General features: G+C 37.1%; 1 protein-coding gene and 2 long non-coding RNA genes across 3 annotated transcripts; all 3 read right to left on the bottom strand.

Annotated features, from left to right (window-relative positions):
* Nucleotides 1-50460: 50460 nt before the first annotated feature.
* Nucleotides 50461-51296, bottom strand: LOC112713022 (uncharacterized). Its single transcript, XR_011865151.1, has 3 exons — nucleotides 51217-51296; nucleotides 50974-51098; nucleotides 50461-50878 (listed from the first exon to the last, which is right to left on the bottom strand). It is a non-coding gene; the product is annotated as an uncharacterized lncRNA (long non-coding RNA).
* A 1516-nt stretch (nucleotides 51297-52812) lies between these two features.
* On the bottom strand, nucleotides 52813-55040 carry LOC112713021 (uncharacterized). Its single transcript, XR_011865150.1, has 3 exons — nucleotides 54601-55040; nucleotides 53651-53759; nucleotides 52813-53195 (listed from the first exon to the last, which is right to left on the bottom strand). It is a non-coding gene; the product is annotated as an uncharacterized lncRNA (long non-coding RNA).
* Nucleotides 55041-62622: 7582 nt separating this feature from the next.
* Nucleotides 62623-65627, bottom strand: LOC112711139 (hypersensitive-induced response protein 4-like). The gene is made up of 4 exons (XM_025763712.2): nucleotides 65328-65627; nucleotides 65031-65243; nucleotides 64669-64765; nucleotides 62623-63175 (listed from the first exon to the last, which is right to left on the bottom strand). The coding sequence occupies exons 1-4, from the start codon at nucleotides 65520-65522 to the stop codon at nucleotides 62805-62807; spliced, it is 876 nt and encodes a 291-aa protein (XP_025619497.1). The 5' UTR covers nucleotides 65523-65627; the 3' UTR covers nucleotides 62623-62804.
* Nucleotides 65628-72089: the final 6462 nt, after the last annotated feature.

The raw sequence follows: 72089 nt of genomic DNA, 5'->3' as shown, positions 1-72089 counted from the left end.
TTAACTGGGGTTTTTTCACATTCTGTTGTAGGTTTCATACTTCCAACATGTTACTACTTATTAATGGATTTTAAAGGTTTCATACTGTTAACACTGCTCACTTATAGACCAGTCACTTCAAAGTTAAAACCTGAAATTTGAGTCAATAGAAATATCTAGAAAAGTAAAAAAGCCAAGGAGCACTACAGCCTTCAGAGAATTCATGTTTTGTTATTTGATTAGGCTTATATTGATCATACACGTTATTCTAATACTACTTTTTCTAATTTTGAACTAAGACAATTCATTTGACCCAAAATATATAGTCATGGCTACATAACAAAAGTGAAAAGTCTCTGATACATAGCAAACAATATTTGATAATAAGAATCCTAATTCTTGTATATAATACTCCATGCCCATTCTTATTAGTTTCAGTTACCTCTCATGTATTTCAAGGTTATTAATTTCTGAAAGATTGAAAATTTTCCCCTTTTCTAAGGTCTAATTGTTAGTGGCATCATCACCAAGCATTAGGTATTTTTTAGCATGAAAAATAAGTTAAAGGATCCTATATGGTAAGTGGGGGTGGGAGACTTGAGAATCATGATAAATTGGTTTAGCGTTATTATTATTGACTGAGAAAATACTAAACGCAGTCAAACTGAGAATAAAAAATGCAGACAACCATTATCAACAACAATATTCAAATATAACAGTGAGAAAATAAAAAATGCAGTCAAATTGAGAATTAATACCCAATTCAGAATCCACCATTAACGGACTCATGCTCCTCATCAACAAAAGCCACTCCCCATTAACAAATTAACTCAGCTAACCACATTAGGAGAAACTTGCATGTCAACTTTAAACTCATTATTGGCCTTTTTTTCAAACACTAAACAAGCAATTGAGCACAGGGTGTCTAGTGGTGCATACCCGCAGGTGGATGACTGGATTGACGGTGAGAGTGGAACCACCGGGCTTCGGGCAAAGCGAGAAGGGGCTCTCGACACTGGATCGCCGCAGAGACAGGCATGGAGGAGAAGCAGGACGAAGAAGGCTTCTTAGTGGTTCGACAATATTGAATGGTTTAGTATTAGGGGAAAAATATGGATTATGGATATGGCGGTGTCTTCTCTGATTTGAAATTTAAGTTTTTTTTGTAATTTTTTAAAAGTATTATTAGTTATTAATAAAAAAATTATATAAAAATATATACTCAATGAATAATCACCAAATTAAAAAAAATATTTTGTGAAAATTTAAGTATATTATTGGTTGTTTACAAGGAAAAGATTATAAAAAATATATATACTTAGTGAAAAATTACCAAATTTTATATATAAGAATATCTTATTTTTATACGCATGGATGCCAAAAACTGCATCATAAATTCAATCTCTAAGATTCATTTTAAAAGTATATATTTATTATTGGGTATTGTTGTTGTATTCTTAATCTACTTGAAAGTAATTTAAATCAAAACATAAAAAAAATTTGCTATTAATATCATAATGTTATTACTAATATATAGATCGTAATACTACTTATAATAATAATAATAATAATAATAATAATAATAATAATAATAAGGGTAATAACAATTATTGTAACGGTGATACTAATATTTTTTTAAGTTATATTATAATATTATTATAACTAATTATAAATTAATATGAGTGCATTAATTTGGTGTAAAATAAATTAGTAAATTATTTGGATAAATTAAACTATTTCGACATTTTAGGTTATGAATTCAGGGTGTAGCTATAGATTTTGTTTAATCAATTCATGCCTATTAATTAATTCATGTCATTTTGCCAATATGATAGTCATGATGACAGAATGTAGTTCATTAAGCAGTTTCACCACCTAGGTTTATGCATTTATATTTGTATTACATTTAAAAACGTATATATATGACAAATCAGTAATATAAAAGTCTTGAATTCGTACGAACCATTAATCCAACAAGTCACAATATAAATTAATTCAAGAATTATATATTAATTTGAGACTAATCTCCTCCAAATTCATAGCTACTCCATCAAATTCAACATCCAAAAAAAAAAAACACAAACATGCACTTTGTTCAAGTTAGTCCTAACATTTTATAAGATAAGTCTGACTAATAATAAAGCGCTGAGTCAACAGATATCATTCTCCTCTGGAGTTTTATTGAGGTCAAAGGTTATGATAGAAAGTTGGTGTCCTTTAGAAACAACCTCATCAGAACTATTTGGCACAACATCTTCTTCGAGCATTGAATCTTGAACTATCTCGTTGGTCTCTTTCAGAACTTCTTGAGTCTTTTTCTGAGCCACACCTGACGGATACACCATAAGCAACCAAGTTATTAGAATTTACAAATTTTACAAAAACCAAATCACAAAATAGCTCCATGTTATAAACTGCTGGTTTGGCATACGTTCACAACTAGAAAATGGATTGTTATAGACAGATTTACAGACAGATTTAGTCTTTATTACAGACAGATTTTTGGTTACCGACAAAATTACCGACGGATTTTGTCCCTCTGTAAAAGCCTCGTCGGAAATTATTTACCGACGGATATTTTTCCGTCGGAAAATTACTGACGGATTTTTATGAGTTACCGATGGATTTTCCCTCTGTAAATTCTCCATCCCTTTCCCCTAAGGTGACGAACTTTCTGACGGATTTTTGGTCGGTAATTATAGATGGATTTTCCGTCTGTAATTACAAACGAACTTTCTGATGGATTTTCCGTCTGTAATTACAGACAGATTTTTCGACGGTTTTTCCCTCGGTAATTGGCAACAGATTTTCTGATAGATTTTTCGTCTGTAATTTGAACCTTGAAAAATCATCCCACCCTCTGAATACAGATAGAAAATCCGTCTCTAAATCTGTCAGTAAGGTAAAATAGATTTTTTTTTAATTTTTCCATTGCAAAATAAATACTTTAGATTTGTTTTCTAAATTTACTCCATCAAACACACTGTAAATTAATAAAAAAGAAAGCCAAAATTTACATAAATAAACATAATATTCATTATATGATACCTATAAAATTGGATGTTATTTTTCAACACCATTACCCAATATCTCACTATCTCAATAAAAAAATACCCCAAAAAAATAAGATGACCATCCCAATAAACAAGTTCCTCATTATAGTTTCTTTCCTATGAATGTAATCATATAATTAAATTAATCCCTAAAGTGCTAATCCCTAAAGTGCTACTTCAGGATGCCAATCATTGTCCCAAGAAAGACGAACTGTTTGCTTGCCAATAACTGTCCCATTTTGCTTCTGCAATGCCTCTTCAGCATTATTTCTGGAGAGGTGGTTGTTCAGAATGATATGAAGTTATTACATAAATAAATAGAATAGGCAACATGTCTTCTCTGGCTCCATGAAAAAGTAATGATTCGAGAGTGCCAGAAAGTTTACCTGATTGCAAATTGGACAAAACCACACCCCTTTCCAACAGGTATCTTAACAAATACTATCTCACCATATTGAGAGAATTGCTGCCTAAGATCTTCTTCATCTGTAACATTAGGGTCGAGTCCTCCAACAAATATCTCATAAAATATCGGTTAGGAGAAAGCCTAAAAATATAAAAGCTAATAACTAAGAGGGAAACTCACAGTTGTGTTTGTAGAATCTGCATCTCTATTATCAAAATAAAATTGAAGGGATGGGAAACCAAGACAAGAACAAATTGATGAAACATTGGAGTAGTAAGCTGGTGCACAAAAATTACACTCACACTATGTAATTCTACACAACTAACCAGCAAGTGCACTGAGTCGTCCAAGTAATACCTTACGTGAGTAAGGGTCGATCCCACGGAGATTGCTGGCTTGAAGCAAGCTATGGTTGTCTTATTATTCTTAGTCAGGATATCAATAGTGGTTCTTAGTTTTAATTGTGAAAAGTGAAAGAGCATGAAATGAATACTTGTTACGCAGTAATGGGGAATGGGTTGGAGTTTTGGAGATACTCTGTCCTTTAAATTTCTGCTTTCCTACTGTCTTCTTCTTCACGCACGCAGGTCTCCTTCCATGGCAAGCTGTATGTTGGTGGATCATCGTTGTCAATGGCTACCAGCCGTCCTCTCAGTGAAAAGGGTCTATGTACATGGCTAATCATCTGTTGGTTCTCACTAATGTTGGAATAGGATCCATTGATCCTTTTGTGTCTGTCACCACGCCCAGCATTCATGAGTTTGAAGCTCGTCACAGCCATCCCCTTTTGGATCCTACTCAGAATACCACAGACAAGGTTTAGACTTTCCGGATCTCAGGAATGCTGCCAATTGATTCTAGCTTATACCACGAAGACTCTGATCTCACAGATTTGAATGCTCTGTTGTCAAGAGAGGCAGTCAAACTCGTGAGCTAGGAACCCAAGAGACATACATTCAATCTAAGGTAGAACGGAAGTGGTTGTCAGGCACGCGTTCATAGGTTGAGAATGGTGATGAGTGTCACGGATCATCACATTCATCATGTTGAAGTGCGAATGAATATCTTAGAATAGAAACACGCGTGATTGAATAGAAAACAGACATAATTGCATTAATTCATCGAGACACAGCAGAGCTCCTCACCCCCAACCATGGGGTTTAGAGACTCATGCCGTCAAAGATACAAATTCAGATGTAAAATGTCACGAGGTACAAAATAAATCTCTAAAAGTAGTTACTCAACTAGTAACCTAGGTTTACAGAAAATGAGTAAACTAAGATAGATAGTGCAGAAATCCACTTCTGGGGCCCACTTGGTGTGTGCTGGGGCTGAGCATTGAAGCTTTCACATGCATGAGCTAGTCATGGTGTTAAACACCAGTTTGTAACCTGTTTTTGGCGTTTAACTCTGGTTTGTAACTTGTTTCTGGCGTTTAATGCCAAAATATGGCAGAAAGCTGGCGTTGAACGCCAGTTTGTGTCGTCTAAACTTGGGCAAAGTATGGACTATTATATATTGATGGAAAGCACGGAATGTCTACTTTCCAATGCAATTGAGAGCGCACCATTTGGACTCCTTTAGCTCCAAAAATTCCATTTCGAGTGCAGGAAGGTCAGAATCCAACAGCATCTGCAGTTCTTTTTCAGCCTCTAAATTAGATTTTTGCTCAGGTCCCTCAATTTCAGCCAGAAAATACCTGAAATCACAGAAAAACACACAAACTCATAGTAAAATCCAGAAATGTGATTTTTGCATAAAAACTAATAAAATGTACTAGAAAGTAGCTAGATCCTACTAAAAACTATGTGAAAACACCCCCAAAAAGCGTATAAAATATCCGCTCATCACAACACCAAACTTAAACTGTTGCTTGTCCCCAAGCAACTAGATAAATAAAATAGGATAGCACGAAGATCAAGAGGCAATCTTAGAGTTTTACATGAAGCTCAATTCTAATTAGATGAGCAGAACTAGTAGCTTTTTGCTTCTGAACAGTTTTGGCATCTCACTTCATCCCTTAAAGTTTAGAATGATTGGCATCCATAGAAACTCAGAATTCAGATAGTGTTATTGATTCTCCTAGTTTAGTATGTTGATTCTTGAGCACAGCTACTTTATGAGACTTGGCCGTGGCCCTAAGCACTTTGTCTTCCAGTATTACCACCAGATACATAAATGCCACAGACACATAACTGGGTGAACCTTTTCAGATTGTGACTCAGCTTTGCTAAAGTCCCCAATTATAGGTGTCCAGAGTTCTTAAGCACACTCTTTTGGATCATGACTTTAACCACTCAGTCTCAAGCTTTTAACTTGGACCTGCATGCCACAAGCACATGGTTAGGGACAGCTGGGTTCAGCCGCTTAGGCTAGGATGTTATTCCTTTTAGGCCCTCCTATCCATTGATGCTCAAAGACTTGGATCCTTTTTACCCTTGCCTTTTGGTTTTAAGGGCTATTGGCTTTTTCTCTATTTTTTTCACTGCTTTTTCTTGCTTCAAGAATCAATTTTATGATTTTTCAGATTATCAATAACATTTCTCTTTTTTATCATTCTTTCAAGAGCCAACAGTTTTAACATTCATAAACAATAAGATAAAAAATATGCACTGTTTAAGCATTCATTCAAAAGACAAAAAGTGTTGCCACCACATATAAATAATTTAAATTTTTCTTATTAAGAACTCAAAAAAAATTGCCTCCTTATTCTAAAAATATCTGCTATTTTATTCATGTCTAATGATGATGAGAAAAATAAATTATAGCTTACTTGGAGATGATAAAAATGAAAAATAAAAATACTAATTACTACTACTCATATGACTCCTAAGATAGATTTCTAAAAGCAGAAGTTATCACAGAATTAAGATTAGGACTCAACAACCTTTTATTTTGGGAGATGGATGCTCCTTCAATTTGTGGGTTGTCTGGACCTTCAAGAGAAAGCTTTTGACGCTTCAGCTCCTGTAGTTCACGCCCTTGCTTCTTCTGTTCCTTAAGCAGTTTGCAGATCATACTATTTTGATTCTGCTGTTCTTCCTTAAGTTGATCCATAGTTTCTTGCATCTTAGTGACAGATGCTTCTAGGCAGGTCCAATAGTCAATTTGAGGGATTTTTGGGAGGAACTCCTGCACCCTCCTTTTGATGGAGTTTTCTTGTACTTGTTGTCCCTCTATTGACTTCTTGGTGATTGGATGTTCGACTAGGATGAACTCATCTACTCCCATCTTCACCCCAGCCTCTTTACATAGTAGAGAAATCAAGTTTGGGTAAGCCAATTTGGCGTCCTTGGAGTTCTTATTTGTAATTATGTAGAGCTCACAAAAAATCAGTTGATGAATCTCCACTTCGTTTTCTTGCATAATACAATGGATCATCACTGCTATCTTGATAGTGACTTCAGAGCGGTTGCTGGTAGGCAGTATAGAACGCCCAATGAAATCCAGCCAGCCCCTAGCAACTGGTTTGAGATCCCCTCTCTTGAGTTGGTTTGGAACACCTTTTGTGTTGGTTGTCCACTTGGTTCCAAGGATGCATATGTCCTCTAGAATTTGGTCTAAGTTCTTATCATCACACACCATCTCCTATTAAAGGATTCTAGATCATCTTGTAGTTGAGGCAGCTTGAAGACCTCTCTTATTTTGTCAGGGTAGAAGTAAATAATCTTCCCCCTGACCATGGTTCGAAAGGTATAGAAAGCAGTTTCAGTCATTCTCTGCCTCTCTTTTTGCCACAAATTTGAGTAGAATTCCTGAACCATGTTTCTACCCACCTTTGTCTCAAGATTAGCTAGAATTTTCCAGCCTTTGTTTTGAATCTGCTCTTGGATCTCCGGATATTCGTCTTCTTTCAGATTGAATTTAACTTCCGGGATCGTTGACCTTAGACCCATTATTTTGTGGTAATGGTCCAAATGTTCCTTGGTTAAGAACCTCTCTTGATTCCAAAGTGATTTTGGATTATTCTCTTTCTTGCCTCTTGAAGTGGTTTGTTTTTCCTTAGGAGCCATGATCTTAGTGACTCTTAGCTCAGTGATCACGCAAAACACACCAAACTTAGAGGTTTACTTGTCCTCAAGAAAAAGAAAGGAAAGGAGAGGAGAAGGAGGAGAGACAAATCGAATTGTGGAGGAGAGGGGGTGGCCGAATGTTAATTTAAAAGGAAGGGGTGGGTTCAAAAATTTTTGAAAAAGATATGATAGAAGATATGATTTGTAAAAAGATAATTATGATATGCAAAAGATGTAATTTTAAAATTGAAAAGATAGGATAGAGTTTTGAAAAAGATAAATCTAAATTTGAAAAGATAGTATGATGAGTTGAAAAAAATATTTGAAAAGATATTAGAAAGATATATGAATTTTGAAAAAGATTTGAAAAGAAGAAAATATTTTTAGGATTAAGAGTTATTTTTTTTTTTGAAATTTGAAATTGAAAGATGAGGATTTGAAATATGTTTATGCAAGAAATTATGAATGAAAACATAAAAAATAAAAAAAATTGGGTTGGAAAACAAAATCACCTCCCTTCCACGTTCCCGGCGTTAAACGCCCAAACGCTGCTTGTTTTGAGTGTTTAATGCCCAATTGCTGCTTTTTTTGGGCATTTAATGCCGGCTGGTGTTAAACGCCAGAAAGTCTTTATCACTGGGCATTTTTCTAAACGCCCAGCATGCTACAGTTCTGGCGTTAAACGCCAGAATGGCACCCATTCTGGCGTTTAACGTGCAGAAAGATATCCTTACTGGCATTAAACGCCCAGAATGGTGCCCATTCTGGTGTTTAACGCTCAAAGTGCCTCTTACTGGTATTTTCGTGCCAGTGAGCTTCTTTTCTCTGCTCTGAATCCTTCTGTAACTCTGTGAACTTCTGTAAATGATAATTAGTTCTAATGATAACTTATCAAACTCCTATAATTATTATTTAAACAACAAATAAACTACAGTAATGGCTGGGTTGCCTCCCAGCAAGCACTTCTTTATTGTCTTTAGCTGGACCTTACTAAGATTTAATCTAGTCTCAGTTTTGAGCATTCTTGCTCAAAATTTATTTCAAGATAATGTTTGACTCTCTGTCCATTAACAATGAACTTTTTGTCAGAATCAATATCCTGAAGCTCTACATATCCATATGGTGACACGCCTGTAATCACATATGATCCTCTCCACTAGGATTTTAGTTTCCCAGGGAATAGCCTGGAGTTAAAAAGAAGAACCTTTTGTCCTGGCTCAAAGACTCTGGATGACAGATTCTTATCATGCCATCTCTTTGCTTTCTCCTTGTAAATTTTGGCATTTTCAAAAGCATTGAGTCTGAATTCCTCTAGCTCATTCAACTGGAGCAATCTTTTCTCTCCAGCTAATTTGGCATCAAGGTTTAGGAATGTAGTTGCCCAGTAGGCTTTATGCTCCAGTTCCACAGGCAGGAGACAGGCTTTCCTATACACAAGCTGATATGGGGAGGTTCCTATAGGAGTCTTGAATGCTGTTCTGTATGCCCATAGAGCATCATCCAAGCTCTTTGCCCAATCCTTTCTATGGGCAATTACAGTCTATTCCAGGATTCTTTTTAGTTCTCTATTAGAGACTTCAGCCTGCCCATTGGTCTATGGATGATATGGAGTTGCCACCTTGTGGCTAATTCCATATCGGACCATGGCAATATAAAGCTGTTTATTACAGAAATGAGTGCCTTCATAACTGATTAGAGCTCTAGGGACACCAAATCTGCTAAAGATATATTTTTGGAGAAACTTCAGTACTATCTTAGTATCGTTAGTGGGTGTTGTAATTGCCTCCACCCATTTAGATACATAGTCTACTGCCACAAGAATGTAAGTGTTTGAGTATGATGGTGGGAAAGGCCCTATGAAGTTAATACCCTATACATCAAATAACTCAATCTCTAAGATCCCTTGTTGAGGCATGGCGTAACCATGAGGCAAATTACTAGCTCGCTGGCAACTGTCACAGTTACATACAAACTCTCAGGAGTCTCTATAGATTGTAGGCTAGTAGAACCCACATTGGAGGACTTTAGTGGCTGTTCACTCACCTCCGAAATGTCCTCCATATTGTGATCCATGGCAATGCCATAGGATCTTCTGCGCCTCTTCTCTAGACATGCACCTACGGATTAGTCCGTCTGCGCATCTCTTAAAGAGATATGGTTCATCCCACAAGTAGTATTTCACATCAGAAAGTAGTTTTTTTTTTGCTGCATGCTGAACTCCTTGGGAATGAATCTTGCAGCTTTATAGTTTGCGATGTCTGCAAACCATGGCACCTCCTTAATGGCAAAGAGTTGCTCATCTGGAAAGGTTTCAAAGATCTCAGTGAGGGGTAGAGACATCCCTTCTACTGGTTCTATCCGGAACAGGTGATCTGCTACTTGATTCTCTGTCCTTTTTCTGTCTCTTATTTTTATATCAAACTCTTGCAGAAGCAACACCCATCTTATGAGCCTGGGTTTTGAATCCTACTTTGTAAGTAGATATTTAAGAGCAGCATGGTCAGTGTACACAATCACTTTTGATCCTACCAAATAGGATCTAAACTTGTCAATGGCATAAACCACTACAAGCAATTCCTTTTCTGTGGTTGTGTAATTTTTCTGTGCGTCATTTAGAACACGGCTGGCGTAGTAAATGACGTGCAGAAGCTTGTCATGCCTCTATCCTAATACTGCACCAATAGCATGGTCACTGGCATCACACATTAGTTTAAATGGTAATGTCCAGTCCGGTGCAGAAATGACAGGCGCTGTGACTAGCTTAGCCTTCAGAGTCTCGAAGGCCTGCAAACACTCTGTGTCAAAGATAAATGGTGTATCAGCAGCTAGCAGGATACTCAGAGGTTTTGCGATTTTTGAAAAATTCTTTATAAACCTCCTATAGAATCCTGCATGTCCCAAAAAACTTCTGATTGCCTTAACATTGGTGGGTGGTGGTAATTTTTCGATTACCTCCACCTTAGCTTGATCCACCTCTATGCCTTTGTTCGAAATTTTATGCCCAAGGACAATTCCTTTAATTACCTTAAAGTGACATCTTTCCCAGTTTAAAACCAGGTTAGTCTCTTGGCATCTTTTTAGAACAAGTGCTAGATGATCAAGACAGGAGCTGAATGAGTCTCCAAATACAGAGAAGTCATCCATGAAGACTTCCAGAAATTTTTCCACCAAAATCAGAGAAGATAGAGAGCATGCATCTCTGAAAGGTTGCTGGTGCATTACACAGACCAAAGGGCATCCTTCTGTAGGCAAATACTCCAGATGGACATGTGAATGCTGTTTTCTCTTGATCCTGGGGATCTACTGCAATTTGGTTGTAGCCTGAGTAGCCATCCAAAAAGCAGTAATAGTCATGACTTGCTATCCTTTCTAGCATTTAGTCTATGAATGGTAAAGGAAAATGATCCTTTCTGGTGGCTGTATTGAGTCTTCTGTAGTCAATACACATACGCCACCTTGTAACTGTTCTTGTATGAACCAGTTCATTTTTTTCATTATGAACCACTATCATGCCTCCTTTTTTGGGTACAACTTGGACAGGGCTCACCCAGGGGCTATCAGAAATGGGATAAATAATCCCAGCCTCTAGTAATTTAGTGACCTCTTTCTGCACTACCTCGTTCATGGATGGATTTAGCCGCCTTTGTAGTTGAACCACTGGTTTGGCATTATCCTCCAGTAGGATCTTGTGTAGGCATCTGGTTAGACTAATGCCCTTGAGATCACTAATGGACCACCCAAGAGCTGTCTTGTATGTCCTCAACACCTGTATTAGTACTTTCTCTTCCTGTGGTTCTAAGGCAGAGCTTATGATTACAGGAAAAGTTTCACATTCTCCCAAAAATGTATATTTTAGGGATGGTGGTAGTGGTTTGAGCTCGGGTTTAGGAGGTTTCTCCTCTTCCTGAGGAATTTTCAGAGGTTCTTTTATTTCCTCTGGTTCCTCCAGATCAGGCTGAACATATTTAAAGATATCCTCTAGCTCTGATTCGAGACTCTCAACCATACTGATCTCCTGTACCAAGGAGTCAATAATATCAACACGCATACCGTCTTTTGATGTGTCTGGGTGCTTTATTGCTTCAATATCATTCAGCCTAAACTCATCCTCATTGACTCTCAGGGTTACTTCCCCTTTTTAGATGTCAATGAGGGTTCGTCCAGTTGCTAGGAAAGGTCTTTCTAGAATGAGAGTTTCACTCTTGTGCTCCTCCATTTCCAGCACTACAAAATCAGTGGAAAAGGAGAATGGCCCAACAGTAACAATCATGTGAATTCAATCATGTGAATTCAATCATGCCTGATGGGTATTTAATGGAGCCATCAGCAAGTTGAAGACATATCCTGGTTGGTTTGACCTCTTCAGTCAAGCCAAGCTTTCTGATAGTGGATGCAGGGATTAGGTTGATACTTGCCCCAGGATCACATAGAGCTGTCATGGTACAGGTACCCTCTAATGTGCATGGTATCATAAAGCTTCCAGGATCCTTAAGCTTCTCTGGTGAGCTCTTTAAAATGATTGCACTGCATTCTTCAGTGAGAAGAACTTTTTCAATTTCTCTGCAATCCTTCTTATGACTTAAGATCTCTTTCATGATCTTAGCATAAGATGGTATTTGCTCAAGTGCCTCTGCAAACAGAATCTTGATTTCAAGAGTCCTGAGATAGTCTGCAAAGTGGGCAAATTATTTATCCTGTTCCGCTTGGCGGAGTTTCTGAGGATAAGGTATTTTGGCTTTGTATTCTTCAACATTGGTTGCTGTAGGTTTATTTCCTACAGAGGTAGGTTGAGAAGCCTTCTTGAGGGAGTTATTATTAGTACTTTCAAGTGTCTGACCCCTTATAGGCATTTGAACGCTATGATTGAGGGCTGGATTGGCGTTTAACGCCAGATTCCCTCCCTTTTCTGGCGTTTGAACGCCAGAACTAAACATGGATTGGGCGTTTAACGCCAATTTTTCTCCCTTTTCTGGTGTTTGAACGCCAGAACTGGGCGTCCACTGGGCGTTTAACGCCAATTTTTCACCCTTTTCTGGTGTTTGAACGTCAGAATCATTCATCTCTAGGCTCTTATGTCCTCAGAGGAATTTTGAGTTGCAGTTTGTTCATCCTCTATTATTTGTTCTTTTCTTGGCTTTCTGCTGGTTTGAGTTGAGGTATTCAATGTTTTTCCACTCCTTAATTGAACTGCTTGGCACTCTTCTGTTATCTGTTTTGATAACTGTTGTTTTGTCTGGTCAAGTTGTGCTTCCATGTTCCTGTTAGTATCCTTAGTGTCTTGTAACATCTCTTTAAATTCTGCCAACTGTTCTGCCAAATAACATAATTGCTAATTGATTTCAGTAACTTGTTCTAGAGGACTAAGTTCAGTGGATACTGCCTTAGCCTCTTCATTTATGAAGGACTCACTACTTAAGTACAGATGCTGATTTCTAGCAACTGTATCGATGAGCTCTTGAGCCTCTTCAATTGTTTTTCTCATGTGTATATCCACCAGCTGAATGGTCTAGAGATATCTGAGCTTTTGCTGTAAGCCCGTAGTAGAAGATGTCTAACTGCACCCATTCTGAAAATATTTCAGAGGGACATTTTCTTAGCATCTCTCTGTACCTCTCCCAGGCGTTGTAAATGGATTCATTATCCTCTTGTTTAAAGCCTTGGATGTCCAGCCTTAGCTGTGTCATCCTCTTAGGAGGGAAATATTGATTCAGGAATTTGTCTGACAACTGTTTCCATGTTCTTATGCTAGCTTTAGGTTGGTTATTTAACCACCTCTTAGCTTGGTCTTTTACAGCAAATGGAAACAGTAATAATCTGTAGACATTCTGATCTACTTTCTTATCATGTACCGTGTCAGCAATTTGTAAGAACTGTGCCAGAAACTCAGTAGGTTCTTCCTGTAGAAGACTGGAATACTGGCAATTTTGCTGCACCATGATAATGAGCTGAGGATTCAACTCAAAACTACTGACTCCGATGGAGGGTATACAGATACTACTCCTATATGAAGCAATAGTGGGGTTAGCATATGACCCCAGAGTTCTTTTGGACTGTTCATTTCCACTTAGATCCTTGATGGAGAAAGGGAGATGATGTGGATTTATTTTATTTATTTTATTATATTTATTTATTAAAAAAATTTTTCGAAAAAATAAAATGAAAAAAATAAAATAAAAAAAACTAAAATAAATAAAAAAGATTTAAAAATATTTTATGAGGATTTTCGAAAAAAAAGAGGAGAGAGAAAGTGGTTAGGATATTTTTGAAAGAGATATGATTTTAAAAATCTTAAAAGCATATGATTTGAAAAATTTTGACCAAGTCAACCCAAGGGATTCGAAAATTATGAGCAATTAAAGGAAAATATATTTTTTATTTTTGATTTTTATTATGAAAGAGAAAAACACACAAAAGACACAAGACTTAAAATTTTTAGATCCAATGCTCCTTGTTTTCGAAAATTTTGGAGGGAAAACACCAAGGCACACCAAACTTAAAAATTTTAAGATCAAAACACAAAGAAGACTCAAGAACACTTTGAAGACTCACAAGAACAAAAGAAAGAACACCAAACTTAAAATTTTTAGAAAACCAAAATAAAATTTTCGAAAACTAAAGAAAAATTAACAAGAGAACACCAAACTTAAGATTTGGCACAAGATTTAATCAAAGAAAAATTATTTTTAAAAAGATTTTAGAAAGGAAGACTAAAAGGGGCAACTATTCCCAAGAAAATAGACACATTCAACAAATACAAGGATTGAACAGATAAAAACTATTTTTTTAGATGGCAAAACACAATGGACACCAAACTTAAAACATGCAACTAGAATCAATGAGAAACTAGAAATTAATAGAGAAAAATATTATTTTTGAAGAAATTTTTTTCTTTTTTTTTGAAAAGAAAGTAAAAGACTCTAAACCAAAAATGCAAATTTTTCCTAATCTAAGTAATAAAATAAACCGTCAGTTGTTCAAACTCGAACAATCCCCAGCAACGGCGCCAAAAACATAGTGCACGAAAATTACACTCACACTATGTAATTCTGCACAACTAACCAGCAAGTGCACTGGGTCGTCCAAGTAATACCTTACGTGAGTAAGGGTCGATCCCACGGAGATTGCCGGCTTGAAGCAAGCTATGGTTGTCTTATTATTCTTAGTCAGGATATCAATAGTGGTTCTTAGTTTTAATTGTGAAAAGTGAAAGAGCATGAAATGACTACTTGTTACGCAGTAATGGGGAATGGGTTGGAGTTTTGGAGATGCTCTGTCCTTTGAATTTCTGCTTTCCTACTGTCTTCTTCTTCATGCACGCATGTCTCCTTCCATGGCAAGCTGTATGTTGGTGGATCACCGTTGTCAATGGTTACCAGTCGTTCTCTCAGTGAAAAGGGTCCATGTACATGGCAGATCATCTGTTGGTTCTCATTAATGTTGGAATAGGATCTATTGATCCTTTTGCGTCTGTCACCACGCCCAGTATTCTTGAGTTTGAAGCTCGTCACAGTCATCCCTTCCTGGATCCTACTCGGAATACCACAGACAAGGTTTAGACTTTCTGGATCTCAGGAATGCTGCCAATTGATTCTAGCTTATATCGCGAAGACTCTGATCTCACGGATTTGAATGCTCTGTTGTCAGGAGAGGCAGTCAAACTCGTGAGCCAGGAACCCAAGAGACATACATTCAATCTAAGATAGAACGGAAGTGGTTGTCAGGCACGCATTCATAGGTTGAGAATGGTGATGAGTGTCACAGATCATCACATTCATCATGTTGAAGTGCGAATGAATATCTTAGAATAGAAACATGCGTGATTGAATAGAAAACAGACATAATTGCATTAATTCATCGAGACACAACAGAGCTCCTCACCCCCAACCATGGGGTTTAGAGACTCATGCCGTCAAAGATACAAATTCAGATATAAAATGTCATGAGGTACAAAATAAATCTCTAAAAGTAGTTTTTATACTCAACTAGTAACCTAGGTTTACAGAAAATAAGTAAACTAAGATAGATAGTGCAGAAATCCACTTTTGGGGCCCACTTGGTGTGTGCTGTGGTTGAGGATTGAAGCTTTCACGTGCATGGGCTATTCTTGGAGTTAAACGCCAGTTTGTAACATGTTTTTGGCATTTAACTCTGGTTTGTAACTTGTTTCTGGCGTTTAACGCAAGAATAGGGCTGAAAGCTGGCGTTGAACGTCAGTTTGCGTCGTCTAAACTTGGACAAAGTATGGACTATTATATATTGCTGGAAACCCCTGGATGTCTACTTTCTAACGCAATTGAGAACGCACCATTTGGACTCCTGTAGCTCTAGAATTCAACAGCATCTACAGTCCTTTTTCAGCCTCTAAATCAGATTTTTGCTCAGTTTCCTGAATTTTAGCCAGAAAATACCTGAAATTACAGAAAAACACACAAACTCATAGTAAAGTCCAGAAATGTGATTTTTGCATAAAAACTAATAAAAATGTACTAGAAAGTAGCTAGATCCTACTAAAAACTATGTGAAAACACCCCCAAAAAGCGTATAAAATATCTACTCATCATAAGCACTACCCAAAGAGCATACCGAAAAACTATTAAGGTAGTAAGCACTATCATACCCTTGCTCTCAGCAGACAGAAGATGCTCCTTCGCCATTGCTGGGGCAACTCCAAGTGTCCTTGCAGCATCACTAGAACTTATCCCAGCCTGAAGAGCATCGGGCTTCATAACAAGCACCTTGATTTTAGTGAAAACCTACACCAAATCATACTTGATTAAGTCAAATTTAACCACTTTTTTAATATCAGATGAGGTTGATGTCAAAATGACAAAAACGTGAATGAAGATTGACAACATTAAAAAGGGGCCTTATCTTTTTACAACAGAGAGAGGGGCCCCAGAGAGAAGAACAAAAATTAAAGAAACCTTATCCAATATATATAAAGCCAGCAAACATTTGGAGTTAACGATGTTAAGTTACCAACGGAGAATTAGGGAAACTTTTGGGTAAAATCACTAATGTAAAGATACAAACGAAAGGACATGACTTCATCCACCACATAATGAAATACAGAAAAATAAAGCTAAGGAAGAAGAAGGGAACCTGGGTTGCCGGGAAGGTTTCTCTGTTTCTTTGATGGTGGCTGTGTAGAAGTATCAGATGAAATTCACACTCCCCTGTCTCAAACTCTTCCCTGAAATTCAATATCAATTCATCAATTAACTAACCTACTACTAAATCATTATGCTCACAAACATAATCCCCCAAACCAACAAAAAAGAAAAAGTTTTTGAGAAAGAGAGAAAAAACTGAAAGTGTTGCTAGTGAAAATCTGAATTGCAGAAAATAGTTGTTATGGTTATCATGCTCCCTTCCATGTTCTCATCAAATACGCCATAATCATTGCCGCACTGCAACAAAACAACCGGAGAAAAAACTAATAATAATAATCAAAATGCTTGATAGTCAAAGAAGTCATGTGCAGTAATAAAATTGATACTTGATAGTTGATACTGAGAAAAATGGTATCTGAAATCCCAGTGAAAAGGAAGGGGAAAAGGAAAGGGAAAAGTTTGATGAATATATACTATTCTTCTCTCTCTCTCTCTCTCTCTCTCTCTCTCTTTCTTGATGTATAATTAAGTAACTGTTCCACATAATTTATAAATAAAAAATGATCTAATTAAAAAGTGTGTAAATTTTCACAATTAATTAATCATATACATACATACATATATATATATATATATATATATATATATATATGTATATCCTTATAAACCCTATGATAAAGTTATAATTGCCACCAATTCATGGTGAAATTGAAAATGCACCTTTTATGACATATATATTTTATTACTATTAAATTAAAATAATAAAATTCAAATTTTATTTAATGAATTTTAAGATGCTTCATATTTAATAGAGTCAACCTACACAGTAGAAAAAAGCATGATACAAGAACTTGTGGCTGCAACACAAGAAAGATGAGAATTGAGTTGCCACACCACTCAAAAGCTACAAGACCTTATCCGACATAATCAAGAATCTAATCCAAACCTGTTTCTCATTGGTGACATATCAGCACATCAAAATCTAATCTCCATTACCACACGCTCCCTGCATAGCTCTAATAGCTCTAGTAGTAGTTAACAAGTATAGTGTGTGAGAAAAGTAGAAAAGAGAAACAATGGCTTCAACACAATGTTTCTTGCACCAACATGCACTAACTACTCCAACAAGAGCCTCATCACAACGCCAAGTAGTGTGCACAAAGCCAAACCAAGTTGTATGTTAATTATAAGTATTAAAACCTCAATAGCCTCAAAGTGTTTGAGATCACTAAAGTTCTACTATGATTGTTATATTAGAATTCAAATGTTTCTCAATAGCCACTTTAACTACCAATTGAGCTACAAAATAGTGATCTAACAATTTCGGTCCACGGTTTAGTTAATTTAACTCACAATTAGCTTCATCTTAACAGAAAAAAATGAAATGCATTATATGAAAAATTTTTTATTTCATTAATAATTGAAACAGATTGCTCCATAAAACAAACTACGCTGAACTTAAAGCTAAACATTCAAATACGAAATAATAGAAAACAAGAAGTAAAACTCGTTGTAATTTTAGCTCACGAAACATCAATTCACAGAGTGAGAAAAACAATTGGTGTTTTTCTTTCTCAATTAAAGGAAGAAGGGGAGAGAAGAAGTACCTATCGAAGCTCCAGTGGTTGAAAAGCTTGACATCGATCTGAGTAGGATCTGGAACAACGCCAACCTCTTGGACTATGTCAGCCATTCCTGCAAATGAAAATTGAACACAGAATTGGTAGTTAGCTAAGTGAAAAGATTGAAGAGAAAAGAGGTGCAAATCGAAGAAAGAAGAAAACAGAGACAAACTTGTTGAAGCAGAAAGTGTGTTGTGCCGCTTAGGGTTCTATGCTATGAGAATATAAGGGATTAGTCGAACACACTTTGGAAAGCGAAAACCCTACTTGGGGCCGGTTTTAGAACAGACCTCAATAGCCTCCAACGGAAAATTTTTAAAGTACAGACATGTTTTTCGTCTGTAATAATTTAATAAAACGCAGCATTTTTTCCATTTAATTACAGACAGATTTTTTGTCTGTAATTATTTTCTACGAAAAAATAATTTTTCCGATAGAATTATCGACAGATTTATTTTTTTGTCTGTAATTTATGCTAATTCATTTTTTTATTTTTCGACAAAAAATTTCTCTGAAATTCCGTCTGTATTTCCGTGGGATAAAATCCGTCGAAAATATCCGTCTGTAATAACTAGTTTTCTAGTAGTGGTTCCCAAAGTCTCGATAGACCTCTTTCTATAAGAGTGAATTCCTCCCGAGACGCAATTTCAAGTTTAACCTGCAGACTATTCTGATAGTGTGCCTGCACAAATTTAAAGAGGTTCCAGCTGAAAAGGTGCAGTAATTGATAGCTAGAATTCATCAACAACACTAACCAGAGGCACTTTCTAGATACTTCAGCAACATTTAATGCTTCACGTTTCAACTTAAGAACATGCCAAATGGACAACGTGGTATCTAGGTAACTAATAAAGTACCATTCAAAAACTCTCATTTTCAGAACCAGCTAGACCAAACAGAAATATAAATCAGGTATAGGTGTTATATTCTACCTACACATGAACATGCTAAGGTCAACACCCGGAATCTGGAAGGGGAATATAAGATAGAAGAAAAAAAAGAATACAATATATAATAAGGAGGAATAATGTATGAAGCCATCCTGAATCTGATTGATAAAACAATCTTATAAATAAATTCCAAGAAAGATACCAAAATCATTCAAGCACACAAAGTACTAAACAGAAGAAAGAGTACAAGGAGTATCTTAGAGACACCAGATCATTCAATAAAATAGGAAAAAAAAAGAAAGAGCAAATTACCGTGTTTGCACCTCAATAATTATCTATGGAAGTAAATTTACTAATATAATTTCTACATCAGCAAGTAAATTATAAAATGAAATCTGTATCTTTTCTAAAGCTTGATGCTAAGTGCTAGGTCAGCTATTGTAAATATCTTATTCCAGCTACCAGGCTGCCAGCAACTATATACAGTCAACAAGAGCTAGAATCCAACCCATTTGTAATATTCAATCATGTTCATTGCACTAATAGGATGCACTAACAATGTTCCACTGGAACAAGAAAATATCACACTAATACAGTAATACTACAATTAATAATCTGGAAAATCCTTCATCATGCTTCAGTGTACAAATCATGCTTATTGCAAGATTCAATGAAGAAAAATAACATACTAAATTACATCCACATCCAATTATACTAACTTAAATTGCTATGATCCCACTCTTCCAATTTCCCTGGCAACTCCGATCATTCAGTCAATATATAACGTCAATTACAATATACTAGCATCTTATTAAATTAAATAAATTGAGGATAGAATATGTTAATAAAATCACATTCTCCAGGTAAATTAAGTGTAAATCATGAGCAATATACATCAAGTGTTTCCATGTTCTAAAAATCTATTATATGCTAGTTGCTAATTAATAATTATGTAAGTTTATAACCCTCAACAGTGCTATACACGGAAAAATAATGCATATGTCCTAAATTAGTATCTGAAGACATCTATATATATACAACCTCTTCGCAATTATCAATGGCATAAGTGGTTTTTTCCTCTAAATCATCGTCTCGTCTCAATGACAAAACTTCGACGTCAAACTCAGCCAACCCAATCAGAATCAGTTGGGGAGAAAGTTCGAACTGACACTGTCCTATCTCTTCACCCCATTAACAAGTACTTACTAAGTTTGAAAATTTTCAATATTGGTCTTAATTAGTTAATAACAAGACTTGGTTCCTCTAATGAAGTTTTTATGACCACTAAATTATTCATCATCATCATCATCAACATTATTATTATTATTCAGGTGTAAGCTCAATGGGATTGGAAGGTGACCATAGAGACCAATTGGTGGTGACTGGAAAAGTTGATGCAGTGTGTTTGGCTAGGGTTCTTAGGCAGAAGTTTAAATGTGTAAACCTTATGAATGTCCAAGAATTGAAGGAGAAAGATGAAAACAAATGCAGGCAACATAATAATAATTGTGTTTGCTATTACACTACTACTCCTTCTGCTCCACCATCTGCTCCTTATTGCTACTATCCGGTTTATTATAATTGTGATTCATCTCCCAATAATTGTTCCATCATGTGACAAATTATACTGATTAAGATATTAATATAATTAATGATGATAATAATTATTATTTACTAGGTCTTCTCAGCTTGTTATATGTTAGTAGTTGCAAGAAATTAAATAAATGTACGATTTATTTTTATCATGTTCTATTTCTTTCTTTCAATTACTATAATTTTGGAAGTTGGTTGTGATATCCTTCAATTTAATATATCCTTATTATTGATTAATTAAGCAAAACAGAGCATGCTGAATTATTTTTCCCTGGTCACAAGGAAGTGTGTCTCTTACACTTCATTATTCCATCATTTTAAATTGGTAAAATTCAATCCAATCGAAAACTAATGTGATTTCTAACTTAGTCAATTCAAATCGGTCTTTCTAACAAACAGCAGAATAATTAGGTTTCTATTTCGGAAGGGTTGCTCTATGCACAACTTTATGAAAACAGAGCTATTTTCGAAGGTTCATACTTTGAATAGAGGAGCAAACTTGGAACATAGAAACATAAAAATGGCAGATATTCTTGCTTACTAAAAGTGGATTCTACTTAATTTAGTCAACCACACAGTCATGCAGGAAGTACATTAGTTTAAGCCAAATCGAAAGTGTGAAACGGGATTCCAATATGAAATTGCACTAAGCACAAACATATCAAAACTCAGGGATTTAGAAATTGGGAAAAAAGTCAAATTTGCTCACTAAATTGGGGGAGAAAATTGGAAAATACGAGGGAGAGGATCGTTCCTCACATGCTTTTGACACTAAAAGTTCACATGGCACAGGGATGAAATTAATGCAAAATTGATTTATGGACAGCCACTCAAATTAAATTGGGAGAGGGAACAAGAACGAACCTGAGAGAGGGGGCGATTGGCGCACAGCAGGGCAAGGGCAAGGGGGAAGACTGCCGACGACGACACCGAGACGGATGGTTGGGGCGACCGCCGACGACGTCACAACGGTGGTGGAAGGAGACCAGCAATTGGGCGTATGCTCTGCTAGGGTTCGCGCCAAAAGAGGGAAGGTTATTGGCACCGAAATGTATTGGTTGTTGTTCTTTAATGAAACAATCCCCTCCTTCCACCCTGTTATTAGATGCTGTTGGGACAAAGAGGGCAACCAATTTGGATCTATTGGAGGCAGACCATCAAAATGCATGAAGAACTACAGCAGCTCACTTGAGCAGCAACGCTCTGGAAAAGGGCTGGTATTTTACCGCAAGTAAGACCCGTGTCCCTTGTAGTGTGACCTAAACATTTCATCACTCAATCAATATCAAACAACTCAAGAAGCACTAAAATGATCCAAGAAATTCTCAATAATTGAGTATGAGAATTCAACACCAATATTAATATAAGGAACATATAAAAGAAAATAAGAACAAGCTACAAAGATAAAATTAAAATGCAATTAATGAAAATAAGCAAATGCAACATACAAAAGAAAATGAAAAATAAGAAAAATGAGAAGTGGAATTTTGGAGAGAAGGAGAAGGGGGAAGTAAGAAAGGAAGAAGAGAGAAGAAGAAAGGAGAGAAGAAGGAAGAAGAAAGGAACAAAAGCAGGGCAGCTGAGGCGCGAAGGTGACGCACACGCTTCATCCACGCGTACGCATGGGAAGCAGAGAAAAGCATATGACACGTGAGCGTCGTCCATGCCTACGCGTGGCCAGCAGAAAAGAGAGGGACGTGTACGCGTCAGTCGCACATTCGCGTAGGGTCCAAATCGTGCTATTCGCACAAAAGCAGCACAACTCCAGCGCAACTCTCTAGTTTTTCTACCAGGAGTTCCAACATTAGCCTACGACGCGTGCGCGTCAGCCACGCTCACGCATGGAGCCTCTTTTTTTTCTAAAGAAGCCTAAAAACAGAATTTAACACTCTCTTAACCTATAAACACTCTAAACTAACCGAAATTCAAATTTAACAAAAAATCTTTTAGTTTTTGAAAATTTTTTCAAAGACAATGCAAACAAAACTTGCACTTCAAGAAAAATGCAATTCAAAAACATCTATTCTAATCAAAACATGAATCTAATGAGAAACCTAGAAATCAAAGCAATATGTACAAGAGTATAGAAAATAAGAAAAACTACCTACAATGGCAACTCAATTCATCCATTGATTACATCTACAAGAAAATGGAAAGAGTTTACCATGGTGGGGTGTCTCCCACCTAACACTTTTATTTATTGTCCTTAAGTTGGACAATTGGGAAGCTCCTTGTCATGGTGGCTTGTGCTTGAACTCATCTTGAAACTCCCACCAATGCTTGGACTTCAAGTAAGCTCCAAATTTTAGAATCAATGGCACCAAACTTTGATGAAGTTATACACAAGCTAAGGGCTCCCAAAGTTGATCTTCACATTTTTTTGGATCCCAAATCTTGTTTCTACACCCATCTTGAAGTTGATCATCACAATTCCAATTGGGTGAGAAGTGATCTGAATTCTCAAGTAAACACCAAAACATCCTTCTAAACCCAATCAATTGACAACTATACCAACCATTGCCCTTATACCTTGGACTTCCAACTATAATGAACCTTGATTGGCATTTCCAACCACTAACCATTCCTCTCTTGCTCTTAATTCCACAAAAGACTCTAAGTTGCCCATCCGTCTCAAGCAAACCATATTCAAGTGGAACGGTAAATATTAGAGATATGAATTTTACCCACTTGAATGTTGTGTTGGGTGGTGACTTAGGAAGCGATGTCTCCAATAGTTTTACAAGTGTCATTTCCTTCTACTAGTGCACGAATCCCCACACTCCGTACAGCTGTACCAGTAAGTGCACTAGATCGTCCAAGTAATACCTGAGCGAGTCAGGGTCGATCCACGAGGATTGTAGTTTGAAACAAGCTATGGTTATCTTGCAGGTCTTAGTTAGGCAAATCAGAAGGTTGCTGGATTGAGACAAGGGCAATCAATAATAGGAATATCGTTAAATATTGGAGTTGCTTTGTCTTTCTGAATTAACTCTGGTCTTACTATCTTCTTTGCTTGTGAATGATCTCTTCTATGTCAGGTTGTATGTGATCAACGCCATGGGCCATGGTCATTAATCTCCTCTATTTCAAATCAAACACCATTAGCCGTGGTCATCCAATCTGAACAAGGGTGAAGCTCTAGCAGTTCATTCTCTTGGCGATCCTACTCAAAATGCCACAAACAAGGTCGAATCTTCCAGATCAGAGAATGCTGCTTCTTTAGGTTCTAGCCTATACCACAGAGACCCTAATTTCCCCAGAAATCAGCTGAACTGGCGTCTCGAGAAGTCCCCAATGAAGTCATGGATTAGTTGTCTAAGAGATGTATAATCAAGCTGGCAGTTTACGCTTTTCAGTCATGTATTCACACGAACCTAAGTAGACACGGGTGGTTGTGAGGCACGCGGTCCAAGTATGATGAACAGAGCTGATTATCACTGATAATCCTATTCACCATGTTGAAGAACGAGTATACATCTTAGAATTAAATCAAACACGGATCGAAGAGAAACAGTAATACTTTTATTAATTTATATAACTCAGCAGGGCTCCTCCCCTCAACCTAGGAGGTTTAGAAACTCATACTGATAGAAAATACAAAGTGAAACTCAAAAATATGCTGAATGATGGGCGATGATCCTTAACAAAAAGTGATCTTCTACTTTAAATACTAAACTAATGACTAGTAACGGTAAAACAGTCTTTTTAATGCTTAAATCCACCTCTAGGGCCCAATTGGTGAGTGTTTGGGCTGAGTTTTGATGAGATTCATGTGCTAGGAGGCCTCTAGGGCGTTGAACGCTAGCTAGGGGTCCTCTTTGGTCATTTGGATGCTAGTCTATGCTCTTTGGGCACTGGACACCTGGAAGGGGGCAGGAGGCTGGCATTGGATGCCAATTCTGGGATTTTTAATCTGAAGTAAAGTATGAACTATTATATTTTGATGGAAAGATCTGGAAGTAAGCTTTCAATAGCCATTAAGAACGCTCTATTTGGACTTTTATAGCTCCACAAAAGCTCTTCCAAGTGTAAGGAGGTCAGATCCGGACAGTATCTACAGTGCTTTCTCTATCTCTGAATTAGACTTTTGCTCCAGCTCCTCAATTTTAGCCAGAAAATACCTAAAATTTCATAAAAATACACAAACTCAAAGTAAAATCCAAAAAATGTGAATTTAACACTAAAACCTATGAAAACTTAATAAAAACTAAACAAAACATACTAAAAACTATATGAAAATGATGCCAAAAAGCTTATAAAATATCCGCTCATCATAACACCAAACTTAAACTATTGCTTTCCCCAAGTAACTAAAAACAAAGTAGGATAAAAAGAAGATTAAGATATAATAAAGTTCAAAGTTTATAATGAAGCTCAGTTTCAATTAGATGAGCGGGACTTAGAAACTTTTTGCTTCTAAATAGTTTTGACATCTCACTATCCATTGAAACTCAGAGATGTTGGCATCCTTAGGAACTTAGAATTCAGATGATATTATTGACTCTCCTAGTTAAGTTCTTTTTTATTCTTGAATACAGCTTTTAGAGTCTTGGTCGTGGTCTTAAGCACTTTGTTTTCCAGTATTACCACTGGATACATAAATGCCGCAGACACTTTAACTGGGTGAACCTTTTCAGATTGTGATTCAGCTTTGCTAGAATCCCCAGATAGAGGTGTACAGAGTTCTTAAGCACACTCTTTTTGCTTTGGATCATGACTTTAACCGCTCAGTCTCAAGCTTTTCACCTGACACCTTCACGCCACAAGCTCATGGTTAAGGACAGTTTGGTTGAGCCGCTTAGGCCAGGATTTTATTCCTTTAGGCCCTCCTATCCATTGATGCTCAAAGCCTTAGATCCTTTTACCTTTGCCTTTTGGTTTTAAGGGTTACTGGCTTTTTCAATTTGCCCTCCTTTTCCTGCAATTTTAGGCAGTAATGGATTTTTTTTTGCATGCATATATTGTTTTTTTCTTTTGCAACATGCTTTTTCTTTTGCTTTTTTGCTGCTTTTTCTTGCTTCAAGAATCAATTTTTGGATTTTTCAGATTACCAATAATATCTCACTTTCATCATCATTCTTTCAAAAGCCAACATTCATAAATTTCAACTTCAAATATGCACTGTTCATTCACAAAAAACAAAAGCAATGCCACCACATCAAAGTAATTGAACTATTCTTATTTTAAACTTGAAATTCATGTATCTCTTAATTCTTTTCAATTAAAATTTTCTTTTAAATAAGGTGAGAGATATATGGAACATTTTACAATTTTAAGACATCAATGCAAATTATCATGCAACAAGAACAAGAGAACAGACAGTACAACATAACAGAAAATAGAAAAATAATAACAGGAAAAGGTAGTAAAAGAGAACGAATCCACCTTTAGCGGTGGCGGCTAGTGCTCCTCCTTGAGGATCCAATGTGGTGCTTAATCTTTTCAATCTCACTCCTTTGCCTTTGTTGTTCTTCCCTCATAGCCCTTTGATATTCTTTAATGGCTCTTTGGTCTTCTCTTATTTCATTGAGGGTGACGGAGTGCTCTTGATTCTCCATCCTTAATTGCTCCATGTTAGTGCTTAGTTCTCCAAGAGAAGTTTGCCATTGATCCCAATAGCTTTGAGGAGGAAAATACATCCCTTGAGGCATCTTAGGGATCTTATACTGAGGCGGCTGCACATGCTCTTGTGCATGCTCTCTAGTTTGCTCCATCTTATTCTTAGTGATGGGCTTGTCCTCCCCAATGGAGATATCTCCTTCTATGACAATTCCAGCTGAATTGCATAGATGACAGATGAGGTGTGGAAATGCCAACCTTGTATTGGTGGAAGGCTGCTAAGCTATTTTGTACATCTCTTGAGGATTCACCTTATGTACTTCCATCTCACTTCCAATCATGATGCAATGGATCATGATGGCTCTGTCAACAGTCACTTTGACCAATTGGTAGTAGAGATAATGGAACGTTGGATGAATTCCAACCATCCTCTAGCTATGGGCTTTAGGTCAAGCCTTCTTAGTTGAATGGGCTTGCCTTGGAAATCGCTTTTTCACTGTGCTCCTTCCACACAGATATTTGAGAGTACTTTATCCAGTCTCTGATCAAAGTTGACTCTTCTAGTGTAAGAATGAGGATCTCCTTGCATTAGAGGCAAGTTGAATGCCAACTTCACACTTTTCGGGTTGAAGTCTAGGATTCTCCCTCAGACCATGGTGCTCCAATTCCTTGGATTTGGGTTCTCACTAGTGTCATGATTTTTAGTAACCCATGCATTAGCATAGAACTCTTGCACCATTAAAATCCCAACATCTTGAATGGGATTGGTTAGGACTTCCCAACCTCTTCTCCGGATCTCTCTTCAGATTTTTGGATACTCATTCTTTTTGAGCTTGAAAGGGACATAAGGGATCACTTTCTTCTCTGCTACTACTTCATAGAAGTGGTCTTGGTGGGCTTTGGTGATGAATCTCTCTATCTCTCAAGATTTAGAGGTGGTGACTACTGCCTTTCCTTTCCTCGTTCTAGAGGATTCTCCAACCTTGGGTGCCATAAATGGTAATAGAAAGAAAAAAGCTCGGATTTTCCAACACCAAACTTAAAATTTTGCTCGTCCTTGAGCAAAAATAAAGTAAAGAGAAGAATAGAGTAGAAGAAGAATAAAATGGAAAAAGATAGAGGGAGAGAGAGAGCTCGGCCAGTGGGGCTTATGAGTGTATGAGAGGTGTGTGTATGAAGGGGTATGAAGAGGGGTATTTATAGGAGTGGGGTAGGGCTAGGTTTGGCTATGGGTGGGGAATTTGGGAGGGAAATTTGATTTTGAGTTGGGTGGGGGTTAGTGGTAGTTATGATGGTTTTGGGGAAGTGAAATAGATGTCATTGGGCTATGGTTTTTAGGGAAGTGTGTATGGGGAAGTGGGAAAGTAGGTGGGGTAGGTGAAGATGTTGTGGGACCCACTGGTCCTGAGAGGCTAGGAATTCAAGAATCCATGCCCTCTACACTGGTGTTTGAACGCCCGGGGGTTGCTCCCTGGCTGGCGTTCAACGCTAGTAATCCTGCCTATTTGGGGTGTTGGACGCCCAGCCAGAGCTCCTTGGCTGGTGTTCAACTTCAATAACACTCCATCCAACGTGTTTTGTTTTTACTACTTTGACATTTCTGTCTCTGTTATGCTTGTTGCATATGATCATGACCCTAAAAAAAACTGAAAGAAAAACAAAATGAAAGAAAATAAATAAAAATAATCAATTAAGGTTGGGTTGCCTCCCAACAAGCGCTTCTTTAATGTCATTAGCTTGACGGTTAGCTCCTTACGGAGGTGTGCATGGGCTCAGATTTTTGCCTCTTACAGTGAACTTTCTTCCTGTCTTCTCATGGATGAGCTCCACATGCTCTAGAGATAGGATACGACTCACTATAGGTGGTAAGACTTGTTTATTAGTGAAGACAACTCTCATGCCAGGTGAGAGGCCTTCAGTTGGGACTTTCTTGTCCCTCCAACCTTTAGGTACTTTATTCTTAGTACCTTTGTGCTTAGAGCTTGTTGATGGCTACCCAACACCAAACTTAGAATTGATGTTTGGGGGCTCAGTAAAGCTCTGTACAGAAAGAGAGGGTTGGTACACTAGGTGTTGCACCATTGTCTCTTTCTTTTTAGAGGGAGAATTAGGATTGGACATCTTGAACAAGATGTAGTCCTCTCCTAGTTGGAAAACTATTTCTCCCTTTGCCACATTGATAATGGCTTTTGCAGTAGCTAGGAAAGGTCTTCCAAGAATGACAGAGTCATTTTCATACTCTTCAATATCTAAGACCATGAAGTTTGCAGGGATGTAGTGGTTTTCAACTTTTACCAAGACATCCTCTACTAAGCCATTATGGCTTCTTCATGGTTTTATCTACCATATCTAATGAGATGTTTGTAGCTTGTACCTCAAGAATTCCCAGCTTCTCTATTACAGAGAGTGGCATGAGGTTGAAGCTTGACCCTAGGTCACATAGGGACTTGTCAAAGGTCATGGTGCCTATGGTGCAACGAGTCAAGAAGCGTCCATGATTCGGAAGCTTCTGAGGTAGCTTCTTCTGAACCAAAGCATGGAGTTCTTTGGTAAGTAGTAGAGGTTCTTCTTCTAGTGGCTTTGTACCAAATAACTTGGCATTCAGCTTCACAAGAGCTCCTAGGTACTAAGCAACATGCTCTTCCCTAGTGTCTTCATCCTCATCAGAGGATGAGTATTCATCAGAACTCATGCACTCCAGAAGTGCATGCAAAGGAACCTCTATGGTCTTTATATGAACATTGGCTTCCTTTGGTTTTGGGACAGGGGTTTCTTGAATGGGAATTGAGCATTCAAAAGGTATGTCTGGCGTTCAACGCCAGCTCTGATAGCTTATTGGGTGTTGAACGCCCATGCTATGCACCCTTACTGGCGTTAAACGCCAGTTCCTCTATCCTTTTGGGCGTTGAACGCCCAGCAAGGGTATCCTTGCTGGCGTTCAACGCCAGCTTCCCTGGTAGGTCGGGCGTTGAATGCCAAGTGAGGGGTTCCTCACTGGCGTTCAGCGCCAAAATGCCTGCCTGTTTGGACGTTGAACGCCCAGTGAGGGGTTCCTCACTGGCATTCAGTGCTAGAGTTCCTGTATGTTTGGGTGTTGAATGCCAAGCCAGTGCTCTCTGGCTGGCGTTCAATGCCAGCTCTGCTGCCAGGATGGGCGTTGAACTCCCAATGAGGGCTTTCTCACTAGCGTTCAGTGCCAGGCTTGCTGCCATTGAGGGCGTTGAATGCCCAGTAAAACCTTCTTTACTGGCATTTAATGCCTTCCCAATTTTTCTAGATTTGGCCTCTACCTCAGAGGTGATGGCCTTACACTCTTCTCTTGGGTTTACTTCATTGTTGCTATGAAGAGTCTCAAGAGGAGTCTTAGGGATCCTCTTGCTCAGTTGACCAACTTGTCCCTCCAAGTTTCTAATGGAGGACCTTGTTTCATTCATGAAACTATGTGTGGTCTTAGAGAGGCTGGAAACCAGAGTGACCAAGTCAGAGAGGCTCTGCTTAGGGGTTTTCATGTTCCCTTGAGAAGATGGGAATGGTGGTCTGTTATTGAACGTATTCTGGTTCCTTCCACCTTGATTATTGTTGAATCTTTGCTTAGGCTTCTGTTGATCCTTCCATGAAAAGTTAGGATGATTCTTCCATGAAGGATTGTAGGTGTTTCCTTAGGGTTCTCCTAGGTAATTCACCTCCTCCATGGTAGGTTGATCAAGATCATAAGCATCTACATCAGGAGATACTTCTTGGGTACTGCCAACTGCAGTTTGCATCCCAATCAGATGCTAAGAGATCATATTAACCTATTGGGTCAAGATCTTGTTCTAAGCTAGTATGGCATTCAGAGTATCAACTTCAAGAACTCCTTTCTTCTGAGAGATCCCATGGTTCATAGGATTTCTTTCAGAAGTGTACATGAATTGGTTGTTTGCAACTATCTCAATGAGTTCTCTTACTTCTGCAGGTGTTTTCTTCAAGTGGAGTGATCCACCTGCAGAGCTGTCCAATGAGATTTTGGACATCTCAGACAAACCATCATAGAACACACCTATGATAAACCATTCTGAGAGCATGTCAGGAGGACATCTCATGATCAGTTGCTTGTATCTTTCCCAAGCTTCATGAAGGGATTCACCTTCTCTTTGTCTGAAGGTTTAAATTTTCACTCTAATTTTGCTCATCCTTTGAAGGGGAAAGAATTTAGCAAGAAAAGCATTAACCAGCTTTTTCCAAGAGTCTAGGCTCTCTTTTGGTTGAGAATCCAACTATATCTTAGCTTTGTCTCTTACAGCAAAGGGAAAGAGCATAAGCTTATAGACCTTAGAGCTTACTCCATTGGTCTTGACTGTGTCACAGATTAGCAAGAATTCATCTAAAAACTGATGTGGATCTTCCATTGGAAGTTCATAGAACTGGCAATTCTGTTGCAGAAGAGAGACTAACTAAGGCTTAAGCTCAAAGTTGTTAGCTCCAATGGCAAGTACAGAGATGCTTTTGCCATATAAGTCAGATGTAGGCATGGGGTAGTCACCAAAAACCTTTCTTGCTTCCTCCTGAGGTTCGGCCATGTCTTCTTTTTCTTGTTCAAAGTTTTCTAAGAGGTTTCTTCTAGAGTGTTGTGTCTTACCTTGTTGCAAATACCTCCTTAGAGTTTTCTCAGGTTCAGGATTAGGATTAGTAGCCATTTGTTCATCTCCTGTCTTCTTGCTACTTTGAAGTGAGGTATTTAATGTTTTCCCACTTCTTAATTGAACTGCTTGGCATTCTTCTGTTATTTGTCTTGACAGTTGCTTTTCTGTCTGCTTTAATTGTACTTCCATGTTCCTGTTAGCCATTCTTGTTTCCTGTAATATTTCCTTGAATTCGGCTAGCTGCTGAGTTAGAAAATCTAATTGCTGATTGAATTTATTAGCCTGATCCACCGGACTGAGTTCTGCAGTTACTGTTTTAGCTTCTTCTTTCACGGAAGATTCACTGTTCAGATACAGATGCTGATTTCTGGCAACTGTATCAATAAGCTCTTGAGCTTCTTCAATTGTTTTTCTCATGTGTATAGATCCACCAGCTGAGTGGTCTAGAGAAATCTGAGCTTTTTCTGTAAGCCCATAGTAAAAGATGTCTAATTACACCCATTCTGAAAACATTTCAGAGGGACATTTTCTTAGCATCTCTCTGTATCTCTCCCAGGCATCATAAAGGGATTCATTATCTCCTTGTTTGAAGCCTTGGATGCTTAGCCTTAGCTGTGTCATCCGTTTGGGAGGGAAATAGTGATTCAGGAATTTTTCTGACAGCTGTTTCCATGTTTTTATGCTGTTCTTAGGCTGGTTGTTTAACCACCTCTTAGCTTGATCTTTCACAGCAAATGGAAACAGTAGTAATCTGTAGACATCCTGATCCACTTCCTTATCATGTACTGTATCAGCAATTTGCAGAAATTGTGCCAGAAACTCTGTAGGTTCTTCATGTGGAAGACCAGAATACTGGCAGTTTTGCTGCACCATGATAATGAGCTGAGGATTCAGCTCAAAGCTACTAACTCCAATGGAGGGTATACAAATACTACTCCCATATGAAGCAGTAGTGGGGTTAGCATATGACCCCAGAGTCCTCTTGGACTGATCACTCCCATTTAATTCCATAATGGAATAAAAGAGATGATATGTATGTTGCTATTATCTGTGTTATAATAATGGAATAAATAAAAATAGAATTTGTAAAAATATTTTGAAAGTACTTTGTGAAAATTTTTGAAAAAATTGAAATTGAAATTTGGATTTTATATTAAAAATTTCGAAAAAGTAGTTTTTAAAATTGGTTAGAAAACAAAATTTTTTTTTTTTTGAATTTTGAATTTTATAAAGAAAGAGAAAAACACACAAGAGATACAAGACTTAAAATTTTTAGATCTAGTGCTCCTTATTTTCGAAAATTTTTGGAGGGAAAACACCAAGGAACACCAAACTTAAAAATTTTTAAGATCAAGACACAAGAAAAACTCAAGAACACCTTGAAGATTCACAAGAACACCAAGAACAAAAGGAAGAACACCAAACTTAAAATTTTTAGAAAACTTTAAGAAAATTTTCGAAAATTATAAAAGTTAACAATAAAACACCAAACTTGGAGTTTGGCACAGGATTAAATCAAGAAAAATTATTTTTGAAAAAGATTTTCAAAAGTACTGGTGCTCCCTTATCAAGAATATAAGCCAATGCTTTAGCCAATTGGGAATAAATATGACACTTGATGCAGATGTTCTTGAAAAGAAATTATCCTATCAAAATTTAATGACTCTATAACAATAAAAATAAAAATAAAAATAAAAATAAATTATTCCTAATCTAAGAAATAAAATAAGCCTTCAATTGTCCAAACTCAATAATCCCCGGCAACGGCGCCAAAAACTTGGTGGACGAAATTGTGATCCTTAATTAATGGCTCCTTGGCATGTGCCAAAGAGAACTAATTTAACTAACTGATTACTTTCTCAGAGCACAATTCCGTTCAACTAACCAGCAAGTGTACTGGGTCGTCCAAGTAATACCTTACGTGAGTAAGGGTCGAATCCACAGAGATTATTGGTTTGAAGCAATCAATATTTATTTTATTAATCTTAGTTAGGATGTCAATAGGATTATTTGGATTAAAAGTGAAATTACTAGATTTGATAAAAGAGGGAACAATGTTACTTTGATTTGCAGCACTGAGGAATATGTTGGAGTTTTGGAGATGCTTTGTCCTCTGACTTCAACTCCTCCTTGAAATCCTCTTCTCACACGCAAGTTCCTTCCATGGCAAGCTCTATGTAGGGCGTCACCGTTGTCAGTGGCTACTTCCCATCCTCGCAGTGAAAACTATGCTCACGCACTCTGTCACAGTACGGCTAATCACCGGTTGGTTCCCGCTCCTACTGGAATAGAATCACTCTTTTGCGTCTGTCACTAACGCCCAGCAGGTTAAAGTTTGAAGCACGTCACAGTCATTCAATCCCAGAATCCTACTCAGAATACCACAGACAAGGTTTAGACTTTCCGGATTCTCATGAATGCTGCCATCAATCCAGCTTATACCACGAAGATTCTGTTGGGGAATCTAAGAGATATTTATTCAATCTGATGTAGAACGGAGGTGGTTGTCAGGCACACGTTCATGGGTTGAGGAAGGTGATGAGTGTCACGGATCATCACCTTCTCCACAATTAAGCGCGAATAAACATCTTAGATAAGAACAAGTGTGTTTGAATAGAAAACAAAGGAATTGTATTAAATCATCGAGACGCTGCAGAGCTCCTCACCCCCAACAATGGAGTTTAGAGACTCATGCCGTCACAAAGTGTATATTTCAGATCTGAAAATGTCATGAGGTACAAGAAATGTCTGTAAAAGTTGTTTAAATAGTAAACTAGTAACCTAGGTTTACAGAAAATGAATAAACTAAGATAATTGGTGCAGAAATCCACTTCTGGGGCCCACTTGGTGTGTGCTGGGGCTGAGACTAAAGCTTTCCACGTGCAAAGGCCTTTCTTGGCGTCAAACTTCAGGTTATGACGTGTTTTGGGCGTTCAACTCCGGATAATGACGTTTTTCTGGCGTTTAACTCCAGACAGCAGCATGAACTTGGCGTTTAACGCCAAGTTACGTCGTCTATCCTCGCGCAAAGTATGGACTATTATATATTGCTGGAAAGCCCTGGATGTCTACTTTCCAACGCCGTTGAGAGCGCGCCAATTGGACTCCTGTAGCTCCAGAAAATCCATTTCGAGTGCAGGGAGGTCAGGATCCAACAACATCAGCAGTCCTTTTTCAGCCTAAGTCAGATTTTTGCTCAGCTCCCTCAATTTCAGCCAGAAAATACCTGAAATCACAGAAAAACATACAAACTCATAGTAAAGTCCAGAAATATGATTTTTGCCTAAAAACTAATATTATTTTACTAAAAACTAACTGAAACATGCTAAAATCTACATGAAATTACCCCCAAAAAGCGTACAAAATATCCGCTCATCACAACACCAAACTTAAACTGTTGCTTGTCCTCAAGCAACTAGATGAGTAAAATAGGTTCTAACAGAAATAAAGAAATAATAATATTCTCGAGTTCTAAATGAGGCTCAGATTCTTATTAGATGAGCGGGGCTTGTAGCTTTTTGTCTCTGAATAGTTTTGGCATCTCCCTGTATCTTTAAATTTTCAGAATGATTGGCATCCTTAGGAACTCAGAATTCAGATAGTATTGTTGACTCTCCTAGTGTAGTATGTTGATTCTTGAACACAGTCATTTTATGAGTCTTGGCTGTGGCCCTAAGCACTTTGTCTTCCAGTATTACCACCGGATACATAAATGCCACAGACACATAACTGGGTGAACCTTTTCAGATTATGACTCAGCTTTGCTAGAGTCCCCAGTCAGTGGTGTCCAGAGCTCTTAAGCACACTCTTTTGCTTTGGATCACGACTTTAACCACTCAGTCTCAAGCTTTTCACTTGGACCTTCATGACACAAGCACATGGTTAGGGACAGCTTGATTTAGCCGCTTAGGCCTGGATTTTATTTCCTTGGGCCCTCCTATCCATTGATGCTCAAAGCCTTGGATCCTTGCTACCCTTGCCTTTTGGTTTTAAGGGCTATTGACTTTTTCTGCTTGCTTTTTCTTTCTATTTTATTTTTTTTTCGCCACTTTTTTTTTTTGAACTGCTTTTTCTTGCTTCAAGAATCAATTTCATGATTTTTCAGATCATCAACAATATTTTTCGTGTTCCTCATTCTTTCAGGAGCCAATATTCATCAAATTCAAAGTACATATTATGCACTGTTCAAGCATTCATTCAGAGAACAAAAAGTATTGCCACCACATATAATTAATTATAAATTTTATTATTAAGAACTCGAAAAATATAAATTACTTCTTTATTCTAAAAGAAAATCTACTACTTTATTCATGCCTAATGATGATGAGAAAAATAAATTATAGCTTAATTGGAAATAAAATCAAAATAGACATACTAATTACTACTACTACTATATAACTTCTAAGGTAAAATCCTATAATAATACTATCACAGAGTTAAAGCTGGAATTAGAACTTAACAACCTGTATTTTGGGAAGTGGATGTTCCTCTAGTCTGTGGGGTGCCTTCAAGAATTAATTTCTGACGCTTCAGTTCCCTTAAGTTCACATCCTTGCTCTTCCTGTTCTCTTAGGTGCCATGATCTTAATGAGTTTTAGCTCAGTGATCATGGCAAATCACACCAAACTTAGAGGTTTGCTTGTCCTCAAGCAAAAGAAAGGAAAGGAGAGGAGTAGAAGGAAAGGCATTTTTCAAATAAAGATAAGATGAGTTGAAAAAGATATGAGAAGAAATTAAAAATATTTGAAAAAGAATTGGATTGGAAAAAGATTTATATTTATGAATTAAGATACATTTGATATTTTTGAAAAAGGGATTTTAGAAATTAGGGTTCTTTAGAAAACCAATTTGATTTTGAAGGATGACATTTTGAAACATGTTTATGCAAGAAATCATGAATTGAAACTTAAAAATTTTGAAAAATTATGAAGAAAAACGAATTGTACCTCCTCCCAGCATCCTGGCGTTAAACGCCCACATGGTGCATGGTTTGAGCGTTTAACGCCCACATGTTGCTTCTCCTGGGCGTTCAACGCCCATGTGATGCTTCTTTTTGGCGTTGAACGCCAGGAAGTCCTTCTTTACTGGGCGTTTTTCTAAACGCCCAGAATGCTAGCAGATTGGCGTTAAACGCCCAGAAGGTTACCCTTACTGGCGTTAAACGCCCAGTGGGTGCTTCTTTTGGGCGTTCAACGCCCAAAATGTTTCTCACTGGCTTTTTCACGCCAGTGAGCTTCCAAATTTTCCTGTAACTCTGTGACTTCAACCAATTGCTATTTCACCTTTTGAAGATACTGTAGCATCTACCTGTAAAACGAATAAAATTAAATTTTGTGATTGGCTGGGTTGCCTCCCAGCAAGCGCTTCTTTAATGTCATTAGCTGGACTATTACTGAGCTTTTAATCAAGTCTCAGTTTTGAGCATTCTTGCTCAAAATTGCCTTCAAGATAATGTTTAACTCTCTGTCCATTAACAATGAACCTTTTGTTAGATTCATTATCCTGAAGCTCTACGTATCCATATGGTGATACACTTGTAATTACATATGGACCTCTCCACCGGGATTTTAATTTCCCAGGGAATAATTTGAGCCTAGAATTGAATAACAGAACTTTCTGCCCTGGCTCAAAGACTCTGGATGACAATTTCTTATCATGCCATCTTTTTGCTTTCTCTTTGTAAATTTTTGCATTCTCGAAAGCATTGAGTCTAAATTCCTCTAGCTCATTTAGTTGGAGCAATCGTTTTTCTCCAGCTAACTTGGCATCAAGGTTTAGGAATCTGGTTGCCCAGTAGGCCTTGTGTTCCAGTTCCACTGGCAAGTGACATGCCTTTCCATACACAAGCTGGTATGGAGAGGTCCCTATGGGGGTCTTGAATGCTGTTCTGTATGCCCACAGAGCATCATCCAAGCTTCTTGCCCAATCCTTTCTACGGTTAATTACAGTCCGTTCCAGGATTCTTTTAAGTTCTCTATTTGAGACTTCAGCTTGCCCATTAGTTTGTGGGTGATATGGAGTAGCCACCCTGTGGTTGACTCCATAACGTACCAGAGCAGAATAAAGCTGTTTATTACAGAAATGAGTGCCCCCATCACTGATTAACACTCTAGGGACACCAAATCTGCTGAAGATATGTTTCTGGAGGAACTTTAACACTGTTTTAGTGTCATTAGTGGGTGTTGCAATAGCCTCCACCCATTTGGATACATAATCCACTGCCACCAGAATATAGGTGTTTGAGTATGATGGTGGGAAAGGTCCCATGAAGTCAATGCCCCATACATCAAACAACTCAATCTCCAAGATTCCTTGTTGAGGCATGGCATAACTGTGAGGCAGGTTGCCTGATCTTTGGCAACTATCACAGTTAAGCACAAATGCTCGGGAATCTTTATAGAGAGTAGGCCAGTAGAAGCCACTTTGGAGGACTCTTGTGGCTGTTCGTTCACTTCCAAAATGTCCTCCATACTGTGATCCATGGCAATGCCAAAGGATCTTCTGTGCTTCTTCTTTAGGCACACATCTACGGATTACTCCGTCTGCACATCTCTTAAAGAGATATGGTTCATCCCAAAGATAGTACTTTGCATCTGTGATTAATTTCTTTGATTGCACCTTACTGTACTCTTTGGGTATGAATCTTACTGCCTTGTAGTTTGCAATGTCTGCAAACCATGGCACTTCCTGGACGGCTAGTAGTTGCTCATCCGGAAAGGTTTCAGAAATTTCAGTGAGAGGGGGGACGCCCCTTCCACTGGTTCTATTCGGGACAGGTGATCTGCTACTTGATTTTCTGTCCCTTTTTTGTCTCTTATTTCTATATCAAACTCTTGCAGAAGCAACACCCATCTAATGAGTCTGGGTTTTGAATCCTGCTTTGTGAGTAGATATTTAAGAGCAGCATGATCAGTGTACACAATCACTTTTGATCCTACTAAGTAGGATCTGAATTTGTCAATGGCGTAAACCACTGCAAGTAGCTCTTTTTCTGTGGTTGTGTAATTCTTCTGTGCATCATTTAGCACACGGCTGGCATAGTAAATGACATGCAGAAGCTTGTCATGCCTTTGTCCCAACACTGCACCAATGGCATGGTCACTGGCATCACACATCAGTTCAAATGGTAATGTCCAGTCTGGTGCAGAGATGATTGGTGCTGTAACCAATTTAGCCTTTAGAGTCTCAAATGCCTGCAGACACTCTTCATCAAAGATGAATGGCGTGTCTGCAGCTAGCAGGTTGCTCAGAGGTTTGGCGATTTTTGAAAAATCCTTTATAAACCTCCTATAAAACCCTGCATGTCCCAGAAAGCTTCTGATTGCCTTAACATTAGCAGGTGGTGGTAATTTTTCAATTACTTCTACCTTAGCTTGGTCCACCTCTATCCCCTTGTTCGAAATTTTGTGCCCAAGGACAACTCCTTCAGTCACCATAAAGTGACATTTTTCCCAGTTTAAAACCAGGTTAGTCTCTTGGCATCTTTTCAGAACAAGTGCTAAATGGTTAAGGCAGGAGCTGAATGAGTCTCCAAATACTGAAAAGTCATCCATGAAGACTTCCAGAAATTTTTCCACCATATCAGAGAAAATTGAGAGCATGCACCTCTGAAAGGTTGCAGGTGCATTGCACAGGCCAAATGGCATCCTTCTGTATGCAAATACTCCAGATGGACATGTGAAGGCCGTTTTCTCCTGATCCTGGGGATCTACTGCAATTTGATTGTAACCTGAATATCCATCCAGGAAGCAGTAGTATTCATGACCTGCTAGTCTTTCTAGCATCTGGTCTATGAATGGTAAAGGAAAATGATCCTTTCTGGTGGCTGTGTTGAGTCTTCTGTAATCAATGCACATGCGCCACCCTGTAACTGTTCTTGTAGGAACCAGTTCATTTTTTTCATTATGAACCACTGTCATGCCACCCTTCTTAGGGACAACTTGGACAGGGCTCACCCAGGGGCTGTCAGAAATAGGATAAATGATCCCAGCCTCTAGTAATTTAGTGACCTCTTTTTGCACCACTTCTTTCATAGCTGGGTTCAGCCGCCTTTGTGGTTGAACCACTGGCTTGGCGTCATCTTCCAACAAGATTTTGTGCATGCATCTGGCTGGGCTAATGCCCTTAAGATCACCACCACCCAAGAGCTGTCTTGTGTGTCCTTAGCACTTGAATTAGTGCTTCCTCTTCCTGTGGCTCTAAGGTAGAGCTTATAATTACAGGAAAGGTTTCACCTTCTCCCAGAAATGCATATTTCAGGGATGGTGGTAATGGTTTGAGCTCGGGTTTTGGAGGTTTCTCCTCTTCTTGGGGGATTTTCAGAGGTTCTATTATCTTCTCTGATTCCTCCAAATCAGGCTGAACATCTTTAAAGATGTCCTCCAGCTCTGATTCGAGACTCTCAGCCATATTGACCTCTCTTACCAGAGAATCAATAAGATCAACACTCATGCAGTCATTTGGGGTGTCTGGATGTTGCATGGCTTTAACAACATTCAACTTGAACTCCTCCTCATTGACTCTCAAGGTCACTTCCCCTTTTTGGACATCAATGAGGGTTCGGCCAGTTGCTAGGAAAGGTCTTCCTAGAATGAGAGTTGCACTCTTGTGCTCCTCCATTTCCAGCACCACAAAGTCAGTAGGAAAGGCAAATGGCCCAACCTTGACAATCATGTCTTCAATCACGCCTGATGGGTATTTAATGGAGCCATCAGCAAGTTGAAGACATATCCTGGTTGGTTTGATTTCTTCAGTCAAACCAAGCTTTCTGATAGTAGATGCAGGTATTAGGTTGATACTTGCCCCAAGATCGCATAAAGCTTGCTTGGTACAAATACCTTCTAATGTGCATGGTATCATAAAGCTCCCAGGATCTTTAAGCTTCTCAGGTAAGCTTTTCAGAATGACTGCACTGCATTCTTCAGTGAGGTAAACTTTTTCAGTTTCCCTCCAATCCTTCTTATGACTTAAGATCTCTTTCATGAACTTAGCATAAGAGGGTATTTGCTCAAGTGCTTCTGCAAACGGAATCTTTATTTCAAGAGTCCTGAGATAGTCTGCAAAGCGGGCAAATTGCTTATCCTGTTCCGCTTGGCGGAGTTTTTGAGGATAAGGCATTTTGGCTTTGTATTCCTCAACCTTAGTTGCTGCAGTTTTATTACCTACAGAAGTGGGTTGGGAAGCCTTTTTAGAAAGGTCAGCACTTGTATGTGACTGATTCCCTACTGGCATTTGAATGCTAGTGGTGGGAGCTGGAGTGGCGTCAAACGCTACTTCCTTGTTTGTTACTGGCGTTTGAACGCCAGAACCATGCTCCTTTTGGGCGTTCAACGCCAGATCCATGCTTGTTTCTGGCGTTGAACGCCAGGAATAAGCATGGTTTGGGCGTTCAGCGCCAGTTTTATCCCTTTCTGGGCTCTGCTTGTCCTCAGAGGGATTTTTAGTAGCCATTTGTTCATCTCCTGTCTTCTTGCTACTTTGAAGTGAGGTATTTAATGTTTTCCCACTTCTTAATTGAACTGCTTGGCATTCTTCTGTTATTTGTCTTGACAGTTGCTTTTCTGTCTGCTTTAATTGTACTTCCATGTTCCTGTTAGCCATTCTTGTTTCCTGTAATATTTCCTTGAATTTGGCTAGCTGCTGAGTTAGAAAATCTAATTGCTGATTGAATTTATTAGCCTGATCCACCGGACTGAGTTCTGCAGTTACTGTTTTAGCTTCTTCTTTCACGGAAGATTCACTGTTCAGATACAGATGCTGATTTCTGGCAACTGTATCAATAAGCTCTTGAGCTTCTTCAATTGTTTTTCTCATGTGTATAGATCCACCAGCTGAGTGGTCTAGAGAAATCTGAGCTTTTTCTGTAAGCCCATAGTAAAAGATGTCTAATTGCACCCATTCTGAAAACATTTCAGAGGGACATTTTCTTAGCATCTCTCTGTATCTCTCCCAGGCATCATAAAGGGATTCATTATCTCCTTGTTTGAAGCCTTGGATGCTTAGCCTTAGCTGTGTCATCCGTTTGGGAGGGAAATAGTGATTCAGGAATTTTTCTGACAGCTGTTTCCATGTTTTCATGCTGTTCTTAGGCTGGTTGTTTAACCACCTCTTAGCTTGATCTTTCACAGCAAATGGAAACAGTAGTAATCTGTAGACATCCTGATCCACTTCCTTATCATGTACTGTATCAGCAATGTGCAGAAATTGTGCCAGAAACTCTGTAGGTTCTTCATGTGGAAGACCAGAATACTGGCAGTTTTGCTGCACCATGATAATGAGCTGAGGATTCAGCTCAAAGCTACTAACTCCAATGGAGGGTATACAAATACTACTCCCATATGAAGCAGTAGTGGGGTTAGCATATGACCCCAGAGTCCTCTTGGACTGATCACTCCCATTTAATTCCATAATGGAATAAAAGAGATGATATGTATGTTGCTATTATCTGTGTTATAATAATGGAATAAATAAAAATAGAATTTGTAAAAATATTTTGAAAGTACTTTGTGAAAATTTTTGAAAAAATTGAAATTGAAATTTGGATTTTATATTAAAAATTTCGAAAAAGTAGTTTTTAAAATTGGTTAGAAAACAAAAATTTTTTTTTTTGAATTTTGAATTTTATAAAGAAAGAGAAAAACACACAAGAGATACAAGACTTAAAATTTTTAGATCTAGTGCTCCTTATTTTCGAAAATTTTTGGAGGGAAAACACCAAGGAACACCAAACTTAAAAATTTTTAAGATCAAGACACAAGAAAAACTCAAGAACACCTTGAAGATTCACAAGAACACCAAGAACAAAAGGAAGAACACCAAACTTCAAATTTTTAGAAAACTTTAAGAAAATTTTCGAAAATTATAAAAGTTAACAATAAAACACCAAACTTGGAGTTTGGCACAGGATTAAATCAAGAAAAATTATTTTTGAAAAAGATTTTCAAAAGTACTGGTGCTCCCTTATCAAGAATATAAGCCAATGCTTTAGCCAATTGGGAATAAATATGACACTTGATGCAGATGTTCTTGAAAAGAAATTATCCTATCAAAATTTAATGACTCTATAACAATAAAAATAAAAATAAAAATAAAAATAAATTATTCCTAATCTAAGAAATAAAATAAGCCTTCAATTGTCCAAACTCAATAATCCCCGGCAACGGCGCCAAAAACTTGGTGGACGAAATTGTGATCCTTAATTAATGGCTCCTTGGCATGTGCCAAAGAGAACTAATTTAACTAACTGATTACTTTCTCAGAGCACAATTCCGTTCAACTAACCAGCAAGTGTACTGGGTCGTCCAAGTAATACCTTACGTGAGTAAGGGTCGAATCCACAGAGATTATTGGTTTGAAGCAATCAATATTTATTTTATTAATCTTAGTTAGGATGTCAATAGGATTATTTGGATTAAAAGTGAAATTACTAGATTTGATAAAAGAGGGAACAATGTTACTTTGATTTGCAGCACTGAGGAATATGTTGGAGTTTTGGAGATGCTTTGTCCTCTGACTTCAACTCCTCCTTGAAATCCTCTTCTCACACGCAAGTTCCTTCCATGGCAAGCTCTATGTAGGGCGTCACCGTTGTCAGTGGCTACTTCCCATCCTCGCAGTGAAAACTATGCTCACGCACTCTGTCACAGTACGGCTAATCACCGGTTGGTTCCCGCTCCTACTGGAATAGAATCACTCTTTTGTGTCTGTCACTAACGCCCAGCAGGTTAAAGTTTGAAGCACGTCACAGTCATTCAATCCCAGAATCCTACTCAGAATACCACAGACAAGGTTTAGACTTTCCGGATTCTCATGAATGCTGCCATCAATCCAGCTTATACCACGAAGATTCTGTTGGGGAATCTAAGAGATATTTATTCAATCTGATGTAGAACGGAGGTGGTTGTCAGGCACACGTTCATGGGTTGAGGAAGGTGATGAGTGTCACGGATCATCACCTTCTCCATAATTAAGCGCGAATAAACATCTTAGATAAGAACAAGTGTGTTTGAATAGAAAACAAAGGAATTGTATTAAATCATCGAGACGCTGCAGAGCTCCTCACCCCCAACAATGGAGTTTAGAGACTCATGCCGTCACAAAGTGTATATTTCAGATCTGAAAATGTCATGAGGTACAAGAAATGTCTGTAAAAGTTGTTTAAATAGTAAACTAGTAACCTAGGTTTACAGAAAATGAATAAACTAAGATAATTGGTGCAGAAATCCACTTCTGGGGCCCACTTGGTGTGTGCTGGGGCTGAGACTAAAGCTTTCCACGTGCAAAGGCCTTTCTTGGCGTCAAACTTCAGGTTATGACGTGTTTTGGGCGTTCAACTCCGGATAATGACGTTTTTCTGGCGTTTAACTCCAGACAGCAGCATGAACTTGGCGTTTAACGCCAAGTTACGTCATCTATCCTCGCGCAAAGTATGGACTATTATATATTGCTGGAAAGCCCTGGATGTCTACTTTCCAACGCCGTTGAGAGCGCGCCAATTGGACTCCTGTAGCTCCAGAAAATCCATTTCGAGTGCAGGGAGGTCAGGATCCAACAGCATCAGCAGTCCTTTTTCAGCCTAAGTCAGATTTTTGCTCAGCTCCCTCAATTTCAGCCAGAAAATACCTGAAATCACAGAAAAACATACAAACTCATAGTAAAGTCCAGAAATATGATTTTTGCCTAAAAACTAATATTATTTTACTAAAAACTAACTGAAACATGCTAAAATCTACATGAAATTACCCCCAAAAAGCGTACAAAATATCCGCTCATCATTAAGCAATGTCGGATGTCATGAGGTGGTGCATCGTACTTGGCTCTCAGGCAGCCATGAAATTATGAGGAATTTGGAGAGTTATAGCAGTCAGCTAAACGATTGGAGAAAAACAAAATTCAGGAATATTCCTATAGCCATTCAGGAAAACTATAAGAAATTAGAATCTCTCTAATCACTCCCACAAATGGAAGATGTGGCTGACGTAATGACAACACAAACCACACTCGACTAGCTACTCAACCAAGAGGAGATTTGGTGGGCAGAACGCTCTCAGGTGCCGTGGCTTAAAGCGGGTGATCGGAATACACGATTTTTCCATCAAAAGGCAATGCAATGCAAAACAAGAAACACTATCCAGCATGATGAGTTTGGAAAACTCTAATTTAATTTTGATGATGAACAAACATTATTGAAATATTTAATTACAAAATTATTAATTTGATTTTCATTTAACATATGTTAATTAATAATTTTGTGTTGCAGTTTTATAATTGGGCCGAAAATAAAAGATTAGTTGCAAGCCCAAAATCTAAACTTGCAATCAGCCTTGCTTCATGTTTCTTATACTATGTGGCTGAATTGTTGTGATGTTTATTGGGCCAGATTGAATGATTATCATAAGCCCAATTTCAAATCTTTGCTAATGAGACCAATGCATGATCCGAAAATAATTCATCAGGAAAGCAAATGTTATCATTTGCTCTATGCCTTCCATCGGATCACATGGCTGAAATATTTGGGCCAGTTTTGATTATCATTGTTACAAGCCCAAACTAAAATTGCTTGAAGGCAAGCATGTTTGGTCCGAAACCATGAAGCAAAGAAAACAAAGCTTCATTGCTTCCAATAGATCCAAGAATTTTACCATGTGATGGATTCTAAAATTCATTCAATTATTATTTATTGCATAGGAACTATGAGAGAGAATATGAGTGACATGATTGATGCTACACGCCACTCTAGCAAGGGAAGTAAAAGCAACTCAGTTTTTCAAAACACACTTAATTGCTTCTCTTTCTTCATTTTCGTCTCTCTCATCTCTTTCTTTCTTTCGAACAATACCCAGGAAACCATGGAAGCAAAAATGAGCTACCAGAAGGAAAGAAAAGCACGCCTAAAGACCATCATAATGATGGCAAGAAAACATAACAAAATAAAAGTATGCTGTGGCTGAGATTTTCACCAAAGATGGTAAGATTTGGTGAGATAATCTCGAGCTCTTCATACTCAAAAAGAAAGAAGAAGATTCGGCCAGCAAGGAAGAGATTCTTGGAGGCATGGCTTGTCTTTGATTTTGCTCAACCACCACAGGAAGTAGCTAGAGTGGCGAAGTGATGGAAGAGGTAGAGATTGGAGCAGATGAAGCCATCATCATCATGAAGTATCAAGGGCCAGAAATCCATCTTGGAGAGCAAGCCAAGGATGGAGCGCTCGGATTGATGAAGAGTGATGACCAAAGAAGAACTAGAGGTATTTGCATGTTGGGTTTTGCATGAGTTACCTCTTCTCTCTCTGTGGCCGAACCAGTTCTGTTTTGAAGGAAAAGAAGTTAAGCTTGGTTTTGTTTCAACTGTGAAGGCTTCTCTTCTCTATAAAAGGGGTGAACTGTCATGGTTTGATTCAAGGGAGAAAGTTTGAGAGTGCAAGGCACAGAAGTCTCATAGCAACCTAAGCTTACAGATTTTCTTCTCCTTCAATGTATTCTGTTTAGTATTTTTTTGTTTAATTTTGTCATGTCTTGAGTCTCATGGAAAAAAAATGGCAAACAAGTGAGGTTTGTATGAAAAAGCCATAGAGCGGAAAAAGGCAGAGAGTGCAAAATTAAAAGAAAAGCCATAGATGTCCTTAGAATTCCTTTGTACGTCTATGTTGTGTTTCATGATTCTGTGGGAATCCTCTTGTAAGTTGGGTTAGCACTTTACAGTTTGTAATCAAGTTGATTATAGTGAAATTCCATCATTGTTGTGATCGAGACTGGATGTAGGCTATATTGCACTTAGCAGCTGAACCAGGATATATCTGGGTGTAATTCTCTTTCTCTTCTACTCTATTTCTGTTTCTACTGTCCAAGAGCAAAAACTAAAAATATCTCGTGCCAAGTGACTAGACAAAAATAAAAATCTCGTGGCTAGGGACGAGACAAAAACAGAAAAGTCTCCTCAAAGACTAGAAAGTGTAATCAAGTAAAAAGGGGGCTAAGATTCAACCCCCCCTTCTCTTAGCCACTGAAACCATCAATTGGTATCAGAGCTTGGTCTCAAAGAGATCAAGCTTTGCAGCTTGGAGAAAAGATCCACATGGTAGAAAATAGTGGCTCAAATCTGGTGTCCTACAATCTCACAGAAGGACAATCAAGCAACAGAGACCTCCTCTTTTCAATGGGAAAAACTATACCTATTGGAAAGAAAGAATGAAGATCTTTGTGCAAGCAGTAGACTACAGACTTTGGAAGATCATCCTAGAAGGTCCTCAATTTCCATCTAACACAAGTGCTGAAGGAGTAGTCACTCTTAAACCGGAAGCAAGTTGGACCGAAGAAGATAGAAAGAAAGTAGAGCTAAATGCCAAAGCTGTAAACCTACTTAACTGTGCTATCAGCTTCGAGGAGTACTGACGGGTATCATGATGCACAACGGCAAAGAAAATCTGGGATAAATTGCAAATCACTCATGAAGGAACCACCATTGTAAAGAAAACTCGGATAGACATGTTAAACAGGGAGTATGAAATGTTTACAATGAAGGAAGGAGAATCCATTGATGAACTGTTCGAACGGTTCAACACCATCATTGTTGGCTTGGATGCTATGGGAATAACACATTCCGATTCTATGCTTGTGAGAAGAGTGCTGAGATGTCTCACTAAAGAGTGGGAAACAAAAGCTTTAATTATTTCTGAGAGCAGTAACCTTGATTCCATGACACTTGATGATTTAAGAGGAAACCTTCTTGCTTTTGAAAACACTTATTTGAAAAAAGAGTTAAAAAAGAAAGGAATTGCTTTTTCTTCTGTAACTAACCCCCTGGATGATGAATCCAGTGATAAATTCTCTGAAAATGAATGTGTTGTTTGCCAAAAAATTCAGGAAAATGGTGAAGTTCAAAGGCAAAAGCAGCAGCTCAAGGAAAATGAAGAAAGATCTTAGCAAAGTAACTTGTTACAACTACAAGGAAATGGGATATTTCAAATCTGATTATCCCAAGTTAAAGAAAGAGGAGAAGAAAAAAGGAGGAAAGAAGAAGGGTCTAATGGCATCATGGGAAGACTTGGAAAATGATTCAGACAGTGATGAAGAATCTGAGACCAAGTCACAGCCTTGTCTCATGGCAAATCATGTAGATCAGGTATTCTTTCAAAATCCTGACACTGAAGACCTTCATCTCATGATAGACCACCTTTTTGAAAAAATAAGATGTTTTCTACTTGATAATCAAGATCTTGAACAACAAATTGACATTCTTAAAGCTGAAAATAATTTTCTCAAAGAAAAGCTAAGAGAGACCGAAACTGCTTGTGATCTTGTGGAAGAAAATAAGCAATTGAAAGCTCAACTTAGAAGTTGTGAAAGTGATCATTCGGTAGTTGCTTATGTAAACTGTTTTAAGAAAAATGAAGAGTTGCTGAAAAAGGTTAAAAGTCTTGAACATGACTTAGCCAAATTTACTCAAAGTTCTGAAAATCTAAATCAAATATTGGCTAGTCAAAAACCACTCTTTGATAAAGCTGGTTTGGGGTTTTACAAATATGATAAGAAACCTTCTTTTAAAGATAGAGCTTCTTCCTCTAATGACACAAGGTTTCAAGATCCCACCTACTTTAACAAAATAGCAACTCCAAGGTTTTGTAGGTTATGTAACCGAAGTGGTCATTTTCCTGTTCAGTGTTTCTTTGGTGAAAGAATGATTGGTGATAAAGTTTACAAAGTTGTTTTTTATTACAATGATTTAGGACATAGGAGATGGTTTAACATCAAAAGGATCCAAGAAAATTTGGATACCTAAGGTCACTTGAGCTTATTTTGTAGGTGTGCCTAACATCCAAGAGGAAGGAGAATATGTGGTACATGGACAGCGGATGCTCTAGGCATATGACCGGAAAGACAACTTTCTTCATAAAGCTTGATGAATATGATGGAGGACTTGTCACTTTCGGTGATGATGGAAAAGGAAAGATAGTGGCCGTTGGAAAAGTTGGTAAAAGCTTTTCATCTTATATAAATGATGTTCTTCTTGTAAATGGTTTGAAACATAATTTACTTAGTGTAAGTCAATTGTGTGATTTAGGATTTGAAGTAATCTTTAGAAAAGTTGTATGCTTGGTTGTTTGTGAAAAAACTGGGGATATTCTTTTTCAAGCAAAGAGATGCAACAATGTGTATGGATTAACTCTTGAGGACTTGAAAGAACAAAATGTAACATGTTTTACATCTCTTGAATCTGAAAAATGGCTATGGCATAGAAAGTTGGGTCATGCTAGCATGTACCAAATTTCTAAGCTAGTGAAGAAAAATCTAGTTAGAGGAATTCCTAAAATCAAATTTGATAAGGATCTTACTTGTGATGCTTGTCAATTAGGAAAACAAGTTAAATCATCTTTTAAACCAAAAGATGGAATTTCAATCAAGAGGCCATTAGAGATGTTACACGTTGATCTTTTTGGTCCAACAAGAACACAAAGTCTAGGAGGTAAACACTATGGTTTGGTAGTGGTAGATGATTACTCTAGATTTGGTTGGGTACTTTTTCTTGCTCATAAAAATGATGCTTTCCATGCTTTCTCAACCCTTTGCAAGAAAATTCAAAATGAAAAAGATTCAAAAGTGGATCATTTGAGAAGTGATCACGGAAAAGAATTTGAAAACCAATACTTTGAAAATTTATGTGATGACTTTGGAATTACTCATAATTTTTCATGCCCTAGAACACCTCAACAAAATGGGGTTGTTGAAAGAAGGAATAGAAGCCTTCAAGAAATGACTAGGGCTATGTTATGTGAGAATGAGGTTCCTAAATTTTTATGGGCTGAAGCCGTAAATACGGCATGCTATATTTTGAATAGGACAATAATTAGAAAAGGATTGAAAAGAACTCCTTATGAGCTATGGAAAGGAACCCCTCCAAATCTTAAGTACTTTCATGTTTTTGGATGCAAATGTTTTGTGTTTAACAACAAAAAAAATCTTGGTAAATTTGATCCAAAATCTTATGAAGGAATGTTTGTTGGATACTCTACCACTAGCAAGGCCTATAGGATTTATCTCAAAGAACATAGAACCATAGAGGAATCCATACATGTCACTTTTTGTGATTCTAACTTAATTCCCAGTACTGTGATAGATAATGATTCAGATTGTGAAGAAGCTGGAATAAGTAAAGAAAATTCCAAGTCTGCCCAAATTGAAGAATCTGCCAGTCCAGATTTGTCTCGTCAAATTCACTACAAAAAAAGGGTTAAAATGGCGGTTTTTTAAGGTAATTACGGCGGTTATAACCGCCATTATTACCGAAAATGGCGCACCCAAGAAATGCCGGAATTTTAGGTGCCATTCTGGTTATTACGGCGGTTTTCTAAAAACCGCCACAATTTTCTGGGTTAAAACGGCGGTTTTTGAATAGGTTAAAACGGCGGTTCAAACAGCCATTATTTCCAGGGTTAAAATGGCGGTTCTTTGATAGGTTAAAACGGCGGTTTAAACTGCCATTATTACCCTGACAGATTGACGTTTTGGTTGGTTAAAATGGTGGTTCAAACTGCCGTTATTTCCAGGGTTAAAATGGCGGTTTTTTGATAGGTTAAAATGGCGGTTTGAACCGCCATTATTACCCTGACAGAGTGGCATTTTGGTTGGTTAAAATGGCATTTTTGAACTGCCATTTTTACCCTGACAGTAGCATTTTGGTTGGTTAAAATGACATTTTTGAACCGCCATTTTACCCTGACTGACATTTTTTTATTGTTTAAAAACAATTTTTACCGTCATTTTTATCGCGTTAAATAAATTGTGATTAAAATTTCACAATAGCAAAAAATCTAATCCATAAATGAAATATTATATAACTCATAAACAAAATATTAATATAATATATAATTTTTTATTATTGAAAATCAAAAGTAATAACTCCTGTACAAAACTTGTCTTACTAAACTTACTAAAATACAAGCATTGCAATAAACACTAATCAGTCAAATCTACCATCCAGTTCCCTAAACTATGTTAATATCTAATAATGTATTTAAACCATCTAATAAGTGCTGTTTTTACTACTTAGAATATGAATATACAAGACAAGTAACTTAGCTAAGTGTTGATGAATAAGATTTGGAGGCCAAAAGTTTCCTCCTTTTGTAATTAACTTTAAAACAAGCCTGCCTTGGTTTCTTGGTCTCTTCTGTGAGTTTCATCCCGGGAACTTGCTCCAACATCTTTGTTTCTTGCTCCAACACTCCAACTTCATTATCCAAACTCATCTCTTACAAAGATTTGTAGGAACCTCTCCTGAAAGCTGGTTCTTATTGAAATGGTTGCATTAGATTACAAATGCAATTCAAAACAGTTATTATAAGATGAAGAGAATACTGCTTTCTTAAATCAGAATGATTTTATCCTTTATATTCAAAACAATTCAAATACCTTACTGATATTGTATGAAGCTGCAGTGGTGATAATTAATATAATGTTAAGGCCATATCATAAGGACTACTACAACATATGTTTCTTGTACGGAAGCCTTTGTGTAAATGAACAAAACAAAAAAACAATATAAGAAAACTTACCCTTACAACCAAAGCTTTTATGACCTCTTTTGCTGCTTTAGACAAACCAACTCTCCTCAATTTTCTGTTGGCACTCTTGTATCTTATGGTTTTTGAGTTCACACTATTCTTCAAGTCTCTTAAACTATCAAAAGAACATGCATAAGAGAACACATTAAATGCACAGTCATATGTTTTTTAAATACGCAAGTGAACAGCACTGGTTAATTTGCTACTCAGATATAGAAAAATCAGAATGAGAGGAATGAAATGAAGCAACCTAAATGGCTAAATGTTGACCAGTTATCCTAACGGAAAATGCGAAAACAAATTTTACAAATTTGAATTATAGTTGAATGCTGGAGATACATACAGGAATATATTCATTTATAGAAATCTCAGCAGGATAATTAACTGTTTCTTTGTCACAAATGCAGCATGTAGAACATTGAAACAAAAGTTACCTCAGCTCTCAGCCTCTGAACTTCTTCAATGAGCATCTTATCAGATTATATTTTATATCAATTATTTAAATTAAAGTTTATAATTTAGAATTTCTAATTAGAATTTAAGATTCAAAATTTTTAATTCATACATGATCCAAAAAGTATAGCCATATCCCAGGAGTCTTTATCATTGATATGCTGCATGTGAGCATGACCAAGATATGTCCATTTGCAAACTGTGGTGGACAAACTGCGAGTATCATCTCCAGTTGCCCTAAAAAGGTACCAGAAATAAATCAAGGCTAAGCAACACTTGACTCCAACATAGAATGACATTGAACATCAAGAATAACAAAATAAATAAATAAATAGATAAATACATAAGTAAGTACCTGTATGACAACCAATCACTCAAGTCCATCCACCTGAAAACCAAAGACCAAGACTCTTGCAAGTTTTCTTTAACCGATAGAAGCTGAAAGTTTAAAATGCTTTGGAAAATGAGTTCATAAAAGAGAGCATGATTCTTAAAACTATATAACATAATTTTCCGATTGATAAGCACACATTTAATTAACCCTCATGCTCCAAGTTTCTTTTCATTAAAGAATAATTTGTATATGTATTCTACAAATCTGTTAGTCAGGTTATTGAGCTTAATCTAAAAAGATAAGACCCCGCCCCAGTTGCAGATATGGTTTTAACATATCCAATGTTTATTTCCATCAATAGCCATTGCCATAAAGAGTATGAATTGCACTGCACTTAAAAACCTTTTTAACAAAATAGCATCTATGGAGAAAAATGCCTAAAAGAATAAAAGATAAATTAGCATAGCATATTATGTATGCTGACCAGTGACTAAAATAATGGGATTAGTTCAAATGGTACCTTTGGTGGCTGCATTTCAGGTGAAAACCGCAATACTGTAATAAAGGTGAGTTAGAGGAATTGATCCTTTCAGCTTGTTTTAAAGCTCTATGATCCATCCATACAATGACATTTCTTCTTGAATCATCAGTCAAAGAAACCGAAACAGGTGCACTATCGGCATCCACTGCAACTGTTATATAGTTCATAAACAATCAGCTAGAGTCATTATATAAACAAATTAAATCTGTCATGCAAAGAGAAATGTTACATACCCAGAGAATAAGTAGTTGCAAATCCTAGACTTCTTACTTCTATTGGTGTAACTTTTGCTTGAGAGCAAGCTGCTTTTACAGCTGCACAGATTTCAAGCCATATATCTCTGGAGGATTGCTGTTTAGCACAAAAAGATGAATCTACACTATAAAATATAAACATAAATTAGAAAAAATATTAGAAGAAAATAAAAAACCTAGAATTAAAGAAAAAGACATAGTCATTGTTAGCATAGAACATGGCATATTTACCAATCATGAGTAAATAGAAGAAGATAATGCAAATTTGTACACTAACCTAGATGCTCAACGAAGATAATGAATAAATACAAAATTAAACACTTGAATATTTTACCTTCACCTCATCAAATATTTTCTGCGATAACCACTTGTCCGTACTTGTTATAAATCCAAATCCAAATTTGTGCCTGTACCTTCGGTTCCATTGATCCAACTCCTAAAATTTTAGATTATTTATTATACAGGGAAATCAAAATATTAGATTATTTATTATGTCATGGAAAGATATATTAGATTATTTAGATTATGCATATAGTCTCTCTAGCTTATATAATACCAATAAATTTAAGATACAAAATAAATTTAGGCAAGTTTTACAAATAAAGTGAAGGAATCCATAACATTTCTATAAAGAGACAATCAAATATCCAAAATAAATATGATTAGAATTTTATTTTGGGAGTTGAATCATTCTACTTAATTAGTAACCATCCAGGGGTATATAGAAGAGAAACTACAGGGACAGGAACTCCAATATCAAATATTGTTTAACTACTTCAATATCAAATATTGTTAAACTACTTCAATATCAAATATTGTTTAATCATTTCAAGTCTTTCTTTCAGGAGAGCCAGAATGAGCAGTGACACACTCCACAGTCCTAAACCCTCTTCCTCTCTTAGTGAATGAGAACAGCAGCAGAAATAGCAAACATGCATCATGTTTAGAATAGCAAACATGCATCATGTGTTAGCAAAATACACAAACAATACAATGAACATACACACAGGAATTCTGAACGAATAATAAAATAATGATATAAAAATTCAAGATGAACTCAACAACTTACAAGAGGAAAAACAACCACTACCAATATCTATATTGCACCAATCTCAAGACATGTACCAACTATTGGGAAACCATACCTGAAAAATGAAAGTCCAACAGTAGCAATAGTGGGGGATACAACTACAGGATTGATCAATCTGAAAGGAGATCATAAAATGAAGTTCATTATCAGCTACACAGAATAGAAAATCTAAGACAAAAAAAGATTAGGAAGAGTGATTGAAGTTCTTATGAAAGTAACAGGTCATAGCTCCATAATAGAATAGAGGCATTGAGGAATCAAATTAAGAAGAACAAAGGAACAAAATGCAGAGGTTGAACCAAAGAGTAAAAAAGTGATAAATTTCAAACCTGACAAGAACAAAAGAACAAAATTGATATTCTATTTTTCGGTGGATTAATAAGATCAATACCTGGATATTAGGATTGTTTTCCATAACAACTCAGTAATAGGAGAACAACAACAAAAATTGACATGATCAAAACATTGCTGTAGGATAGTACGAAACACCATTAAGACATAAATTGACGATAACAAAATACAGATGTTGAACCAAAGAGAAAAAAAGTGATGAACTACAAACCTACAAACCTTGCTGTAAGTCTAGTGGAAGATCAGGAGGAAACAACTTCACAAGCTCATTGCTGGCAAAGTTTTGATAAGTGCATTTTCGGATAAGCGAGCGAAGGCATGCCAAGACCTATCATGACCAACTCACCATCAGAACATACTACACAAACTGCAACATAATCACTCGTATTTCAACAACTCATGACAAAATTGAGTAGCAAAACATATCAACTTCAGAAGAAAAAACACACAATTTGAATAACACCTTTACACTACTTGAGTTGCTTCCTTTTGCTTGAGAAATAAAGAGAACCAAATAGAAGTAAGCAAAACATAGCAAACATAGTTCAGTTATTGCCTCATAAACTAGTTCCCAATATGCAAAACAAAATGGTTCCAAGTGCCTAAGAAGCAAGTCCAAAATCAAAGAAACAGCTCAACCAGTGTCCAATACACACATCAAAATAACAAAAAAGTGGTGAATTTTTTCTCAAAGAAAAAATCTTCTTTTACATATAAACCACAACCATCCATAATCAATTTCGTTCTAACTAATCTGTTTTGAGCTGAGTCAACTAATTTTCTACATTCAAGGTGATTGGACCGCAACACTCTTTGAATCCTCTTCACTTTCTTTCAGTCCCATTCAAAATAAAAACCACTGGAAGTTTATTCAATAAAGCATATATAGCATATATATCATGGTTTATTCAAGGGTTCAGTTAATGCAAAAAACATTGAACAGAGCAAGGGCAGCAGAGCTAAACAACTACAGAGATTACTCATTTATAGCTTTGCTTAAAAGAACCAAAAAAGAACCAAAGTGGCAAATAGAGAAATTGAGATTGGAGCAGTTTTTTCTGAGATCTGAGATTTAAGATCGGAGATCAGAGAAACACCTTAATAGAAGTAAGCAATAAAAGATCTTAGTTCAGAGAGAGAGAGGAGGGGGTAAAGTTACGAAAGAAGACCTGAGATCGTCGTCAATCACCCCCGCACCAACGTTAATCCAATGCTTCAACGGAAGACCCAAAAATCCCTAATAAAGCTGCAGAGAAACAAAAACTCCCAAAAATCAGCACCAAAAGCAATTTTGAAAACCTAACCCAAACAAAAACAAAGAAATCGGTGCCTTCTGGAATCGAAATGCTGAGGTCAGTAGCCACTAGAGCCTTGCCTCTCGCCGGAATCTTCGTCTCCACAGCACAAAAGAAAAAACAAAATAAAATAGCATTTCAGTTTTAGTTTCAGTTTTGGTTTCAGTTTAACTTGAGAGGGAGAGGTACCTGGAGAGATCGTAACTGGTGGATAGAAGAGAAGCCCTAGAAGGAAGAACGGCGTGGTCGGAAAGCTTCTTAACACGGAAGAGATGAGAGTGTCGTATGTTCAGAGAGGAGAAGCCCTAGCTAAAAGGAAGAACGGCGTTGAATGAGCCTAGGGATTACAATTTCTTTCTTTTTATATGCGTGTGAAAACAAAGGTTCAAAACCGCCATAATCACCAGAACCGCCAAAATATATAAAGCCAATTACGGCAGCAGTAAAAATTGCCATAATGTTTCGATATTATGGCGGTTCTTTAAAACCGCCTTAATATCAATGCTATTTTAACCCTTTTTTTGTAGTGATTGGAGGAGACATTTCCATTTTATCTCCTGAGTAAGCATGAGAAACTGAAACAGTGAGCTCAACAGAAACTCATCAAAGCTCAACACCACAAAGGAAGCCTAGAGAATGGAAGTCTATGAGGGGTTATCCTCATGACTTCATCCTTGGTGATCCCTCCCAAGGAGTGACAACAAGATCCTCAACCAAAAGACAATCCGAACCAAGCAACTTTGCACTCTTGTCACAAATGGAGCCCAACAATGTCAAACAAGCTCTTGAAGATCCATCATGGGGTGAAAGCCATGCAAGAGGAGCTTGCTCAATTCGACAAGAATAAGGTTTGGACACTAGTACCTCATCCGGATGGTAAGAAAGTTATGGGTACTAAGTGGGAGTTTAAAAATAAACTTGATGAGGATGGACAAGTTGTTCATAACAAGGCTAGATTAGTGGCCCAAGGTTACGATCAAGAAGAGGGTATAAATTTTGATGAGTCTTTTGCTCCGGTAGCTAGAATGGAAGCAATTAGATTGCTTCTTGCCTATGCTGCCCATAAGGGTTTCAAAATGTTTTAAATGGATGTTAAATGTGCTTTCCTTAATGGCTTTATTGATAGAGAAGTGTATGTGGCACAACCCCCCAGTTTTGAACATAAAGATTTTCCAAATCATGTTTTCAAACTAACTAAGGCTCTTTATGGTCTTAGACAAGCTCCAAGAGCTTGGTATGAAAGGCTTAGTGCCTTCTTATTGGAAAATCAATTTCAAAGGGGTACCACGGACACAACTTTATTTGTTAAAGCATATAATGATGATATCCTTCTAATTCAAGTTTATGTGGATGATATTATGTTTGGATCGGCCAATGAGTCCTTGTGTGAAGAGTTTGGAAAACTCATGACTAGTGAGTTTGAGATGAGTTTAATGGGAGAGCTAACCTTCTTTCTTGGCCTCCAAATTAAACAAACTCCTAGTGGTACTTTTATTCACCAAGGAAAGTATGCAAAAGAGCTTATCAAAAAGTTTGGCCTAGAAAATTCTAAACCAATGGGAACACCAATGCATCCAAACACTAAATTTGAAAAAGATGATGATGGGAAAGATGTGGATGAAACACGGTATAGAAAAATGATTGGTTCACTAATGTATCTTACATCCTCTAGACTGGATATTGTTCAAAGTGTGGGTGTATGTTCAAGATTTCAATCTCACCCAAAAGAATCCCATCTTTCGGCTGTTAAGTGCATCATTAGATACATTAAGGGAACAAGTGATTATGGCTTGTGGTATCCAAAATCTGATGACTTTTGTGCAGTAGGGTTTTGTGATGCAGATTATACAGGAGATAAAGTGGATAGAAGGAGCACCTCCGGCATGTGTTGCTTCCTTGGAATCTCACTCAACATGTGGTCAAGAAAAAAACAAGCCACAGTAGCTCTATCCACAGCTGAAGCTGAATATATATTCGCATCTGCTTGTTGTTCACAATTAATTTGGTTAAAAACGCAGTTGAAAGATTACAAATTAAAGATCAATAGTATACCATTATTTTGTGATAACATGAGTGCTATAAATATTTCAAAAAATCCTGTTTTGCACTCAAGAACAAAGCACATTGAGATCAAATATCACTTTATTAGAGAACATGTGCAAAAGGATACTATTGATATTCAATTTGTAAAATCTGAAGATCAACTTGTTGACATTTTTACAAAACTCCTCTGTGAAGACAGATTCTATTCATTAAGAAAAAACTTGGGAATGATTGATCTTGTTTCTGTTGAAAATTTGTGAAATTTTGATTCTGCTCAGTTTTGTCTCGTAGGTATGGACGAGATAAAAATACAAGCATGTTGGAGAAGCTGTGATCAAGGGGGAGGCTGCACAGAATTTATTTTTCATGGGCCCCACAAAACCTCTTTGACCCCATCATGACCGTTTTGTTAGTTTTCCATTTTGTTGAAAATCAAAATCTTTTTATGGTCTTATCAAATCTAGTTGAAAGAGGCATAGTGTCAAATCAAATCTTTCCTTTCAACTAATCCCTTGATTTAAGGAAACCACTTTTTAAAATTCTTGGAAACCTCCTGGTTAATAACCGCACTCATGATGATCATTAACTTCCCCCACTACCTCTCTCCAATCAGCATTTAATGCCTCTCTAACCTCCCTCCACTCACCTCACCCTTCAGCCTTCCCTTCAACCTCCATCCCCATTCATCTTCTTCACATAATGAAAAAGAAAACTGCACCAAAGAAGAGTGAAAGAATTCGGCTCTCTCAAAAACCCTCCACTCCCCAAACTCACACTCACATCCATATCCACTCCACTTCTTCATCTTCTCCATCACCTCCCACCAAGCAACCCGAATCCATGAGGCGCAAGGTCATAGCACAGAAATCCTCTGGAAGGAGGAAAAGTGGAAAGAATAAAGAACCCAGCATTGAACAAGAAGAAGAATCGCACACCTCGCCGATTCCATCACCGCCACCTTCTCCACCAAAGAAAGCCTCTCCCGAAAAGAGCTCTCAGAAGACTAAAGCTTTCGTGTTGCATGAGACTAGAGAATCCGCAAACCTTGAATCATTAGAATTCAAGAACAAATTTCACAAGCCACACTCTCACTATGATCCATCAAGATTCACTACATGTGCATTCTTTGAATTCCACCAAGAAGTTTTGGAAAAGAGGCATCTGTATCTCTCATATTTGGTGAACTTGGACTCTCTGGCTGCCAAAGGGATCAATCTGCATCTTCTGTTTGAAAATCTCAAATGGTCCTCACTGCTCCTCATTCACAAAATGGTTTATCCAGGGTTAGTAAGGTAGTTCTATGCTAATCTGCGTCTGATTGATGGTAGTCTCCACTCATATGTGAAGCGTGTGCACATTACCCTGAATGCTGAGACCATCGGCGCTGCACTTGGTTACACAGATGAAGGACCGAAAGTTTACATGTCTGACAAATGGGACTCACATGTTGGGTTCACATACAAGCAGATTCTTCCTCATATCTGTGCAAATATGTCTGGAATAGACGGAACTATTCCTACTCACAAAGCCATTGGACCAACCAACTCACTACTGCATCGAATCATAACTCATATCTTGACCCCACAAAGTGGTTCTCACAACATGGTAACAGTATCTGATTCTATCATCTTATTTGCTCTTGTTACTTCATCTCCCATTTCATTTGCCTACTTTATGATTAGACATATGTGGGAATCTGTCAAAAGTACCAAGAAGGCTAATTTACCTTATGGAATGTTTCTCACGTGTATTTTTGAGTACTTTAAGGTAGATTTCACAAATGAGGATGTAGAGAACAAAGTCTCTATGATCAAAGGAGGCAAAGCTGCTAAAGGAACCAAGGGTAAGAAATCAATGCCAACGGATAGTGACTTTGAAAGTCAGCCTGAATCCTCCAAAGCAACCGAATCAATGAGAGAAATTCTCACTGAATTCTCCAATATGTCTGAGCTAATGGTGCAATCTCATTGGGCGGCTCGCAAGCTAGCCTATGAGAATGAAAGGACTTGGGGGAGATGTAAAGATAGAGTGGGTCTAATGCTAGAGAACTTGGAGAAGGATCTGGGCATAGATAGCGATGAAGGGGCTGAAGATTCTGATTTTAATCTTTTTGATGATTAATTACTGTTTCTTTGATATTAGAACTGTTAGGCTCAATTTGATACTTTGTTTTGTTAGGTTGGATACTGCTAGTACCATAATCTTGTGATACTTTGACATTTTTTTTTGGGTTATATTTGGTATATTCTATTTATTTTGTCAAGATTTCTTTTGCAGGTGCCCCTTTGATGACAAAAGGGGGAGAATAAATTTCTGAAAATTGAAATTGGAAAACAGAGGATGAAATTCTCTTTGAGAGTTCATGATCACCTCTGTTAAAGATTGATAATGCATGTCTGATAATGCATTTGGTTATGATGTTTAACAATGCATTCGGGTTTATCTTGATGGCTGCCATTATTTGATGTTTATCTTGGTAAAATGTGTGTTTACTGTGTTTATAATACATTTAACTTACCTTGATAAAATGATTTATCTTTGGCAGTTCCTTTAGGTTCTTAATGATGAAAGTTACTGTGTTTGGAAAGATTATATCATGCTTGAAAAATATTTATCATACCAAGATTGCTCTGATTTACTGGAAGATATTTTTTTTGAACAGCAACTCTTTTGTCAAAAACAGATTTTGATTGATTATGGTATGATTGAGCAGAAAATTAAAATTGTGATAGAAAATAAGTTTTGTATATCATTCAAATCTGCTCATATATCAAGCATTTAGCATCATGGAATAAATATGCTAAGTAACATTGTTACTTGAAGCTTGATTAAAATGTTACAGGTTAGTGCTTCCCTTGGTAAAATAAGCATACATTAAGGGGGAGCCATGTGACATTAGAAAGGGGGAGAAATTCAAAAATTCAAAGGGAGTATTCTTTACTCAATCTTTAAATTTTTTTCCATTTCAATTTTAATAATGTTTGTCATCAAGGGGGAGATTGATGAGTTTGGAAAACTCTAATTTAATTTTGATGATGAACAAACATTATTGAAATATTTAATTACAAAATTATTAATTTGATTTTCATTTAACATATGTTAATTAATAATTTTGTGTTGCAATTTTATAATTAGGCCGAAAATAAAAGATTAGTTGTAAGCCCAAAATCTAAACTTGCAATCAGCCTTGCTTCATGTTTCTTATACTATGTGGCTGAATTGTTGTGATGTTTATTAGGCCAGATTGAATGATTATCATAAGCCCAATTTCAAATCTTTGCTAATGAGACCAATGCATGATCCAAAAATAATTCATCAGGAAAGCAAATGTTATCATTTGCTCTATGCCTTCCATCGGATCACATGGCTGAAATATTTGGGCCATTTTTGATTATCATTGTTACAAGCCCAAACTAAAATTGCTTGAAGGCAAGCATGTTTGGTTCGAAACCATGAAGCAAAGAAAACAAAGCTTCATTGCTTCCAACGGATCCAAGAATTTTACCATGTGATGGATTCCAAAATTCATTCAATTATTATTTATTGCATGGGAACTATGAGAGAGAATATGAGTGACATGATTGATGCTACACGCCACTCTAGCAAGGGAAGTAAAAGCAACTCAGTTTTTCAAAACACACTTAATTGCTTTTCTTTCTTCATTTTCGTCTCTCTCATCTCTTTCTTTCTTTCGGACAATACCCAAGAAACCATGGAAGCAAAAATGAGCTACCAGAAGGAAAGAAAAGCACGCCTAAAGACCATCATAATGATGGCAAGAAAACATAACAAAATAAAAGTATGCTGTGGCTGAGATTTTCACCAAAAATGGTAAGATTTGGTGAGGTAATCTCGAACTCTTCATACTCAAAAAGAAAGAAGAAGATTCGGCCAGCAAGGAAGAGATTCTTGGAGGCATGGCTTGTCTTTGATTCTGCTCAACCACCACAGGAAGTAGCTAGAGTGGCGAAGTGATGGAAGAGGCAGAGATTGGAGCAGATGAAGCCATCATCATCATGAAGCATCAAGGGCTAGAAATCCATCTTGGAGAGCAAGCCAAGGATGGAGCACTCGGATTGATGAAGAGTGATGACCAAAGAAGAACTAGAGGTATTTGCATGTTGGGTTTTGCATGAGTTACCTCTTCTCTCTCTGTGGCCGAACCGGTTCTGTTTTGAAGGAAAAGAAGTTAAGCTTGGTTTTGTTTCAACTGTGAAGGCTTCTCTTCTCTATAAAAGGGGGTGAACAGTCACGGTTTTGATTCAAGGGAGAAAGTTTGAGAGTGCAAGGCACAGAAGTCTCATAGCTACCTAAGCTTACAGATTTTTTTCTCCTTCAATGTATTCTGTTTAGTATTTTTCTGTTTAATTTTGTCATGTCTTGAGTCTCATGGAAAAAAAAGGCAAACAAGTGAGGTTTGTATGAAAAAGCCATAGAGCGAAAAAAGGCAGAGAGTGCAAAATTAAAAGAAAAGCCATAGATGTCCTTAGAATTCCTTTGTACGTCTATGTTGTGTTTCATGATTCTGTGGGAATCCCTTTGTAATCAGGTTGATTATAGTGAAATTCCATCATTGTTGTGATGGAGACTGGATGTAGGCTGCATTGCACTTAGCAGCTGAACCAGGATATATCTGGGTGTAATTCTCTTTCTCTCCTACTCCATTTCTGTTTCTACTGTCTAGGAACAAAAACCAAAAATATCTCGTGCCAAGTGACGAGACAAAAAGAGAAGTCTCGTGGCTAGGGATAAGACAAAAACAGAAAAGTCTCTTCAAAGACCAGAAAGTATAATAAAACAAAAAGGGAGCTAAAATTCAACCCCATTCTCTTAGCCACAGAAACCATCACAGCAAATTACAGATGATGCGGGGGTGGTATATCGAGGGGAAGGGTAGATTGAGGAGGTTGTAGTCAAGCATTTTGAACAACTATTCCAGACAGAAGGAATTCATAATATCGATGAAGTGACTAGTGTGGTACGGAAAAGAGTAACACTAGAAAAATTTCAATGCATTCAGCTAGAATTTACAAAAGAAAAGGTCAAGGTATCCCTAGATCAAATGCACCTAGCCAAATGGTATGCTAGCTCTCTATTAATGTATGTGGCACATAGTGGGGGAGAAGGTAACGAAATGGACTCTAAACGCACTAAGCCATAAGGCTGATCCTACAGATTACAACAAGATATTTCTATGTCTAATCCCTAAGGTACATCAGCCAACTTATACAAAGAATTTTCAACCGATTTCTCTTTGTAAGGTTTTGTTCAAGATTGTGACAAAACAATGGCAAAAAGGTTGAAGCTCATTTTACGAGAAATAGTGGGGGAATTTCAAAGCGATTTTGTCCTATGGCGGCTAATTACGGATAATGGTCTGATTGCTTTTGATACTTTCCACTACATGAGAAAGAAGAAGATGAGAAACAAAGGTAACATGGCTTTAAAGTTGGACATGGCCAAGGTTTATGATCGCATAGTGTGACAATTTTTTATCAAAGTTCTACAAGCTATAGGGTTCCCCCCACACTAGATAGACTTGATTTGGAGATGCATTAGTAAAGTGTCCTTCCAAATACTTCTCAATAAAAAAATGCTACAATATATTGGTTGACATTAAATTAGTAATAATTATTATATTGTATGACAGCTATTGGTTACCATTTTAATTAGAACTTCCAACTTTTAAAATATAGTAAAAATATTGAGATGCCATAAATTTATAGAAAAAAGATAATTTTATTTTTTTAATTTTTTTCACATTGAACCAACACATTTCTCCATATTATTAGATTAAACATAAGATTCTTGGTTCGATTATGCTTAATAATTATGATAGAATATATAAATATATAGAGAAATAAAAAATGTCTCTAATCTCAAATATATGTATGTACTTTTCTGTTTTTATCATGCATTTATATCATATATAAACCACTAACTCAACCCATAAAATGAATTTAATGTCCCCACACATCGATTATATATATATATATAAAGTAAAAATAAAGTTTTTATCCTAAAATGTGAAAAGATCATTGAGTGTTTACATGAGCACTGGTTGCTTCCATCATTCCCATACGTATCTGCTCACTGATATCTCTAACATGGCCAGGTCCATGTGGTAAAAAAACCGTCGTGTTCTTTGATGAGTTGCCAAGGTCTTTGATTGTGTCAAAGTACTGAGTTATCATTATGAGATCCATAACCTCCTTTGCAGAGGTCCCTTCTACTTTGTGTGAGAAATTCAAGATGTTCTCTCTCAATCCATCCGTTATGGCTTGTCTTTGCCTTGCAACACCAACACCACCAAGGTACTTGGATTCTGCTTCAGCTTCAACTCTCTTTACCTGAAGCACCTTTTCTGCTTCTCCTTTATATACACTAGCAAGTTGCATTCTTTGAGCTGAGAAATAAAATTGTTTTTTAAATTTTTTATTTTTTATTATTTCATAATTATATCAAGATATCAATATAAGAATATAAAATAAAATAAAATATATAATAAAAAATTAATTAAATAGATCTGACTCAGCCTTAAATTAAAAATTAGTTTAAGATTTGAGAATTGTATAAATATTTAAGTTGTCTAAAATTGTAAAGTTCTTACTTTTAGATAATTTAGGACTTAAATGATCTCCTAACACTTAAGATTCTACAATGATTTAGAGTGTGAAAGTTCATAACCTGAACTTTTAAATGGTGTGTAACTACGTAAGGTGATTTAATAATAATTTAACCTATTTCTGTACCATATAAAAAGAATAAGTGGATGTAATTAAATTGTAAAAAGTAGTTCAAAACATAAAAAGTATAGTCTCATTTTTAACTAGACAAGGCTAAAGTTTAGTAACTGATTGATTATTCTGTATAGTGTATACTAAAAAATTAGGAACAATGCAAATAAATAGAATAAAGATAAATTTTTATATTTTCTATCAAATACATATATTTCGATATCTGATGAATTTTGAACTCTCTTTATATATGGAGAAAAAATTTAAATATTAGTATTAAGTTCATGGTTACTCTCAATTAAAAGTGAATTGGCTAATACTGAGCTAGAGTTGAGAGAGAGAAATTTTATTTAACAAGAACAATAAACACTTAAGAAAAGAGAAGATAGAGCTATTTTCATACAAACACAAAACTGTCACTGTAAATTGATAATTATAAATTTGTTAATAATTGGATAATTGTAAATTTGTTAATAATTGGATTGAGTTAAAATTTAGACAGCATGTTCTAAGCAGTTTTTATTTTTATCGTTCAAATTTTTAAAATGAGCTCTATTTTTGTGGTATATATTTTCATGTTTTTGTTTGTAAGTTTTGATGTTTGAGTTATTCAATTTGACTTGTTGTACGTATATACATTTGTGAAGTGATTTGTGACTCTCTTATATTTTATCTAAATCATAGCAAAATTATTTTTTTAGTTTTGGTGAATCATTTTTACATTTCACATTAAGAAGATTTTTTACGTTATTGATGCGTTTATTTGATTTTTTTTATGTATTTTTTGCTACTATTAATGTGTTTATTTGCTGCTGTCATTATTTTAGAGAATAAGTATTACTACTGCTCTTATTCTTATAAGTAAGGAATTGTGTGTTTTATTTTCATCAGAATCCCATTATAAAAAATGATACAAGTTTGAAGATATTTAGTGTCTAAAATCTCAAACAAACCGCATTATTATATCATATAATTTTATTTTTCTCCGATCAATAATACTATAATATGTATCATTTCATTCTACTTTAACAAAAATAGAAACGAAAAGCAAATATTGGCAACTTCACCAGGAGAAGTGTGCAAAATAATTACACACATACAAGCCTAAAAGAAGCATGGAGGAAAAATAAAGTGTGAGGAGGAAGCAGAGTAGAGTATGTACCTGCATTGATCTCATTCATAGCTTTACGAACAGAAGGATCGGGCACAATATCAACCATGAGTATGTGCTCAATGTTATATCCATATGCTCCCATTACCTATGTACACGAGTGCATCATTCATTAAGTGTTAGCTACATGTTGTCCAGCTTGGTAAAATCACTTCTAAAAAATTTAAATTGATAAGAAAAAACATATGAATAGTTATATATGTAATATACTCTTTCACCCAAGAATCTTTGTTGGACCTTTCACACATAGAAGTTTGGTATCATATCATGAAATCACATCACATATAAATAGTTATATTTTTAATACCTAAAAAATTATCGAATTAAAAACCAAAGGTTACATGGATTATGACCTTTTCAAGCTCATCCAAGACAGCTTTGGCAACCTCACCCTTTTGTTCAAAGAGTTGGTCGAGAGTCATTCTTGGAACAAGAGCGCGGGTGACATCAAAGACATAGGCCTGGATTTGTTCTTGCGGATTTTGTAGCTCATAGAAAGCATCATCGGCACTCTCCTTTATCACTCTGTAATGGATCGAGCATAACAACTGTACGAACACATTGTCCTACATTTAACATATGGAGACCTCAAATCAGATCTACGATGAAAAGGATTTGAATGAACCATATACCTAGTGGCTAGTGCGTACCTTGGTCTTGGTTTCGATGCGGACGTCGAGGAAGGAAAGCCTTGTGGACAGTAGTCCCGCCAAAAATTCGCCGGCTAAGGGGTTGAAGAAGTTGAAGCCGGGCTGAGCAAGCCTCTCGAACCGGCCCCAACGCTCGACCACCGCCACATGTGATTGCCCTATGCACCCGCAGAACAAGCAAAATGTGTTTCCCATTGTCCGCTGTTTCACGATCTGATACGTAATGATAACGGTATCACATGCTAATTAATAATTAGGGAAAGTACGAGAAGTCAATGAAATATTTATACAATGTATATAATAGAGGTTTATGGAGTATTAGAGATATAATCATTAATGTTACATTTTTTCATCAATTGAAGCTTTTGGGATGAGTGGTATCATCACATGGTATTAGAGCGCTAGATCCGAAAGGTCAAAAATTCGATCCTTAATAAACTCTAAAATTAGTTTAATTTTTTCGGAAAGATGTTTATTATCCTAATACTCGGATGGTTATTCTAGATAATATGGAGATGTTCATTTTGTAACTCAATAACTCATTATACACATTGTACAAATAGTCCATTGTCTCCCTAGCGGGATCCTAATAATTATTATTATCTTCCTTTCTTGCTTTGGTTTACTTTGTTTTATTATGAAAAAATTGTACTTTATTTTTTTATACAATAACAATAACAATAACAATTGGTCCTTATAACCAACAACACTAGGCCTATTTCCTATAAAAAAAAAAAACAAACTAATTGTGTCATACCAAAAACCAAAATAATATTGATGCTTTTTATAATATTATTTGTGTTGTAAAATAAAAAATATATATAAAATAAAAATGTATAAATAGAAGACTTTAGTATTTAAAATAATTAGCTCAATAATAATTTATATATATATAATAATATTATATGTTATAATGTGTATATATATACAAAGATAGAAAGAAGTATTAAAAATAAAGAGAGAGAGAATTGCATATGCTTATTGTTACTATCTCAATATAATAAAGATGATTAATATTGCTATTAATATAATATGTAAAGAGTAATAGAAAAGAGAATTTAAAATACTAATAAAATAAAAGAAGAGAAAGAATTGTAGAAGAAATATAAAGAGAAGAGGATTTGATTGCAACATAAAGAGAGAGTATTTGTTTATTATTGTGTGTGTTAACAACGGAGGTTAACCTCCTATTTATAAGCATATGGGAGGAATGTTTTCAACCCATATTAATTTCATTCTCTATTGGTAACATAAAAACTGAGTCACTTGCATGTGCATCCATATCCTTTGTGTTTATCACAACACTCCCCTTGGATGACCATTCAGGATTATTACCTCGTTAAAACCTTACTAAAGAAAAACCCAGTGGGAAAAAAAACTTTAGTGAAGGAAAAAGAGTACAATATCCTTTGTGATGGAGACCGCCTCATTAAAAACCTTGTCAAGAAAAACCCAATGGGAAAAAACCTGACCAAGGAAAAAAGAGTACAGTCTCCCCCTGATGCCGACATCATTTAATGTCTCGAAATCGGCGCATCCCAATCTCATGTACCAATCTTTCAATGGAGGATTTTGGGAGCGACTTTGTAAATAAATCTGCCAGATTATCACTTGAGCGGATCTGTTGGATATCAATTGTCCCTTGATTTTGAAGATCATGAGTGAAGAAGAATTTGGGAGAAATATGCTTTGTTCTATCACCTTTGATGTAGCCGCCTTTAAGTTGAGCAATGCATGCTGAATTATCTTCAAACAGGACAGTTGGAGCTATCTTATGATCAATCAGTCCACATGATGACAGAATATATTGAATCAGACTCCTTAGCCAAAAACACTCGCGACTAGCTTCATGAATCGCCAGTATTTCAGCATGATTAGAGGAGGTTGCTGCTATTGTCTGTTTCGTGGACCTCCATGATATAGCTGTACCACCATATGTGTAACACCCTACCATACAGAGTCTTATGCTTAAGTCATAATTCAGAGATGGCAAGGTATTACGACCTCTAAAATAAAAATTAGTACATATAGTAGTATGAATGATTGATTATAACTAGGAGCCTTTGTAGAAAAAGGGGTAAACAAAAATCGCAACTCTAAAGCGCAACACTCCGATCGATAACGTAACGAACAAGGATAACCAACGCGTGATTATATATACACAGAGGAGTGTCAAAAACAGGAATATCAAGACTCAAAATCCGGCTGCGAAGATAACCGGTCCGAGCATAACAATATATACATATGATAAAAATAAGGAAAACCCCAAAGGAAACTCAAAGGGACACAAATACATAAAACCTATTCTCCAAAATCTCCCATAAGAGGAGTCATCACAGTTTGTATTATTTAATGGAGATAAAAGCATCTAAGCAAAACATATAAACCAAAACATAGCCCCGAGAACAAAGGATCTTCGCAATTATAGAAGTCTCCAGCATGCCTCAGCGAGAAACCTCACGTCCTGCATCTGAAAACCACAAAATCCGCATGGGTGAGAACCAGAGGTCCCCAGCATGGTAACAGCTTCCACATATATAATACATAATAATGGAGGAAAGCCGAAGGCAATCCTAGAACTTCCTCCAGATAATATCAAAGCTTATAAACAGGCTAAACCATAAAGGGCATCTGACTAAAGATACTTCAGTCTAACTAATACTTCCCTTTCCAATTCCTTCAAACCTCCCAACCACCAGCAGGAGTATAATGTAGCAAACACAGTTATATCAGACAAGAAATATACAATTAGGAACAAGTAAGGCATTTAGACAATTAGCAAGTAATATGCAGTCAAATAGGCAATCTCAAACAATTCATATAGTATGCATATGATGAATGCCTGTCCCTAGTGGCTGATGATATCATCTTGTCGGTTATAGAGCCAACCCGACAAGTCCTGGTCGCTAACCATTGGACTGTCCCTCTGTCACGCATCCCCAACTCGAGTTATACTCGTTATAAACTTGATCATAATCATGATCTATATCCATCACCCTCACTGGTGAATATTTACGGGGGCGAGCTCATCCGGGTCTTTCACAGTGCCCGGCCACACTTATGACATAGGGTCAAAAGAGCTTCGAGTCTCAACCTGGAGCACGTGGTGGCTAGCCACTGCTTCCTCCCAGGGAAACTCTCATCTCCAACAGTGGAAGTGCAACATTCACAATTCATTCAACAGCATATATGCATTTATATATGGCCATAATCATGGCTCCGCCGTAACACGGCAATAATCTAGCCTTCCGGCTCACGGTTAAATCCATAACCAGCCCATTGGCATCACGGTTAAATCCATAACCAGCCATCTCATTAACAAATACGGCCTTTCGGCCCATGGCATAATAAGCACTTCCACCACCATCCTCTGCATCTCACATAATCATGCTTGATCCTCAATGATCATTCATTTTTCCCTTGCTTCACTCACAAGTTACCACATTCACTAGCCTTTCTTCTCGTAGCTAGACATATCATAATGATTTAAGATATAAGTGGTGAGATCGGAGGCTTAGAAGTATGAAATTTGGCTTTTAAAACTCAAAAATCAACTTTGGGATGAAAACAGGTCCACGCGTACGCGCACTCCACGCGCACACGTGGATGGCCTCAAAAACTCATCGACGCGCAAGCGTCATGCACGCTAACGCGTGGGTTAAAAATTTGACAATCGACGCGTACGCGTCAACCACGCGTACGCGTGGGTGTTCTCGTGCCCCAGGCACAACACTAGCACAATTTAGGCATAACTCTCTGGAAAATGGCTGGGCATTGGGTGCAGCACCATCGGCGCGCCCGCGCACATCACGCGCACGCGTGGATGGCATTTTCGGGAAGAACGGCGCGCACGCGCCAAGTGCGTCCACGTGCAAGGGGTCACTCTGCTAAAAATTTTCTAAGTTAAAAGCTGCAGAATTCACCAATTTAAACCCCAATCTTCCAACGGACATAACTTTCTCATTTTAAATCGTTTTTCACCCGTTCTTCGAACGGCATGGACATCCCGGATCCAATTTCATTTCTAAATATATTTGGCACAAAACAGAGATCCGTAGTCCAAGTTATGTCCCACCAAAGTATGCCCAAAAACCAAGTTTTTCATAAAAACCACAAAGTGCCATTTGCAAACAAGCCATCTCTAACTCTTTTCAAAATCAATCAAAACATGCCGTTTTCATCCCTTTTCTTTGAAATCAATCAAAATATATCAATTTCAACATCAAGCCTCCTCAATTCACACATTGACACTTTACCACAATTTACAAAATCACTATCTCATCATTTTAACCCACTTCACCCAAGTGGCTCAAACTCAAACATATTGACATATCATATACTCTTCCTCATGCCAATTCTCAACAACACCAATTCCAATAAATTATCATTGTACAAAATCAATATCATACTCACCATCAACATGATTCATCCTATAATTCAAGCATAACCAATCATCAAGCATATATCACAACATGCATATTTCTCATACATCATACCATTAAAGCATCATTAATCATCATCACATATATGACCACATCATATATCTCAATCATTCAACAACATCAACCATTCAATGCCTATCTTAGGGCCTCTAGCCTAAGTATTTCCTACCACATTACATATTAGATACGGGAAACCGAAACCATACCTTAGCCGATTTTTCCAAGCTCCACCGGAGCACTTCCAAATCACTTATCCACAAGCTCTCAAGGCCTCAACACCTCTAAGAACAGATTTTTCACCACCAAATCCCTTTTTCAAGCTTTTCAAAAGCACCACTCAAGCTACAATATTCACACATACACAACCTAAGCCACAATCATCATACCCATACACAACATCTCAATACCCAAACATCATAGAACAACAAAATTACACTAGGGTTGAGAATCTTACTACACCCAAGGTCCAAGGAGACAAGATTAACCTTCTCCTTCAAGAGAGTTGGGTCCTATAACATCAAAGAACCCAAAATCTCAACATTTCACCCATGAAACTCGAAAATAAGGGCTGGGATTTCGAACAGCAACACGTGGCTTACCTCAAGATTGATTGTATGGGTTTTGTAGAGCTCTCCGCGGTGAACGCGTGGCCACAAACGGAGCGGCAATCGGAGCTCTAGATCAAAAGTTATGGTGGTTTGAAGATCAACCAAGGGAGAGAACTTGAGAGAGTGTTCTTCCTCCCTTTCTCTCTAATTTCAGCGTGAAAATGAGTGTTGTGAGGAGAGAGAGTGCTGAAAACTAGGGTTTTGGTTTAGTTATGTTGGGCCAAGGGCCCACTTTGGGTCCGGTTGGCCCGGTTTGGCCCGTTCGGTCCAATCTTGGTCCGATTTCTATAAAATTGGTACTGAAATTCTCGTCTCAGTCTCCTCTATCATATTTAGCCATAAAAATCACATTTTAGGCTTTCTAGAATAAATTCTCATTTATGGGTTAATTAGCCGTTAATTAACCGGGTTTTACAATATGTGAACAGGTATCCTGTTTGAGATCTCCCTTTATATGGATCAAACAGGTATCCGGCATCTGCATAGCCAACTAGTTGTGACTTGAATCCATAGGGATAAAACAATCCCATATCAACCGTTCCATGAAGATATCGAAAAATTTGTTTGATTCCACTCCAATGTCTTCTGGTTGGAGAGGAACTATACCTTGCTAGTAAATTCACCGCGAATGATATGTCAGGTCGCGTATTATTAGTAAGATACATTAGCGCTCCAATGGCACTAAGATATGGTACTTCAGGACCAAGGATATCTTCATTTTCTTCTTTAGGACGGAATTGATCCTTTTTCACATCCAAAGATCTTACGATCATTGGTGTACTTAATGGATGTGACTTGTCCATATAAAATCTTTTCAAGATCCTTTCTGTGTATGTTGTTTGATGAATAAAGATCCCACCTTTTATATGCTCGATCTGCAGGCCGAGGCAAAACTTAGTCTTTCCAAGATCTTTCATCTCAAACTCTTCTTTTAGAGTTTTTATAATTGTTGGAATCTCTTCAGGAGTCCCAATGATATTTAAATCATCAACGTACACAGCAATTATAATGAACCCAGATGTAGTTTTCTTTATGAAAACACATGGGCAGATATCATCATTCTTGAATCCGTTTTTGGCCAGATACTCAGTAAGACGATTATACCACATTCGTCCAGATTGCTTTAGACCATATAAAGATCTTTGTAATTTGACTGAGTATAACCCTTGCGAATATTCATTGGATGGTTTAGATATTTTTAGTCCTTCAGGGACTTTCATATAGATATCACGATCTAATGAGCCGTATAAATAGGCTGTTACCACATCCATTAAATGCATATGCAGTTTATGATATGCAGATAAACTGACCAAATAACGCAATGTTATCGCATCCACTACAGGGGAATACATTTCTTCATAATCTATACCGGGCCTTTGTGAAAAACCTTGTGCCACAAGTCGGGCTTTATAGCGCACAACTTCATTTTTCTCATTTCGTTTTCTCACAAATACCCACTTATATCCAACAGGTTTTACATCTTCTGGTGTACGGACTACAGGTCCAAAGACTTCACGTTTTGCAAGTGAGTCTAATTCAGCCTTCATGGCTGCTTCCCATTTTGGCCAATCATTTCTTTGTCGACATTCTTCAACTGATCTTGGCTCAAGATCCTTACTTTCATGCATGATATCTAATGCCACATTATATGCAAATATTTCATTGACAATTGTCTTATTTCGGTCCCATTTCTCTCCTGTAAAGACATAATT

The sequence above is a fragment of the Arachis hypogaea genome, chromosome 9 (genome assembly GCF_003086295.3).
Source record: "Arachis hypogaea cultivar Tifrunner chromosome 9, arahy.Tifrunner.gnm2.J5K5, whole genome shotgun sequence".
NCBI lineage: Eukaryota > Viridiplantae > Streptophyta > Magnoliopsida > Fabales > Fabaceae > Arachis > Arachis hypogaea.
The sequence above is the reverse complement of the archived record's forward strand: the minus strand, read 5'-3'. Positions and strand labels throughout refer to the sequence as shown.

Coding starts and splice junctions, on each gene's coding strand:
- LOC112711139 (XM_025763712.2), bottom strand. CDS start 65,522: ATGGGAAACACATTTTGCTTGTTCTGCGGGTGCATAGGGCAATCACAT. Junction 65,244..65,327: donor GCATCGAAACCAAGACCAAG/GTACGCACTAGC, acceptor TGTTAAATGTAG/GACAATGTGTTCGTACAGTT. Junction 63,176..64,668: donor TATGAATGAGATCAATGCAG/GTACATACTCTA, acceptor TTTATTTCTCAG/CTCAAAGAATGCAACTTGCT.